This window comes from Arachis ipaensis, chromosome B5 (assembly GCF_059453495.1).
Source record: "Arachis ipaensis isolate K30076 ecotype BB chromosome B5, ASM5945349v1, whole genome shotgun sequence".
Lineage (NCBI taxonomy): Eukaryota > Viridiplantae > Streptophyta > Magnoliopsida > Fabales > Fabaceae > Arachis > Arachis ipaensis.
The window spans coordinates 92,863,563-92,935,651 of NC_142440.1; the positions used below are offsets into that span (position 1 = coordinate 92,863,563).

General features: G+C 39.1%; 2 non-coding genes across 2 annotated transcripts; both read left to right on the forward strand.

Moving 5' to 3' along the window:
• The first annotated feature begins 29,269 nt into the window (after window positions 1-29,269).
• On the forward strand, window positions 29,270-29,373 carry LOC148564989 (small nucleolar RNA R71). The gene has a single exon (XR_015884480.1). It is a non-coding gene; the product is annotated as a small nucleolar RNA R71 (small nucleolar RNA).
• A 7,487-nt stretch (window positions 29,374-36,860) lies between these two features.
• LOC148564990 (small nucleolar RNA R71) lies at window positions 36,861-36,968 on the forward strand. The gene has a single exon (XR_015884510.1). It is a non-coding gene; the product is annotated as a small nucleolar RNA R71 (small nucleolar RNA).
• Window positions 36,969-72,089: the final 35,121 nt, after the last annotated feature.

A 72,089-nucleotide genomic window follows, 5' to 3' on the forward strand; every position in this document is an offset into this window, starting at 1 on the left:
TTTTCTGCATAATGTTAGCTTCAAGCATGTTTGATGAACTAGTTAACTATTCTGCTGTTTCCTAGTTTTCAGTATTGTCATTTTTGAAAAAGAAAAAGAGTTTTACACATGGTTAATCTAATGCATTGGCAAGGTACTAAGTTTGGTGTTCCCACACCAAAGTAAGTATAAAGGCCCACAAATAAATCATGCAAGCTAACCATTTTTCAAGGGCTTGGGGAACAAGCAACTTTCAATATCATTGCAGAATGTGATACAAGCTTTTGGAGAGATTAAGCATCATCAACCAAAGAAGCAAAAGATGAGCATAAAGGACAGCAATGATGATGATGAGAAGAAGGAAAGCAAGTGAACTCCAACAGGTTGTATTGTTAAGTGATTGTTTTACATCAAATATTGCTGTGATTGAAAGTTGGATTGTATCCTGATCTATCCTGCCTATCTGCATAGCATAGTTTTTTTTATTTACCCCTGCCTGCCTGCATAGCATAGTCTTTCTTTATAAGTCAATAAGCAAGGTGTCTGATCATTCACAACATTCTTATCTTCAAAACTTGTTTGCACTCAATTTTCAAGAAATGCATCACATGAAAGTTCTTTGAAAAGAAGGATTGAGGAATTAAACAATTTTGAGGCAAGCAAAAGATTAAGAAAAGTGGTGGTTCTGGTTGTGTGATAATGTATTGAGGTTGCATGCTTGTGAAAACTTGCATGGGAGCTCATAGGCGGGACATGAAGTTCAAAGAAGTATTGTGGAGATTCTCAAAAATCTATTGATCCAAGAAGCAGCAAACAAAACAAAAGAAAGAAAAGAAAATACAAAATCAAAAAAAAAAAAAAAAAAAAAAAAAAAAAAAAACATGGTCCAAGGCTCTGAGCATCAATTACTAGGCAGAAAAGAAAGAAGAAACAATGACTCAAAGAGTTGTTAGCCTAGTAAAATGCTTGTGGTTGAAGTGTGTCAAGGAAAGAGGCTTGAGCAAGTAAATCCTCAGGGGTGCTTCAACACCTAATACCTTAAAACCAACTGGTTTAGGAGTATTGATTGAAAGCTTATCTAAAGAGCCGCTTTGAGACATGATACTTAGAGTCGAGACCAAGGCACAGAAACTATAAGCTGCTTCAAGGTGATTACACATAAAGAGATCTCCATGGTACCATTTGGATGAAAATCCTAAGACCTACGACTCCCAATATGTAAGGACTAGTGAGCACTGAAGCCCTTGCATGAGCATATGATTTAGAGTTCACCCCACTGATACTTGATCACTTCACTCACTGCACTTTACAAGTGTTCCTCAATCCATCTTAATTGAAAGAACCTTGGAGCATAAATCTATTTCTTGCTTGGGGACAAGCAAGCTTTAAGTTTGGTGTTGTGATGACAAGTCATCTTAGCCCATTTTAGCTAGTCTTTTTCTTTAGTTTTCATTAGAATTATGCACTTTCTTGAGCTACAAGCAAGCTAATTGAGTAGATTTTCATGTTTCCCTTGATTGAACCAACCATATGTGAATTCATGCCATTTCATGAGGTTTTGTGCTATATTTGTTGCATATTGTGGAAGATTGAATACCTCATGATTTTGAGCAAAGCTTTGATTAGTTTGGTTGATCAATGATAGGTGAAGAAGGCTTGGAGAAAGGGTGAAGCAAAGAGGAATGGCTAGGAGTGAAGAGAGGACAATGGAATAAGTGAAAATTGAACCGGGTTGCATGAAGTTAGCCCCAACGTTAGCCCCCTAACTTGGAGGCTAACGTTGGGCATGTAAATCACTCCCTGGAAGTGGCCAACGTTAGCTCCAACGTTAGCCCCCTAACTTGGAGGCTAACGTTGGAACTTGAGAGTTTCTCCCCTGGGCACCAACGTTTGCGCCAACGTTAGCCCCCTAACTTGGAGGCTAACGTTGGCACTTGAATCACAAAGGAGGAAGGCCAACGTTTGCGCCAACGTTAGCCCCCTAACTTGGAGGCTAACGTTGGCACCACTAGCACCAAGCATTGCCAACGTTAGGGTCAAAGTTAGACCCCTAACGTTGGCACCAACGTCCAAACCAGGGAATTTAGCTTGCTGATATGAAAAGTTAGGGTCAAAGTTAGACCCCTAACTTTGTCCCTAACGTTGAGACTAACTTTGGCTAACTTCAAAAACCGGTTCAATTGGTTCACTTCGGTTCTTCTTCAATCTTCAAGAGCAATCAACCAAGGCCTCTTTCAACCCAATTCCACCAAGAACAAAGGCCCAACTCAAGGCTTGAAGATCATTTTGGAAAGTGTATAAATAGGATAGAATTCAAGTTATTGAGGGAGCTTTCCTTTTAGAATTTTCATAAGAGTTTTTGGGAAGCTTTCTGAGTGAACTTTAATTTCTTGTTTTCATTTGCTTTCAATTGCATTTTACTTTTGTCTTGGATCTTGGATTGGAGAATTGAAGAAATTCTGTTTCAATCTCAATCTTGGATCTCTCTGTTTATTTACTGCTTAATTGAATTTCCGTTTCTGTTACTTACTTCTTCATCTATTCTCTTTGCAATTTACAATTTCCTTGCTATTGTTCTTGTTGGATCTAGGAAGGCATTGAGATCTAGACTTGGTTTTCTAGTCTCTGGGTCCTGAGATCTGAATTTCTCATTTCAATTCCCTGCTTATTGCTTTTTCTGTTCATTTACTTTACTGCTTCAAGATCCGGTTTAATCCCAATTCCCTTTCCCTCTTCTGTTTGATGCAATTTAGTTTTTCTTTGTTTAAATTCTGCAAATCCACATCCCAATTCCCTTTCCATTTCAAGCAATTTATATTCCTTGCACTTTAAGATTCCGCAATTTACATTTCTTGCACTTTAAGTTTCTGCCATTTAATTTCTTGTTCTTTAAGTTTCAGCAATTTACTTTCCCGCTCTCTTTAATTTCATGCAATTTACATTCTGCAATTCACAAATCACCCAACCAAATCTTGATTCGCTTGACTAAATCAACCACTAAACTAAAATTGCCCAATCCTTCAATCCCTGTGGGATCGACCTCACTCCCGTGAGTTTTTATTACTTGATACGACCCGGTGCACTTGCCGGTTAGTTTTGGGTGTTTTGGAAGAGATTCGTCTCTCACCAAAATATCTCATCAACGCCCCTACACAAGAAGAGTCAACTTTGATCAAAGGTTGGACCAAGTCCTCATGGACATATGTGTGGAAGGAGCTCAATGGAAGATTGACTCAAAAGGTAAACCGGTTTGGTATGCGAAATTGTTACTCAGGTTGTGAATTATTGTTCGAAATTGATTCCCTGGAAATGGCACCAAAAACGGATGCACAGAACCATGGTCTAAATATATCTTCACAACTTCGCATAACTAACCAGCAAGTGCACTGGGTCGTCCAAGTAATACCTTACGTGAGTAAGGGTCGAACCCCACGGAGATTGTTGGTATGAAGCAAGCTATGGTCACCTTGTATATCTCAGTCAGGCAGATATAAAATAGTAATGGGGTTTTTGAAATTAATAATAAAATAAGGATAGAAATACTTATGTAGATCATTGGTGAGAATTTCAGATAAGTGCATAGAGATGCTTTCGTTCCTCTGAACCTCTGCTTTCCTGCTGTCTTCATCCAATCAGTCTTACTCCTTTTCATGGTTGGCTTTATGCAAGGGCATCACCGTTGTCAGTGGCTACATCCCCTCCTCTTGTGAAAATGGTCCAAGATGCCCTGTCACGGCACGGCTAATCATCTGAGGTTCCCGATCATGCTGGAATAGGATTCACCCTCCTTTTGCGTCTGTCACTACGCCCAGCACTCGCGAGTTTGAAGCTCGTCACAGTCATTCAATCATTGAATCCTACTCGGAATACCACAGACAAGGTTTAGACTTTCCGGATTCTCTTGAATGCCGCCATCATTCTAGCTTACACCACGAAGATTCCGATTAAGAGATCTAAGAGATACTCATTCAATCTAAGGTAGAACGGAAGTGGTTGTCAAGCACGCGTTCATAGGGAATGATGATGATTGTCACGTTCATCACATTCAGGTTGAAGTGCGAATGAATATCTTAGAAGCGAAATAAGATGAATTGAATAGAAAACAGTAGTACTTTGCATTAATCTTTGAGGAACAGCAGAGCTCCACACCTTAATCTATGGAGTGCAGAAACTCTACCGTTGAAAATACATAAGTGATAATGGAGTTCATTGGTCTCGGCCCCAGAGGGGAACCGGAGTAACCAAGACTGCGAATACAATGATAAAATAGTTCTATTTATAATAAACTAGTCACTAGGGTTTACAGAAGTAAGTAATTGATGCATAAATCCACTTCCGGGGCCCACTTGGTGTGTGCTTGGGCTGAGCTTGAGTGTTGCACGTGTAGAGGTCCTTCTTGGAGTTGAACGCCAGCTTTTGTGCCATTTTGGGCGTTGAACTCCACTTTGCAACTTGTTTCTGGCGCTAGATGCCAGAATTGGGCAGAGAACTGGCGTTGAACGCTAGTTTGCGTCATGTAAACTCGGGCAAAGTATGGACTATTATATATTTCTGGAAAGCCCTGGATGTCTACTTTCTAATGCAATTAAAAGCGCGCCATTTTGAGTTTTGTAGCTCCAGAAAATCCATTTTGAGTGCAGGGAGGTCAGAATCCAACAGCATCAGCAGTCCTTCTTCAACCTCTGAATCTGATTTTTGCTCAAGTCCCTCAATTTCAGCCAGAAAATACCTGAAATTACAGAAAAACACACAAACTCATAGTAAAGTCCAGAAATGTGAATTTAACATAAATACTAATGAAAACATCCCTAAAAGTAACTAGATCCTACTAAAAACATACTAAAAACAATGCCAAAAAGCGTACAAATTATCCGCTCATCACAACATCAAACTTAAATTGTTGCTTGTCCCCAAGCAACTGAAAATCAAATAGGATAAAAAGAAGAGAATATACTATAAATTCCAAACTATCAATGAAACATAGCTCCAATCAAATGAGCGGGACTTATAGCTTTTTGTCTCTTAAATAGTTTTGGCGTCTCACTTTATCCATTGAGGTTCAGAATGATTGGCATCTATAGGAACTCAGAGTTCAGATAGTGTTATTGATTCTCCTAGTTCAGTATGATGATTCTTGAACACAGCTTCTTTATGAGTCTTGGCCGTGGCCCTAAGCACTTTATTTTCCAGTATTACCACCGGATACATAAATGCCACAGACACATAATTGGGTGAACCTTTTCAGATTGTGACTCAGCTTTGCTAAAGTCCCCAATGAGAGGTGTCCAGGGTTCTTAAGCACACTCTTTTTTTTGCTTTGGACCTTGACTTTAACCGCTCTGTCTCAAGTTTTCACTTGACACCTTCACGCCACAAGCACATGGTTAGGGACAGCTTAGTTTAGCCGCTTAGACCAGGATTTTATTCCTTTAGGCCTTCTTATCTACTGATGCTCAAAGCCTTGGGATCCTTTTTATTTGCCCTTGCCTTTTGGTTTTAAGGGTTATTGGCTTTTTGCTCTTGCCTCTTGGTTTTAAGAGCTTTTGGCTTTTTCTGCTTGCTTTTTCTATTTTTTTCGCCTATTATTATTATTTTTTTTCTGCAAGCTTTGTTCTTTGCTGCTTTTTCTTGCTTCAAGAATCATTTTTATGATTTTTCAGATTATCAAATAACATGTCTCCTTGTCATCATTCTTTCAAGAGCCAACATATTTAACATTCTTAAACAACAACTTCAAAAGACATATGCACTGTTCAAGCATACATTCAGAAAACAAAAAGCATTGTCACCACATCAATATAATTAAACTAAGTTCAAGGATAAATTCGAAACTCATGTACTTCTTGTTCTTTTGAATTAAAACAATTTTCCTTTAAGAGAGGTGATGGATTCATAGGACATTCATAACTTTTAGACATAGTTACTAACTACTAATGATCATGTAATGAAGACACAAACATAGATAAGCACTTAACATAGAGAAAACGAAAAACAGAGAAAGTAAGAACAAGGAATGAGTCCACCTTAGTGATGGTGGCGTTTTCTTCTTGAGGAACCAATGATGTCCTTGAGCTCTTCTATGTCTCTTCCTTGTCTTTGTTGCTCCTCCCACATTGCTTTTTGATCTTCTCTAATTTCATGAAGGATGATGGAGTGCTCTTGATGTTCCACCCTTAATTGTCCCATGTTGGAGCTTAGTTCTCCTAGGGAGGTGTTGATTTGCTCCCAATAGTTTTGTGGAGGAAAATGCATTTGAGGCATCTCCGGGATCTCATGGTGATGAGCTTCATGCACCTCTTGAGCTCCATGAATGGGCTCTCTTGCTTGCTCCATCTTTTTCTTAGTGATGGGCTTGTCCTCTTTAATGAGGATATCTCCCTCTATGTCAATCCCAGCCGAATTGCATAGGTGGCAGATGAGGTGAGGAAAGGCTAACCTTGCCATAGTGGAGGACTTGTCAGCCACTTTGTAGAGTTCTTGAGGTATAATCTCATGAACTTCCACCTCTTCTCCAATCATGATGCTATGGATCATGATGGCCCGGTCTATAGTAACTTCAGACCGGTTGCTAGTGGGAATTATTGAGCATTGAATGAACTCCAACCATCTTCTAGCTACAGGCTTAAGGTCCAGTCTTCTTAGTTGAACCGGTTTGCCTTTTGAGTCAATCTTCTATTGAGCTCCTTCTACACATATGTCCATGAGGACTTGGTCCAACCTTTGATCAAAGTTGACTCTCCTTGTGTAGGGGCGTGCATTCTCTTCCATGTTTGGCAAGTTGAACGCCAACCTCACATTTTCCGGACTAAAATCTAAGTATTTCCCCCGAACCATGGTAATGGATAAACAAAAAGCTTATGCTTTTACCACACCAAACTTAGAATTTTGCTCGCCCTCGAGCAAGAGAAGAAAGAAAAGATGAAGAAGAAGAAAAGATGGAGAAGAGGGGGGGTGTGTTTCGGCCAAGAAGAGAAAAGAGGGTTGTGTTGTGTGAAAATGAGGAAGGATGGAAGGCTTTATCTAGGGAAGGGAGTGGGGTGAAGGTTCGGCCATTTAGGGTGGGTTTGGGTGGGAAATTGATTTTGAATTTTGAAGGTAGGTGGAGTTTATGAGGTAGGTTTATGGGGAAGAGTGGATGGATGTGAGTGGTGAAGAGGTGATGGGGAAGAGAGTTTATGGGATTGTGTGAAAGAGGGGTGAGAAGAAGTGAGTGGAAGTAGGTGGGGATCCTGTGGGGTCCATAGATCCTGAGGTGATCCTGTGGGGTCCACAGATCCTGAGGTGTTCAAGGATTTACAATCTTGCACCAAATTAGGCATTTAAAATGCCCTTGCACACAACTCTGGGCGTTCAGCGCCAGGTTGGTGCTTGTTCTGGGCGTTGAACGCCCATTTGTAGCCTATTTCTGGCGTTGAACGCCAAAACCATGCTTGTTCTGGGCGTTCAGTGCCAGCTCTCCTCCAGGGTGCATTTCTGGCATTCAAACGCCCAGATGCTGCCCATTTCTGGCGTTCAGCGCCAGAACCATGCTCTGTTCTGGCGTTGAATGCCCAAAACATGCTTCTTACTGGCGTTTAAACGCCAGTAAAGTCTTCCTCCAGGGTGTGATTTTTCTTCTGCTGTTTTTGATTCCGTTTTCATTTTTTATATTTATTTTGTGACTCCACATGATCATGAACCTAATAAAACATGAAAAACAAAAATAAAATTAGATAATTAAACATTGGGTTGCCTCCCAACAAGCGCTTCTTTAATGTCAATAGCTTGACAGTGGCCTCTTATGGAGCCTCACAGATGTGCAGAGCTTTGTTAAGACCTCCCAACACCAAACTTAGAGTTTGGATATGGGAGTTCAACACCAAACTTAGAGTTTGGTTGTGGCCTCCCAACACCAAACTTAGAGTTTGACTGTGGGGGCTTTGGTTGACTCTGTTTTGAGAGAAGCTTTTTATGCTTCCTCTCTATGGATGCAGAGAGAGATCCTTGAGTTGTAAACATAAGGTTGTCCTCATTTATTTGAAGGATCAATTCTCCTCTGTCCACATCAATCACAGCTCTTGCTGTGGCTAAGAAAGGTCTTCCTAGGATGATGGATTCATCCTCTTCCTTTCCAGTATCCAAGACTATGAAATCAGTAGGGATGCAAAGGGCTTCAACCTTCACTAACACGTCCTCTACTTGTCCATAAGCCTGTTTTCTTGAATTGTCTGCCATCTCTAATGAGATTTTAGCAACTTGTACCCCATAGATTCCCAGTTTCTCTATTACAGAGAGGGGCATGAGGTTTATCCCTGAACCAAGGTCACACAGAGCCTTAAAGATCATGGTGCCTATAGTACAAGGTATTATGAACTTTCCAGGATCCTGTCTCTTCTGAGGTAATGTCAGTTGATCCAGATCACTTAGTTCATTGGTGAACAAGGGAGGTTCATCTTCCCAAGTTTCAATACTAAATAATTTGGCATTTAGCTTCATGATTGCGCCAAGGAACTTGGCAGCTTGCTCTTCAGTAACATCCTCATTCTCTTCAGAAGAGGAATACTCATTAGAGCTCATGAATGGCATAAGGAGGTTCAATGGAATCTCTATGGTCTCTAGATGAGCCTCAGAGTCCTTTGGTTCCTCAGAGGGAAGCTCCTTATTGATCACTGGACGTCCCAGGAGGTCTTTCTCCTTGGGATTCACGTCCTCTCCTTCCCTTACAGGTTCGGCCATGGTGCTTTTGTCAATGGCCTTGCACTCTCCTTTTGGATTCTCTTCTGTATTGCTTAGGAGAGTACTAGGAGGGATTTCAGTGATCCTTTTACTCAACTGGCCTACTTGTGCTTCCAAATTTCTAATGGAAGGCCTTGTTTCATTCATGAAACTTACAGTGGCCTTGGATAGATCAGAGACTAAGTTTGCTAAATTAGAGGTATTTTGTTCAGAGTTCTCTGTCTGTTGCTGAGTGGATGATGGAAAAGGTTTATTATTGTTAAACCTGTTTCTTCCACCATTATTAAAGCCTTGTTGAGGCCTTTGATCCTTCCATGAGAGATTTGGATGATTTCTCCATGATGGATTATAGGTGTTTCCATATGGTTCACCCATGTAATTTACCTCTGCTATTGCAGGGTTCTCAGGATCATAAGCTTCTTCTTCATAAGAAGCCTCTTGAGTACTGTTGGATGTAGCTTGCATTCCAGTCAGACTCTGAGAAATCATATTGACTTGCTGAGTCAATATTTTATTCTGAGCCAGTATGGCATTCAGAGTATCAATTTCAAGAATCCCCTTCTTCATAGGCGTCCCATTACTCACAGGATTCCTCTCAGAAGTGTACATGAACTGGTTATTAGCAACCATGTCAATGAGTTCTTGAGCTTCTGCAGGCATTTTCTTTAGCTGAATGGATCCACCTGCAGAAGTATCCAATGACATCTTTGATAGCTCAGATAAACCATCATAGAATATATCCAGGATGGTCCATTCTGAAAGCATGTCAGAAGGACACTTTTTGGTCAGCTGCTTGTATCTTTCCCAAGCTTCATAGAGGGATTCACCTTCTTTCTGTCTGACGGTTTGAACATCCACTCTAAGCTTGCTCAGCTTTTGAGGAGGAAAGAACTTGGCTAAGAAAGCCGTGACCAGCTTATCCCAAGAGTTCAGGCTATCTCTGGGTTGAGAGTCTAACCACACTCTAGCTCTGTCTCTTACAGTAAAAGGGAAAAGCATGAGCCTGTAGACTTCAGGATCTACTCCATTAGTCTTAACAGTATCACAGATCTGCACAAATTCAGTTAAGAACTGAAAAGGATCTTCAGATGGAAGTCCATAAAACTTGCAGTTCTACTGCATCAGAGAAACTAGCTGAGGTTTCAGCTCAAAATTGTTTGCTCCAATGGTAGGAATGGAGATGCTTCTTCCATGTAAATTGGAATTAGGTGCAGTAAAGTCACCAAGCGTTCTCCTTGCATTATTGTTGTTGGGTTCGGCTGCCATCTCCTTTACTTGTTCGAAATTTTCAATAAGGTTGTCTCTGGATTGTTGTAATTTAGCTTCTCTTAGTTTTCTCTTCAGAGTCCTTTCAGGTTCTGGATCAGCTTCAACAAGAATGCCTTTTTCTTTGTCCCTGTTCATAAGAAAGAGAAGAGAAAAAGAAAAGAAGAGGAATCCTCTATGTCACAGTAAAGAGGTTCCTTATTGTTAGTAGATGAATAAATAAATAGCATAAGATGAGAGAGGGAGAGGATTTTCGAAAATAATTTTTGAAAAAGGTTAGTAAAATTTTTTTTTTTTGAAAAGCTTAAAATCGAAAGTTAAAATAATTAATTAATAAAAAGAATTTTTGAAAAAAAGAGGGAGATATTTTTGAAAATTAGAGAGAGAGAGTTAGTTAGGTGGTTTTGAAAAAGATAAGAAACAAACAAAAGTTAGTTAGTTAGTTGAAACAAATTTTGAAAAGATAAGAAGTTAGGAAGTTAGAAAAGATATTTTGAAATCAAATTTTTGAAAAAGATAAGATAAGAAGATATTTTTGAAAAGATATAATTGAAATTAGTTTTTGAAAAAGATTTGATTTTTAAAATCACAATTAATGACTTGATTCACAAGAAATCACAAGATATGATTCTAGAATTCAAAGTTTGAATCTTTCTTAACAAGTAAGTAACAAACTTGAAATTTTTGAATCGAAACATTAATTGATGATGTTATTTTCGAAAATATGATGTAAAATTAAGAAAAAGATTTTTGAAAAATATTTTTAGAATTTTCGAAAATAACTTAAGAAAAATGAAAAAGACTTGATTTTTGAAAAGGATTTTGAAAAAGATAAGATTTTTAAATTGAAAATTTGATTTGACTCATAAGAACAACTAGATTTTTTTTAAAATTTTTGAAAAAGTCAAATCTAATTTTCGAAATTTTAAGAGAGAAAAAGGGAAAGATATTTTTTTTTATTTTTGAATTTTTATGATGTGAGAGAAAAACATTAAAATGATGCAATGCATGAAATTTTTAGATCAAAACAATGAATGCATGCAAGAATGCTATGAATGTCAAGATGAACACCAAGAACACTATGAAGATCATGATGAACATCAAGAACACATTTTTGAAAAATTTTTAATGCAAAGAAAACATGCAAGACACCAAACTTAGAATTCTTTAATGCTTAGACATAAAGAATTCAGGAATGCATATGAAAAACAAGAAAAGACACAAAACATGCAAATGCAAAGATCAAACAAGAAGACTTACCAAGAACAACTTGAAGATCATGAAGAACACTATGAATGCATGAATTTTTTCGAAAAATGCAAGATGAACATGCAATTGACACCAAACTTATAACATGACTCAAGACTCAAACATGAAATATTTTTTATTTTTATGATTTTATGATTTTTTTGTATTATTTTTTTTCGAAAATTATTTGAAAAAATAAAAATAAGGATTCCAAAATTTTTAATATGAATTCCAGGAATCTTATGCTTTTTAGTCTAAAGCTCCAATCAAAGGGTCAGGCATGGCTTAATAGCCAGCCAAGCTTTAGTATGTAAATCAGGAACAGCAGCAGGGGGATTAGCAACAACTAGCTTGCTCTTGATAACAAATTGGAAGCCTCAGTCCAAATGAATTTAGACATGGCTTTACAGCCAGCCAGGCTTCACATGCTTCATGAAACACTAGAATTCATTCTTAAAAATTCTGAAGAAAAATATATTTTTGAAAACATTTTTATTTTATTTTTTTTCGAAAACTGAGGAGGAATTTTTTTGAAAGATTTTTGAAAAAATTTTGAAAATTAAAACAAAAAAAAATTTACCTAATCTGAGCAACAAGATGAACCGTCAGTTGTCCAAACTCAAACAATCCCCGGCAACGGCGCCAAAAACTTGGTATGCAAAATTGTTACTCTGGTTGTGAATTATTGTTCGAAATTGATTCCCTGGCAATGGCACCAAAAACGGATGCACAGAACCATGGTCTAAACATATCTTCACAACTTCGCATAACTAACCAGCAAGTGCACTGGGTCGTCCAAGTAATACCTTACGTGAGTAAGGGTCGAATCCCACGGAGATTGTTGGTATGAAGCAAGCTATGGTCACCTTGTAGATCTCAGTCAGGCAGATATAAAATAGTAATGGGGTTTTCAAAATTAATAATAAAATAAGGATAGAAATACTTATGTAGATCATTGGTGAGAATTTCAGATAAGCGCATAGAGATGCTTTCGTTCCTCTGAACCTCAGCTTTCCTGCTGTCTTCATCCAATCAGTCTTACTCCTTTCCATGGCTGGCTTTATGCAAGGGCATCACCGTTGTCAATGGCTACATCCCCTCCTCTTGTGAAAATGGTCCAATGATGTGACCGCGCGGATGGAACAGCACGAGTGACGCGGCCGCATGGACGACGCGTCCGCGTGGCAAAGCAGAAACGCGAATGACGCGTCCGCATGAGCGACGCGATCGCGTGACGTGCGCGACCTGCATAATTTGCAGATTCGCTGGGGGCGATTTCTAGCCCTATTTTGACCCAGTTTTTGGCCTGGAACAGCAGACTAGAGCCAGAGAATATGCAGAAACCAAAGACAACATTCATTCTACATAGTTTTAATTTTAGATCTAGTTTTGCTCCTCCCCTAGGTTTTCTCTCTACACATTCATAGTTTTTAGGATTATTATTTTACATTCATAGTTTGGGATATTGAGAAGAGTTATTACCTCATCAAGACTTCGTCATTCTAGTTCGTTTTCTTTACTTGGTCTTACTCTTCCATGTTCTTTGCTTTGTTTAATTTTACCATTGGAATATTCTTAGGGTTATTTAATACAAGGATCACTTTTATTTTTAATTGACTATTTTAATTTTATTTACAATGTCTTCCCTTAATTCCTTTTTATATGCTATGAATTTTACCTTTACAATGAGTGAGTAGTTCCCTAACTTGATGGGGAATTGATTGAAAGGAATCTTTGAGTTGGAAGGCTTAAAAGAAAAATTGTAATTGGGTTTATGGTTGGATTGCCTTCTAATCACTAACACCAATCCCTTTTAATTAAGTGGATTGCAACTTGTGAACGGACGTAGCATTCCAACTTGTTTAACTTTCCTTCACCTAGTGAAGGATAACTAAACAGGATAACCTTTAATTGTCGATTAATCCTGAGAGCATTCCAACAATAATAGGGATTCCAACTAATCAATTCCCAGTCAAGGCTTTTATTTACATTATTCAAATTCACCAATTTAATTTCCAGTTTGCCCAATTCAAACCTTTTTGAAAACCTCTGATTAATAAAATAGCACACTTTTCTGCAACTCGTTGGGAGACGACCTGGGATTCATACTCCCAGTATTTTAAATTCAATTTTCTGTGACACCTTTCTAAATTGATAGGTGGATTTCCGGCGAATTAAGAACTATACTTGCAACGTATATATTTTAATAATTTTTAATTCGCTAATTTCTGCCCGCATCACCCTTCCCCAAAACCCTTCACCAATCACCTCAAACTCTCTTCCCTATTACCCCTTCACCACTCACATCCATCCACTCTCCCCTCACTATATAAACCCCTCCATCCCTCCTTCATTTCCACACAACACAACCCTCTCTTTTATACCTTGGCCGAATACACCTCCCCCCACTCTCCTCCATATTTTCTCTTCTTCTTCTTCTTCTTTTCTTTCTTCTCTTGCTCGAGGGCGAGCAATATTCTAAGTTTGGTGTGGTAAAAGCATAAGCTTTTTGTTTTTCCATTACCATTGATGGCACATAAGACCGGAAAATGTAAGGCTGGCGTTCAACTTGCCAATGATGGAAGAAAACGCACGCCCCTACACAAGAAGAGTCAACTTTGATCAAAGGTTGGACCAAGTCCCCATGGACATATGTGTGGAAGGAGCTCAATGGAAGATTGACTCAAAAGGCAAACCGGTTCAACTGAGAAGATTGGACCTTAAGCCTGTAGCTAGAGAATGGTTGGAGTTCATTCAACGCTTAATCATTCCCACTAGCAACCGGTCTGAAGTTACTATAGACCGGGCCATCATGATCCATAGTATCATGATTAGGGAGGAAGTGGAGGTTCATGAGATTATACCTCAAGAACTCTATAAGGTGGCTGACAAGTCCTCCACTGTGGCAAGGTTAGCCTTTCCTCACCTCATTTACCATCTATGCAACTCGGCTGGGATTGACATAAAGGGAGATATCCTCATTGATGAGGAAAAGCCCATCACTAAGAAAAGGATGGAGCCAACAAGAGAGCCTATTCATGGATCTCAAGGGACGCATGAAGAAGCTCATCACCAAGAAATCCCTGAGATGCCTCAAGAGATGCACTTTCCTCCACAAAATTTTTGGGAGCAAATCAACACCTCCCTAGAAGAACTGAGTTCCAACATGGGGCAACTAAGGGTGGAACATCAAGAGCACTCCATCATCCTCCATGAAATTAGAGAAGATCAAAAAGCAATGAGGGAGGAGCAACAAAGACAAGGAAGAAACATAGAAGAACTCACGGACATCATTGGTTCCTCAAGAAGAAAATGCCACCATCACTAAGGTGGACTCATTCCTTGTTCATAAATTTTCTATTTTTCATCTTTTATGTTAAATGTTTATTTATGTCTGTGTCTTATTACATGATCATTAGTATCTAAGTGTCTATGCCTTAAAGTAGTGAATATGAATCCATCACCTATCTTAAATGAAAAATGTTTTAAAAACAAAAGAACAAGAAGTACATGGTTTCGAATTCATCCTTGAAACTAGTTTAATTATTTTGATGTGGTGACAATACTTTTTGTTTTCTGAACGAATGCTTGAACAGTGCAAATGTCTTTTGAATTTGATGTTTAAGAATGTTAAATATGTTGGCTCTTGAAAGAATGATGACAAGGAGACATGTTATTTGATAATCTGAAAAATCATAAAAATGATTCTTGAAGCAAGAAAAAGTAGTGAATACAAAGCTTGCAGAAAAAAAATAGCAAAAAAAAAAGAGAAAAAGAACAAGCAAGCAGAAAAAGCCAAAAGCTCTTAAAACCAAAAGGCAAGAGCAAAAAGCCAGTAGCCCTTAAAACCAAAAGGCAAGGGTAAATAAAAAGGATCCAAGGCTTTGGGCATCAGTGGATAGGAGGGCCTAAAGGAATAAAATCCTGGCTTAAGCGGCTAAACTAAGTTGTCCCTAACCATGTGCTTGTGGCGTGAAGGTGTCAAGTGAAAACTTGAGACTGAGCGGTTAAAGTCAAGGTCCAAAGCAAAAAAAGAGTATGCTTAAGAACCCTGGACACCTCTAATTGGGGACTTTAGCAAAGCTGAGTCACAATCTGAAAAGGTTCACCCAGTTATGTGTCTGTAGCATTTATGTATCCGGTGGTAATACTGGAAAACAAAGTGCTTAGGGCCACGACCAAGACTCATAAAGTAGCTGTGTTCAAGAATCAACATACTGAACTAGGAGAGTGAATAACACTATCTGAACTTTGAGTTCCTATAGATGCCAATCATTCTGAACTTCAATGGATAAAGTGAGATGCCAAAACTATTCAAGAGGCAAAAAGCTACAAGTCCCGCTCATCTGATTGGAGCTATGTTTCATTGATAGTTTGGAATTTATAGTATATTCTCTTCTTTTTATCCTATTTGATTTTCATTTGCTTGGGGACAAGCAACAATTTAAGTTTGGTGTTGTGATGAGCAGATAATTTATACGCTTTTTGGCATTGTTTTTACATAGTTTTCAGTATGATTTAGTTAGTTTTTAGTATATTTTTATTAGTTTTTAATTAAAAATCACATTTCTGGACTTTACTATGAGTTTCTATGTTTTTCTGTGATTTCAGGTATTTTCTGGCTGAAATTGAGGGACCTGAATAAAAATCAGATTCAGAGGTTGAAGAAGGACTGCAGATGCTGTTGGATTCTGACCTCCCTGCACTCAAAGTGAACTTTCTGGAGCTACAGAACTTCAAATGGTGCGCTTCTAATTGCGTTAGAAAGTAGACATCCAGGGCTTTCTAGAAATATATAATAATCCATACTTTGCCGAGTTTAGATAACGCAAACTGGCATTGAACGCCAGTTCCATGTTGCAGTCTGGCGTTCAGCGCCAGAAACAAGTTGCAAAGTGGAGTTCAACGCCAGAAACACGTTACAAACTGGCGTTCAACTGCAAGAATGACCTCTCCACGTGTAAAATTCAAGCTCAGCCCAAGCACACACCAAGTGGGCCCCAGAAGTGGATTTCTGCATCATTTACTCATTTCTGTAAACCCTAGTAACTAGTTTAGTATAAATAGGACTTTATGCTATCTTTGTAAATGATCTTTGATTAGTTTTATGCTATCTTAGACTTTCATGGGGGCTGGCCATTCGGCCATGCCTGAACCATTATCACTTATGTATTTTCAAACGGTAGAGTTTCTACACTCCATAGATTAAGGTGTGGAGCTCTGCTGTTCCTCATGAATTAATACAAAGTACTACTGTTTTTCTATTCAATTCAAGCTTATTCCTATTCTAAGATATCCATTCGCACCCAAGAACATGATGAATGTGATTATTATGTGACGCTCATCATCATTCTCACCTATGAACGCGTGCCTGACAAACACTTCTGTTCTACATGCAAACAAGCTAGAATGAGTATCTCTTGGATATCTAATACAGATGACCGAGTCCGAGATATTGGAATCTTCGTGGTATAAGTTAGAACCCATGGATGGCCATTCCTGAGATCCGAAAAGTCTAAACCTTGTCTGTGGTATTCCGAGTAGGATCCGGGAAGGGATGGCTGTGACGAACTTCAAACTCGCAAGTACTGGGCGTAGTGACAGACGCAAAAGGAGGGTGAATCCTATTCCAGTATGATCGAGAACCTCCAGATGATTAGCCATGCAGTGACAGCGCATCGGACCATTTTCACAGAGAGGATGGGAAGTAGCCATTGACAATGGTGATTCCCTACATACAGTTTGCCATGGAAAGGAGTAGGAAGGATTGGATGAAGACAGCAGGAAAGCAGAGGTTCAGAGGGACGAAAGCATCTCTATACACTTACTCTGAAATTCTCACCAATGAATTACATAAGTACCACTATCTTAAAACAATTTAATCCGCCTGACTGAGATTTACAAGATGACCACAGCTTGCTTCATACCAACAATCTCCGTGGGATTCAACCCTTACTCACGTAAGGTATTACTTGGACGACCCAGTGCACTTGCTGGTTAGTTGCGCGAAGTTGTGAAGTTATGTTTGGACCATGGTATTGTGCACACGTCTTTGGAGCCTTTACCAGGGAATCAATTTCGAACAACAATTTCACATCTAGATCACAATTTCGCACACCAAGTTGTAATGGGGTTAGGGTCAAGGTAGGATTGTATTTGGCCAAGTGGACTAAAATCTGAATCCTTAATTAACTTAAACTTTCCACCTAACTTAGACAATCCATGTAATCATAATACAATATCTAACTATCCATTAACCATGTTTTCTACATATTCATGCATTCTAATTTCAAGTACAGTACATATGCATTGTTTTCACTTACTTTGGGACATTTTGTCCCCTTTTTGCTTAATTGCTCTTTTTTTTCTTTTCTTTTTCTCACTTCTCTTTTTTTTTTTGTATTTTATATATATATTTTTTTCTTTTTTTTTATTTTTCTCAATGCATATGATTAAATTATTGGATGCATGAATCATGTCCTAAACATTTCTTTCACATTTTCAGAAAATTCTAACATACTCAATTCTTAAACCAAATATTTCCAAATTCAACTTCCCCACACTTAATTCATGAGCACTCTCACTAGTCTAAGCTAACCAAGGATTCAAATTAAGGACATTATTGTTTTCCGCTTAGAGTTAATGATGTGCTAAAGTAAAGAACAAAGGGGTATAATAGGCTCAACATTGGTTTGCAAAGAATAATGAAAGGGTAAGGCCATATGGGTATGTAAGCTCAGTGAAACAAATGCGTCAATCATGTAAGTGTATGCATACATCAAATAATGGAAATATAGAATTAAGCAAGACAAAGATCACAATTTTAGAGAGAACAACACACACCAAAAATAAAATTTTGGTTGATAAAATGCAACCAATCAAATAGGCTCAAAATCTCACAGGTTTTGTGTGTTCAAGCTCCAAACCATGTTCTAGTATAATATTTCTTCAAACAAGTTTAACATTAAACTTTATTCAAATTAGTGAAATGCTCTAAAAGGTTTCTTGAAAAAGAAAATATTACTTCAACCAAGTGGTAAAATATGCACAAAATCAAATAATCATGCAATCAAACATGCAAATGCAACAACTAACAAGGAAAATAAACCATTGGTGTTGAGATAGAAGAGTAACTAACCCATGGAGATCGGTATCGACCTCCCACACTTGAAGATTGCACCGTCCTCGGTGCATGCTAAGATGTGCAAGTGGATGGGCGGTTATAACTGATGTTTTTCTCCAAAGATTGTGCAGGTGGACTTGTCGGTCGCCCCATATAAACATTTTCTGTTTCCCTTCCTCGGTGGCCATCCTGAAAGAAGGGGAAAAAGAAGAAAAGTAACCCAAAAATAAAGATAGGAGACAATTTAAAATATGGTTGGGTTAATGCCAAATGATGAGGATCTCAATTACATGGTAGCTACAACTTGCAAGTGAGAAAACAAAAGAAGCACATGGCATATCAATAGTGCAAAAATTGCAACAATGAGAAAAGAGGGTGTGGGTAATGCAAAATAGTGTAAGTGCATATCAATGCAAAAGGAATATTAGTATTATAAAAATTAGCATTGACTTATGAATAATAATACCCAATTAGAATAAAACAAGTCATGAAGCACCAGAATAATTCAAGAAAAGATGCAATAGTTGAAGAAGAGAATTTTAACACCAATGGAAAAAGAAAAAGAAAGTAAGAAAGGAGGAAGAAAGAAGAAAAGATAGAAGAAATTAGGATTAGAAAAGAAAATATAACATAATTGGCACTGATCTGGTTAAGCTGTGTGTCGCATGTGACGCGGACGCTTGAGTGACGCGGTCTCGTGGTGTGCGATAAGTTCAGGTGACGCGGCCACGTGGGTCATGCGATCACGTGGCCTGATTTGTGCGATTGGCACGAGTGCAGCCTCGCGTTCGCGCAACTCTCTGTTTCAAACTCATTTTGCCAAAATTTAAGGTGATGCGGTTGCGTGGGTGACGCGATCGCTTGAATGGCCATATTTTGAAAATGACGTGGACGCGTGGGGCACGCGGTCGCGTGATAGGGCTGGTGCTTCTAGCATCATTCCAGCCCCACTCCATCATAACTTGCTGCCATAAACCCATTTTTACGTCGATTTTTAGAGTCACGCATTCGCGTGGGTGATGCGGACGCGTGGGAGGCGTAATTTCCAATTGACACGGCCGCGTGGTTGACGCGGACGCGTGGGCATGTTTGTGCCAAAGGCAGGCCTCCAGCCACGCTCTCGCGTGACTCTCTGTTCAATTCTCTTTTCTTTAAAATGCACTGGTGACGCGGACGCGTTAGCAACGCTGCCCGTCGCGTGCGTGTTTTTTTTTTTTACGTAGAATGCAAAATGCAATGCTAATATGGATGTTATGAATAATTCCAGGTTCAATGAAATAAAATAAAACATAAAAACAAACAAAACGAATTAAAATTGAAAAAGGAATGATCATACCATGGTGGGTTGTCTCCCACCTAGCACTTTTAGTTAAAGTCCTTAAGTTGGACATTTGGGGAGTCCTTTGTTATGGTGGCTTGTGCTTGTACTGATCCTTGAATCTCCACCAATGTTTGTGATTCCAGTATCCTCCGGGATCCCAAACTAGGCGCAGAAAGCCTTCAAGCAAGTTAAAGCAAGTGACAAGGCCCCAGGAGTGTTGATTGCCAGAATGAATTCCGGGGTCCCAAACCTTGCTTTTGCACCCGTCTTCTTGTTGATCATCATGATTCCATCCGGGTAGCAAGCAATCTGAATTCTCACTAAAGCAGCCAAACAACTTCCTAGACCCATTCAATTTAGTATTCTTCCAACCATGATACTTCAGTTTGGAGCATGCAACCATATTGAACCTTACATGACAATTCTTACCACTAACCATCTCCCTCTTACTCTTATAGCCACAAAGAGCTCTAAGTTGACCATCTGTCTCAAGAAAACCATATTCAAGTGGGATGAGAAAGCTAAGGGATATGAATTTTACCCACTTGAATGTTGTGAAGGATGATGGTGACTGGTGTGCGAAATCGTGATCTTTACTTCCTTGGTAACGGTGCTAAAAACTTCATACGCAGGTTCATATTCTTAATTTTGTTTCACAACTTCGTACAACTAACCAGCAAGTGCACTGGGTCATCCAAGTAATAAACCTTACGTGAGTAAGGGTCGATCCCACGGAGATTGTCGGTATGAAGCAAGCTATGGTCACCTTGTAAATCTCAGTCAGGCGGATTCAACTATTTTATGAACTGATAAGTAAAAGATAAATAAAATATAAAATAGGATAGTGGTACTTATGTAATTCATTGGTGAGAATTTCAGATAAGCATATAGAGATGCTTTTGTTCCTCTGAACCTCTGCTTTCCTGCTGTCTTCATCCAATCAATCCTACTCCTTTCCATGGCAAGTTGTATATTGGGTATCACCGTTGTCAGTGGCTACATCCCGTCCTCTCTGTGAAAATGGTCCGATGCGCTGTCACTGCATGGCTAATCATCTAGAGGTTCTCGATCATATTGGAATAGGATTCACCATCCTTTTGCGTCTGTCACTACGCCCAGCACTCGCGAGTTTGAAGCTCGTCACAGCCATCCCTTCCCGGATCCTACTCGGAATACCACAGACAAGGTTTAGACTTTCCGGATCTCAAGAATGGCCATCTATGGGTTCTAACTTATACCACGAAGATTCTGATTAAGGAATCCAAGAGATACTCATTCAATCGAAGGTAGAACGAAAGTGGTTGTCAGGCACACATTCATAGGGAATGATGATGAGTGTCACGATCATCACATTCATGTTGAAGTGCGAATGAATATCTTAGAAGCGGAATAAGTTGAATTAAATAGAAAAACAGTAGTACTTTGTATTAATTCGTGAGGAACAGCAGAGCTCCACACCTTAATCTATGGTATGTAGAAACTCTACCGTTGAAAATACATAAGTGATGAGGTTCAGGCATGGCCGAATGGCCAGCCCCCAAACGTGATCTAAAGATAAAACTAAAGATGAAAACTCAATAGTAAAAATTCCTATTTATAAAAACTAGTTACTAGGGTTTACAGAGATAAGTAATTGATGCAGAAATCCACTTCCGAGGCCCACTTGTGGGCTGAGCATTGAGCTTTACACATGTAGAGGTCTTTCTTGGAGTTGAACGCCAGTTTGTAACTTGATGCTCGGAAAACTTGTCTCTCAACAAATCTCCCTTCGGCAAGTGTACCGAAGTTGTCGTCAAGTAAAAAATCACAATAGAGTGAGGTCGAATCCCACAGGGATTGATTGATCAAGCAACTTTAATTAGAAGAATGTTCTAGTTGAGCGAATCCAGAATTTTGGTTGAGAGTTGCAGAAAATAAAATGGCGGGAATGTAAATAACAGAAAAGTAAAAGCTAGAATTAAAGGACTAGAAGTAAATGACTGAAAATAAAATGCAGAATTGTAAATGGGAATGGGGGAATTGCTCATAAAAGTAAATAGCAGAAATTAAAGAGAATGGGTAAGATCAGAGATGGGGAGTTCATTGGGCTTAGGAGATGTGGCAATTCTCCGGATCAAGTTCATTTTCATCTCTTCCTCAATCAATGAACTCATTGATCTCATTGGCAATATTAAGTGATTGAATCACAATTTCTTACAATTCAATCTCTCAAATCTTGATCAATAGCCAATTCCTTGGTCAATTGCTCATGAGAAGAGATGAAGTATGGTCACTGATTATACCACATGCATTTCCCAAATCAAGTATTGAGAGGGTTATAGTCATATACCCATCCAAACCCAATTTGGTCCAGCATGAGAAAGCATTTTTAGCTTGATCTCTTCATTCCTCTTTCAAGGTTCAAAAGAGATCCAAGTTTGAATAGCTTCTCTTCCAAGATAACTACTCAATTGGATGAAGATCGAAAGCTTTCAAGTAAAATCAAGAGGAAAGATAGAAAAAGAATAATGAAAATTAGTATTGATCCATCAAATTACAACAGAGCTCCCTAACCCAATGAAAGGGGTTTAGTTGTTCATAGCTCTTGAAAATGAAAACAAAGATGGAGAATACATCATAAAACTAGAAATTGCAAAGAAAGTAAAATACAGAAAGTAGTTCTCTTTTTCCCAGCCTCCAGAACTATTTCTCAATTTCAAAGCTACTCCTATATATACTACTCTTCTCAACTTCTAGTGTGATTCTTGAAGTCTTGGGCCTTTGGATCTTGAGTTTGAAGCAGTTCCTTTCTTTATTTGGGCATGGCTTTACTTGCAGAGAGAAAGTGCGAAGTGGGCGGAGACTTTAGTTCAGGACGTTAGGGGTGTTAATATTTAGTGAGAATATAAGTTCGAGAACGTTAGTGACACTTAACATTGTCACTAACGTTCCAATGCACCCCTTTGCCTCACGTTAAAACCCACGTTAACTAGGTTAACGTGGCTTTTAACGTTGCCTTGTGAACCTTCGAGAACGTTAGTGACACTCAACATTGTCACTAACGTTCTAGTGTGCCCCTTCTTGCTTCACGTTAAAGCCCACGTTAACTAGGTTAACGTGGCTTCTAACGTAGCCCTTGCCATCCTTCGAGAACATTAATGACATTCAACATTGTCACTAACGTTCCAATGTGCCCCTAGGTCTCATGGTAGAGTCCACATTAACTAGGTTAACGTGGTTTCTAACGTGGCCATCTTTAGCCATCCCAACGTTAGTGACAATGTTGAGTGTCACTAACGTTGGCTCATCCTTCATTCCTCATCGTTAGCTTCCACGTTAACCAAGTTAACGTGGAAGTTAACGTGACTCTTGGGGGTTGTGTGGTTGCTTCAACGTTAGTGACAATGTTGAGTGTCACTAACGTTGTCGACAACTCTTCATCCTTTACGTTAGTTCCCACGTTAACCAAGTTAACGTGGGAGTTAACGTGGTACTTTGCACCATAGGCCAACGTTAGTGACAATGTTGAGTGTCACTAACGTTGGCTTCTCTTCCCCCCTTAACGTTAGAGGCCATGTTAACCTACTAGGTTAACGTGGCTTCTAACGTGGCCACTTATGAGTAATTGCCAACGTTAGTGACAATGTTAAGTGTCACTAACGTTGGCTCAACTTCTCTTTTCCACGTTAGAGTTAACGTTAACTTAGTTAACGTGACTCTCTAACGTAGGCATTGATGGCATTTTGAGATTGTTATTGGCAATCACTTTTCTCATTAACCTTGCAAGTTACCTCCCCTTTTCTTGCTTCCTTTTGGTCCTGAAATCAAGCAATAAAGTGCATCAAAGCTCTAATCCAAGTCATGAGTAATGCAACATAATATTTGTCACTAAACTTATGCAAAATTCTCATGAAATTATGTAAAATGCACAATGTATGCTTGAATCAAGGCATGAGTGAATATCTACCCAAAACTAGCTTATTTCCTAAAGAAATGCATGAAACTAACCTAAAAACAGTAAAGAAAAGGTCAGTGAAACTGGCCAAGATGCCCTGGCATCACAACACCAAACTTAAAGCTTGCTTGTCCCTAAGCAAGTATTGGAACAAGAGAATGATGAATGGAATATCCAGAGGAATGAGTCATTCTTGTGGAAGTCATGTTACTGATTTCATGGTGGTTTCATGCATAGCAACTTAGGTTCATTCCATTACTGGCTTTCAGACCTTTATCATGTCCCTAAACACCCACTTTGTTTATATCCCATGAGACTTTTATTCATTGATCCCTTTCTTGTTATTTCAAGGGTTGTTTGTGTTATTTAGGCTAAGTGCTCTGTAAGGGGGCAACTCTTTAAGATAAGCTTTTAGCCAACACTCCCGAACCAGTTGGTTCAAGGTGCTAGGTGTTGAGACACCCCTAAGGACTTACTCCCTCAAGCCTATCCCCCATACATACACACCACAGGCATATAGTTTGTTTATTTTCTTTTCTTGAGAGCTTGGTGTCCAGCACCTCTTTGGGTTACTAAATGCTCTGTAGTGAAGGTTACTCTTGATAGTGGACTTTCAGCTGATAATCCCGAGTTAGTTAACCCAAGTTACCAGGTGATAAGGCACCCATAAGAGCTTATTCATCCAAGTAGATCCCTCACACAGGAGCACCACAGACACTTGCCTCAAGATTAAAACCATTGATGCCTAGCCTTATTGCTTACTCTTTTTCTTTTGTTTTTCACTTCCATTGTTCTTTCCCTTTTCTCTTCTTAGGATCTTGTTATTAACTTAGTCTCATGAGTGTATCCAAAGCAAAGTATTTAGGCCATATAATTGTCATCCCAGCCTTGTGGTTGAACCAACTTAGCTAACTTATGACTACCCCAAAGATTCATGAATGCACTTCCACAATATGAACTCTACTCTGGTCTTTTAAAGAAAAAACATAATCATTCTCTTCTTCAATTTGATTTAAAATGGACAAGCTTACAAGTAAATAAGGGAATGATGCAATGACATTTAAACCAGAAATCATGGACCTATTCAGAAGTAAAACTTAAAAGACATAATTTTAAAAAGTTTAAACATAACATGGAAGCAGGTTCTATTTCATACAAGATCTTCCTTATTTAAAGCATAGAAAATGATGGACTAAAAAGAACTCCACCACCTTTCATTCATGTGGATGTCCATGCTCCCATCCTTTTTTGTCCTCATTGTATCTCTCTTGAGTGCTTGTACCTCCACTTCCCTTGCCTTTTCCAAGCAGCTTCCTCCAGAAACCACTATCTTCCATCTTCTTCTTGAGTGTCTCCTTTTGCTGTTTCACTTTCCTCTCTTCTTGTTCTATAAATTCTTTTTGGACCTCATCATATGTATGGATGGCATAGTGTAGCTGATGCATATTACTGGTCATGTAGTTCAACTCGGCTTGAGTGTTTACATAGAACTCCTCCCTATGTAGTTGCCTTCCTTCATTGAGTACACTGAACTCATTGAAGGTTTTCATTTGGGCTATCTGCCGCTGGTTGAGTTCTTGCAAGTGCTTCTCTTGAATCTCTTGCCTCTCATTCACTTGGTTGATGGCTTGAGTGAGCTGGGAGTATTGTTCCTACTGCTGCTCTATTTGTTGTTTTTGCCATGCTTCCTGTTGGCTCAACCGGTTCAGTATTTGCTCTTGTCCCTCCATATGTCTCTGTCCTAAATCTTCAATGGCTCTTAGAAGGTGAGTCATATTCAAGTTGGCTGGGTCATGATGCTCTTCTTGATGATATTCCTCTTGATGAGCTTCTTCTTGGACCCTTTGCCTTCCTATATGCGGCCTTCTTAGTTGCTAAGCCGGTGTGGTATAGACCATTCGCTCGAGTGTGACTGGCCTCCCTGGGTTCACCCAGTCTGGGCTGCTGTCCTCAAATGTTACCTTGGCCTTGTTGCACAAGCAGAGAATGGTGTTGGGGTACCAAAGTCTGGCACCTGAGTCAGCTTTCTCAGCTGACTCTTGAATCCCTTCGGCAATGAGCTCATGCACTTTGATTTTCCCACCTTGTACTAAGCATTGTACCATAGTGGCTCGATTGATGTTAACCTCTGAATTATTGGCAGCTGGTAGGATGGACCTCCTTACAAGTTCAAACCATCCTTTGGCTTCAGGGTGAAGGTCTCCCCTTTTTATGAATTTTGGTCTCCCATTTGAGTACCTCTCCCAGTCAGCGGCTATGACACAGATATCTGATGCTATCTTTGAGAGCTCATCCTTATCGGGGCTTCTACTTATCCTTGCCTGATAACTCCCTTCATCAAAATGAGGTGATTTCAAGTGAAGAGCTCTTGTTATGGCACTTGGGCTGAAGTCCACCTCCCTTCCTCTCACATAGCTTTTGAAGGTTGGGGCTTTGGTCTTATCCTCTCTAACTGCATTTGCATAGAATTCTTTGATGAGGTTTCCATTGATCTTCCCCTCTGGACTGGTGAGCAATTGCCACCCCCTCTGTTCGATTTTTCTCTAAATCTGTGGTGATTCATTGGCATTGATTTGGAAGATTAACTCTGGCAATATCTTTCTGGCCCTTATCCACTCAAATTCATGCTCATAAAAGGCAGTCTTGAATCTCTTGTCATCAAAAGGAGCACTCACCATATGTTCCTTCCTCTTTTGCCTCTTTGAGCTTGATGATGCCATGACTTGAGTTGTTGTTTGAGGGGGTTTGTGGTTTCGGGTAGATGAAGAGTGGGTTGGTTAAAGCAATGTGTGATGAAGGGTTTAGTGTGCCAATAGAAGTGTGGAGAGTGGGGATTTGAATGTGAGGAGTGAGCATGCACTAAGGTTCACTTATATAAGAAAATCATGAGTGAATGAAGGGTGTGGATTGCATGAATGTTTACTAGATGGACGGATGGGGTTGTTTATGAAGGAAAGACAAGGATCATCACTTAATGAGAGTGATTGGTTTGGTCTTCAAGGGTCTTCTTTCTCCAATGTTGCATGGCAATGTTTCCCCATGCGTTCCCTCTTGAGACATGTGTGTAGTGCTCTTCATTAAGTGGCAAAATCTCCCCCATTTAATTATCCAATCAATCCCTTTTCATGCTTCTTTTCCTTTCCTATAAAGATTTGAAATAAGGAAATTATTATCATAAAAAAAATTAAACTCTATGGCTAGAATAAAATGAAAGAAAGGATTTGATTGTTTATTTATGAATTCCAACTAATTAACTAACTATTGGTGGGTCCTTATATGCATTTTGGTGGCACCATGGGGTGACACCAAACTTAGTTTGAAGCAATGTGATGAAAAGTTTTGTTCAAAGCTCCCAAGACTAGCATGCATCTTGGCTTGCTTTGAACACCAAACTTGTTCTTCACTATATACTGCATGATAAAGATTTCACCAAATGTTTGTCAAGTTTGGGTTAAAATTCATAAACATTGATTTATTTATTATTTTAAAAACATATAAAACATGGGTTGCCTCCCATGAAGCGCTTCTTTAGCGTCACTAGCTTGATGTTTTTCCTTCATCAGGGTGGTTGGTAGTGCTTAAAGTCCTCCCCTCTTGCTGTGGACTTGTATCCATTGGTTGGATCAATGATCTCCACATGTTCTAGGGAAAGAACTCTGTTGATAGTGAAGACCTTAGGTAATTGAGATGGTACAGTAGGGAGATTAGGGGGAGTATCTGTGAAGTAAGCTGAGACAACTCTATCCCCTGGAGAGAAGTCTTCCGTAGGGATCTTCTTGTTCCTCCATCCCCTTGGTACCTTCTTCTTTGTTTCTTTTGAGGTTGCCTTCCCCTTGGTGACCTCTTTTCTCCAAGGAGTTGTGATGCTGTCTTCACCTACCTCTAGAGGTTTGGGTTCCTCCAACTTTTCTTTGAGCTGTGGCAATTGCTGTTTTCCTTGTTTATCAATTGAGGGGGTTTCAGAATGAACTGGCTGTGCTTCAGTGCTTGCCTCCTCCATCAGTGTCTCCTTATCGTTTGTGCCTAGTTCCTTGTCCTCTTGATCTGTTTCTTGTGAGAGTTTAAAGACATTGAAGTTGAGTCGTTCATCATGGATTCTCAATATTAGCTCCCCTTTTTCTACATCGATAAGTGCTCTGGCCGTAGCTAGGAATGGTCTTCCCAATATGATTGGGTGGGTGTGACTTTCTTCCATGTCCAGAATGACAAAGTCTGTTGGGAGAAAGTACTTCCCAACTTTTAGCGACACATTTTCCACCACTCCTATTGCTTGCTTTTGAGTTTTGTCAGCCAGTTTGATAATGACATCTGTGGGCATTATCTCATTGATCTGCATCCTCTTCACCAGGGATAGGGGCAGTAAATTGATGCTGGCCCCTAAATCACATAGTGCTCTGTCGAACATATTTTCGCCTATGGCACAAGGGATATGAAAACTTCCTGGGTCTCTTCTTTTTGTAGGCAACTCAGGTTGAATAAGGGCACTACATTCCTTGTTCATCACTATAGTCTGCCCTCCCTTGAGTGAGCTTTTCCTGGGAAGAAGTTCCTTCATATACTTGATGAATGCAGGCATTTGTTGAATTGCCTTGATAAATGGTATGTTCACATGCAGAGATGCAAACAAGTCTAGGAACCTTGAGTATATTCTTTTTCCCACAGCACTATTGAGCAGTTGAGGGAATGGTGCATAGAGCTTCAGCAGCTCTTGTTGTGAGATTTTTGGTTCTTTGTGATCTCTATCCTCCTCCTTTGTTAAGTTGTCTTCAGGTTGTTTGCACATTTTGCCTTGCTTTTCTTCAATCTCTTGATCACTTGTAGTGACCATTTTGCAATCTTCCCATCTTACTTTCTTTGCTTCTCCTTTGGGGTTCTTCTCCGTGTCACTTGGGAAGCTATCAGTAGGTTTGGGAATCTGCTCAGCTAAATATCCCACCTGGAATTCCAGCTTCCTAATGGTCTCTCCCTGGTTCTTAATATTGGCTCGCACCTCCTCTTTGAACACCTTATTTTCTTGAATCTCTTGGCATATTCCTTCAAGTAAGGCTTCAATCTTAGAGAGCTTGTCATCAATTGATGAGTGATTCGGAGCAGATGTGCTGTTTTGGTTTTGATAAGTGTGTGGAGAAGTGTTGTTGTGGGGTGTTGAGATGTCCTCTGGGTGAATTGCTGGTGAGCTGCATTGTTGTTGGAGTTGTAACGTCTCTGGTCTTGATTTTGATCATGCTCACTTCCCCACCCAAAGTTTGGGTGGTTTCTCCATCTAGGGTTGTAACTCTTGGAGTATGGATCATAGTTTTTCCTTGGTGAATTCCCAATGTAGTTGGCTTGCTCCTGACTCCCCTCTGCTTCTTCATTCACTCCTTCTTGGATTATTGATGAAGATGAGATTGCTGCTACTTGGTTCCTCTCCATCTTCTTGGTGAGGTCAGCCAGCTGCTGGGTAATGAGCTTGTTTTGGGCCAACAGAGCATCTACATTGTTTAGCTCCATCACTCCTCTTGTGTTCCCTCTTTCGGAAGCATAGAAGTAGTCGTTTTCTGCTACTGTTTCAATAACATCTATGGCTTCCTCAATGGTCTTCTTCTTATTCAAGGATCCTCCTGATGAATGGTCCATGGCCTTCTTTGACTAATAGGATAGCCCTTCATAGAATATGTGCAGCTGCACCCATTCGTTGAACATGTCAGGTAGACATCTCCTTGTTAAGTCCTTGAACCTCTCCCATGCTTCATACAGAGTCTCACCATCTTGTTGCCTGAAAGTTTGAACCTCAGCTCTCAGCCTGTTGATTCGTTGAGGAGGGTAAAATCTTGCTAAGAATTTGTTCACCACAACCTCCCAAGTTGTCAAGCTCTCCCTTGGGAAAGATTCCAGCCACTTGGCTGCCTTGTCCTTGAGTGAGAAGGGAAATAAGAGCAGTCTATAGGCGTCAGGATGAACACCATTAGATTTCACTGTGTCGCATATTCTCAGGAAGGTGGTCAAATGTTGATTGGGGTCTTCTTGAACACCTCCTCCAAACGAACAGTTGTTCTGAACAAGGGTGATGAGCTGTGGTTTAAGTTTAAAGTTGTTGGCATGGATTGTTGGCTTTTGGATGCTACTTCCATAATTGCCTGGGTTTGGATTGATGTAAGAGCCCAAAACTCTTCTATCCTCCCCAGCATGATTTGCTCCACCTCTTCTGCCATGGTTGTGAGTCTCCTCTTCATGATGATTTTCCATGTTTTCTTCCATGTTTAGTTCAAAGTATTCCTCAAAGTATTCCTCCTCTTCTTCAGCACCAACTACACGTTTTTCTTTTGCCTCCCTCCTTAGTCTAAGGAAGGTTCTCTCAGGTTCAGAATCAAAGGAAGTTGAAGCCCCGCTTCTTCTCCCTGTCATACAACCAACAAGTACAAGCAAAGAAAATAGGTGCAGACAGTATTTGTGTCAGAATTACTGTTAGTTGTGGTTGATGCAATATATCAAACAGTTAGTGGGTTAGCAAATAGAATTGGAAATAACAAAGAAAAACAAAAGAGTAAAGGGGGAAGAGAAGAAGTTTAACTAAAACAAAAAGTAAATCACTCAAACAGAAAAATGAAATTCACAAAATAAAAATGCTCAATCTAGTGATCTTCCAATTTAATCATTGTTGATGCACAATCAATCCCCGGCAACGGCGCCATAAACTTGATGCTCGGAAAACTTGTCTCTCAACAAATCTCCCTTCGGCAAGTGTACCGAAGTTGTCGTCAAGTAAAAACTCACAATAGAGTGAGTCGAATCCCACAGGGATTGATTGATCAAGCAACTTTAATTAGAAGAATGTTCTAGTTGAGCGAATCCAGAATTTGGGTTGAGAGTTGCAGAAAATAAAATGGCGGGAATGTAAATAACAGAAAAGTAAATGCTAGAATTAAAGGACTGGAAGTAAATGACTAAAAATAAAATGCAGAATTGTAAATGGGAATGGGGGAATTGCTCATAAAAGTAAATAGCAGAAATTAAAGAGAATGGGTAAGATCAGAGATGGGGAGTTCATTGGGCTTAGGAGATGTGGCAATTCTCCGGATCAACTTCATTTTCATCTCTTCCTCAATCAATGCACTCATTGATCTCCTTGGCAATCTTAAGTGATTGAATTATAATTTCTTGCAATTCAATCTCTCAAATCTTAATCAATAGCCAATTCCTTGGTCAATTGCTCATGAGAAGAGATGAAGTATGGTCACTGATTATACCACATGCATTTCCCAAATCAAGTATTGAGAGGGTTATAGTCACATACCCATCCAAACCCAATTTGGTCCAGCATGAGAAAGTATTTCTAGCTTGATCTATTCATTCCTCTTTCAAGGTTCAAAAGAGATCCAAGTTTGAATAGCTTCTCTTCCAAGATAACTACTCAATTGGATGAAGATCGAAAGCTTTCAAGTAAAATCAAGAGGAAAGATAGAAAAAGAATAATGAAAATTAGTATTGATCCATCAAATTACAACAGAGCTCCCTAACCCAATGAAAGGGGTTTAGTTGTTCATAGCTCTTGAAAATGAAAACAAAGATGGAGAATACATCATAAAACTAGAAATTGCAAAGAAAGTAAAATACAGAAAGTAGTTCTCTTTTTCCCAGCCTCTAGAACTATTTCTCAATTTCAAAGCTACTCCTATATATACTACTCTTCTCAGCTTCTAGTGTGATTCTTCAAGTCTTGGGCCTTTGGATCTTGAGTTTGAAGCAGTTCCTTTCTTTATTTGGGCTTGGCTTTACTTGCAGAGAGAAAGTGCGAAGTGGGCGGAGACTTTAGTTCAGGACGTTAGGGGTGTTAATATTTAGTGAGAATATAAGTTCGAGAACGTTAGTGACACTTAACATTGTCACTAACGTTCCAATGCACCCCTTTGCCTCACGTTAAAACCCACGTTAACTAGGTTAACGTGGCTTTTAACGTTGCCTTGTGAACCTTCGAGAACGTTAGTGACACTCAACATTGTCACTAACGTTCCAGTGTGCCCCTTCTTGCTTCACGTTAAAGCCCACGTTAACTAGGTTAACGTGGCTTCTAACGTATCCCTTGCCATCCTTCGAGAACATTAGTGACATTCAACATTGTCACTAACGTTCCAATGTGCCCCTAGGTCTCACGTTAGAGTCCACGTTAACTAGGTTAACGTGGCTTCTAACGTGGCCATCTTTAGCCATCCCAACGTTAGTGACAATGTTGAGTGTCACTAACGTTGGCTCATCCTTCATTCCTCATCGTTAGCTTCCACGTTAACCAAGTTAACGTGGAAGTTAACGTGACTCTTGGGGGTTGTGTGGTTGCTTCAACGTTAGTGACAATGTTGAGTGTCACTAACGTTGTCGACAACTCTTCATCCTTTACGTTAGTTCCCACGTTAACCAAGTTAACGTGGGAGTTAACGTGGTACTTTGCACCGTAGGCCAACGTTAGTGACAATGTTCAGTGTCACTAACGTTGGCTTCTCTTCCCCCCTTAACGTTAGAAGCCACGTTAACTAGGTTAACGTGGCTTCTAACGTGGCCACTTATGAGTAATTGCCAACGTTAGTGACAATGTTAAGTGTCACTAACGTTGGCTCAACTCTCTTTTCCACGTTAGAGTTCACGTTAACTTAGTTAACGTGACTCTCTAACGTGGGCATTGATGGCTTTTTGAGATTATTATTGGCAATCACTTTTCTCATTAACCTTGCAAGTTACCTCCCCTTTTCTTGCTTCCTTTTGGTCCTGAAATCAAGCAATAAAGTGCATCAAAGCTCTAATCCAAGTCATGAGTAATGCAACATAATATTTGTCACTAAACTTATGCAAAATCCTCATGAAATTATGTAAAATGCACAATGTATGCTTGAATCAAGGCATGAGTGAATATCTACCCAAAACTAGCTTATTTCCTAAAGAAATGCATGAAACTAACCTAAAAACAGTAAAGAAAAGGTCAGTGAAACTGGCCAAGATGCCCTGGCATCAGTAACCTGTTTCTGGCATTTAACTCCACTTTGCAACCTGTTTCTGGCGTTTGACTCCAGAATGCAGCATGGAACTCGAGTTCAACGCCAGTTTACATCATCTATCCTTAATCAAAGTATACACTATTATATATTGCTGAAAAGCCCTGGATGTCTACTTTCCAACGCATTTGAGAGCGCGTGATTTGGAGTTCTGTAGCTCCAAAAAATCCACTTTGAGTGTAGGGAGGTCAGAATCCAACAGCATCTCCAGTCCTTCTTCAACCTCTGAATCTGATTTTTGCTCAAGTCCCTCAATTTCAGCCAGAAAATACCTGAAATCATAGAAAAACACAAAAACTCATAGTAAAGTCCAGAAATGTGAATTTAGCATAAAAACTAATAAAAACATCCCTAAAAGTAACTAAATTCTACTAAAAATATATTAAAAACAATGCCAAAAAGCGTATAAATTATCCGCTCATCACAACACCAAACTTAAATTGTTGCTTGTCCCCAAGCAACTGAAAATCAAATAGGATAAAAAGAAGAGAATATACTATAAATTCCAAAATATCAATGAAACTTAGCTCCAATCAGATGAGCGGAACTTGTAGCTTTTTGCCTCTTGAATAGTTTTGGCATCTCACTTTATCCACTGAAGTTCAGAATAATTGGCGTCTATAGGAACTTAAAATCCAGATAGTGTTATTGATTCTCCTAGTTCAGTATGTTGATTCTTGAACACAGCTACTTTATGAGTCTTGGCCGTGGCCCTAAGCACTTTGTTTTCCAGTATTACCACCGGATACATAAATGCCACAGACACATAACTGGGTGAACCTTTTCAGATTGTGACTTAGCTTTGCTAGAGTCCCCAATTAGAGGTGTCCAGGGTTCTTAAGCACACTCTGTTTTTTTTTTTTTTTTTGCTTTGGACCTTGACTTTAACCGCTCAGTCTCAAGTTTTCACTTGACACTTTCACGCCACAAGCACATGGTTAGGGACAGCTTGGTTTAGCCGCTTAGGCCAGGATTTTATTCCTTTAGGCCCTCCTATCCACTGATGCTCAAAGCCTTGGATCCTTTTTATTACCCTTGCCTTTTGGTTTTAAGGGCTATTGGCTTTTTGCTCTTGCCTTTTGTTTTAAAGAGCTTTTGGCTTTTTATGCTTGCTTTTTCTTTTTCTATTTTTTTCGCCATTTTTTTTTCTTTTCTCTCTTTTTTTTTGCAAGCTTTTGTATTCACTGCTTTTTCTTGCTTCAAGAATCATTTTTATGATTTTTCAGATTATCAAATAACATTTCTCCTTTTCATCATTCTTTCAAGAGCCAACATATTTAACATTCATAAACATCAAATTCAAAAGACATATGCACTGTTCAAGCATTCATTCAGAAAACAAAAAGTATTGTCACCACATCAAAATAATTAAACTAGTTTCAAGGATGAATTCGAAACCATGTATTCATTTAAGAGATGGATTCATATTCATGACTTTAAGGCATAGAAACTTAGACACTAATGATCATGTAATAAGACACAAATATAAATAAACATAAAGCTCAAAAATAAAAAAACAGGAAAATAAATAAACAAGGAGATTAAAGAATGAGTCCACCTTAGTGAGGGTGGTGTCTTCCTCTTCTTGAAGAACCAATGGTGCTCTTGAGCTCCTCTATGTCTCTTCCTTGTCTTTGTTGTTCCTCCCTCATAGCTCATTGATCTTCTCTAATTTCATGGAGGATGATGGAATGCTCTTGGTGCTCCACCCTTAGTTGTCCCATATTGGAACTTAATTCTCCTAGGGAAGTATTGATTTGCTCCCAATAGTTTTATGGAGGAAAGTGCATCCCTTGAGGCATTAGTGGTTATGAAAAAAAAAGGCAATGCTTTCCACACCAAACTTAAAATATTTGCTCGTCCTCGAGCAAAAGAAGAAAGAAAGGATGAGAAGAGGAAGAAATGGATGTGAGTGGTGAAGAGGTGATGTGGAAGAAAGATTGAGGTGATTGGTGAAGGGTTCTTGGGAAAGGGTGATATAGGATTATGAGGAGGGAAGGTGAGTGGAGGTATATGGGGATCCTGTGGGGTCCACAGATCCTGAGGTGTCAAGGATTTACATCCCTGCACCAATTAGGCGTGTAAAACGTCGTTGCATGCAATTCTGGCGTTTAAACGCCGAAGTGATGCTTGTTCTGGGCGTTCAACGCCCATATGCAGCATGTTTCTGGCGTTGAACGCCAGCTCCATGCTTGTTTCTGGCGTTCAGCGCCAGCTCTTCCCAGGGTGTATTCCTGGCGTTTGAACACCAGGATGTTGCTTGTTTCTGGCGTTCAACGCCAGATCCATGCTCTGTTCTGGCGTTGAACGCCAGCCAGATGCTCCTTACTGTTGTTTAAACGCCAGTAAGTCCTTCCTCCAGGGTGTGATTTTCCTTCTGCTATTTTTGATTCTGTTTTTAATTTTTGTAATTATTTTATGACTCCACATGATCATGAACCTAATAAAATATAAAAGAACAATAAAAATAAAAGTAGAATTAAATAAATAAAAATTGGGTTGCCTCCCAACAAGTGCTTCTTTAATGTCAATAACTTGACAGTGGGCTCTCATGGAGCCACACAGGTGATCAGGTCAATTTTATAGACTCCCAACACCAAACTTAGAGTTTGGATATGAGAGTTCAACACCAAAGTTAGAGTTTGGCTAAGGCCTCCCAACACCAAACTTAGAGTTTGAGTGTGGGGGTTTTAGTTGACTCTGTCTTGAGAGAAGCTTTCTATGCTTCCTCTCCATTGTTACAGAAGGAGATTCTTGAGTTTTAAATACAAGGTTGTCCTCATTCAGTTGAAGGATCAATTCTCCTCTGTCTACATCAATCACAGCTCTTGCTGTGGCTAGGAAGGGTCTTCCAAGGATGATGGATTCATCCTCATCTTTCCCAGTGTCTAGGATTATGAAATCAGCAGGGATGTAAAGGCCTTTAACCTTTACTAACACGTCCTCTACTAGTCCATAAGCCATTTTCATAGATTTATCTGCCATCTCTAATGAGAAATTGGCAGCTTGTACCTCAAGGATTCCTAGTTTCTCCATTACAGAGAGTGGCATGAGGTTTATCCCTGACCCAAGGTCACATAGAGCCTTCTCAAAGGTCATGGTGCCTATGGTACAAGGTATTAAGAACTTTCCAGGGTCTGGTTTCTTCTGAGGTAATGTCAGTTGATCCAGATCACTCAGTTCATTGATGAGCAAGGGAGGTTCATCTTCCCAAGTCTCATTACCAAATAATTTGTCATTTAGCTTCATGATTGCACCAAGGTACTTGGCAACTTGCTCTTCAGTAACATCCTCATTCTCTTCAGAAGAAGAATACTCATCAGAGCTCATGAATGGCACAAGGAGGTTCAATGGAATCTCTATAGTCTCCAGATGAGCCTTAGAGTCCTTTGGTTCCTCAAAGGAAAACTCCTTGTTGATCACTGGACGTCCCAGGAGGTCTTCCTCACTGGGATTCACGTCCTCTTCCTCCCCTGTAGGTTTGGCCATGATTGTTATATCAATGGCCTTGCACTCTCTCTTTGGATTCTCTTCTGTATTGCTTGGGAGAGTACTAGGAGGGGTTTCAGTGATTTCTTTACTCAGCTGGCCCACTTGTGCTTCCAAATTTCTAATGGAAGACCTTGTTTCATTCATGAAACTCACAGTGGCCTTAGATAGATCACAGACTAAATTTGCTAAGCTAGATGGATTCTGCTCAGAATTCTCTGTCTGTTGCTGAGTGGATGATGGAAAAGGTTTACTATTGTTAAACCTATTTCTTCCACCATTATTAAAGCCTTGTTGAGGCTTTTGTTGATCCTTCCATGAGAAATTTGGATGATTTCTCCATGAGGGGTTATAGGTGTTTCCATAAGGTTCACCCAGGTAATTCACCTCTGCTATTGCAGGGTTCTCAGGATCATAAGCTTCTTCTTCAAAAGATGCCTCTTTAGTACTGTTGGATGATTCCTTCAATCCATTTAGACTCTGAGAGATCATATTGACTTGCTGAGTCAATATTTTATTCTGAGCCAATATGGCATTCAGAGTATCAATTTCAAGAACTCCCTTCCTCATAGGCGTCCCATTATTCACAGGATTCCTTTCAGAAGTGTACATGAACTGGTTATTTGCAACCATGTCAATGAGTTCTTGAACTTTTGCAGGCATTTTCTTTAGGTGAATGGATCCATCTGCAGAATGGTCCAGTGACATCTTTGATAGTTAAGACATACCATCATAGAATATATCCAGAATGGTCCATTCTGAAAGCATGTCAGAAGGACACTTTTTGGTCAGTTGCTTATATCTCTCCCAAGCTTCATAGAGGGATTCACCTTCTTTTTGTCTGAAGATTTGAACATCCACTCTAAGCTTACTAAGCTTTTGAGGAGGAAAGTACTTGGCTAAGAAAGCCGTGACCAGGTTATCCCAAGAGTTCAGGCTATCTTTAGGTTAAGAGTCCAACCATACTCTAGCTCTGTCTCTTACAACAAACGGGAAAAGCATAAGCCTGTCGACCTCGGGATCAACCCCATTGGTCTTAACAGTATCACAGATCTGCAAGAATTTAGTCAAGAACTGAAAAGGATCTTCAGATGGAAGTCCATGAAACTTGCAGTTCTGTTGCATCAGAGAAACTAATTGAGGTTTAAGCTCAAAGTTGTTTGCTCCAATGATAGGAATTGAGATGCTTCTTCCATGTAAATTGGAATTAGGTGCAGTGAAGTCACCAAGCATCCTCCTTGCATTATTATTATTTTTAGCCATATTGTCTTCTTCTTTTTCGAAAATTTCTGTCAGATTTTCTCCAGAGAGTTGTGCTTTAGCTTCCCATAGCTTCCTCTTCAGAGTCTTTTCAGGTTCAAGATCAGCTTCAACAAGAATGTTCTTATCCTTGTTCTTGCTCATATGAAAAAGAAGAAGAAAGCAGAAAATATGGAATCCTCTATGTCACAGTATAGAGATTCCTTTATGTGAGTAGAAGAAGAGAAGAATGTAATGTAAGGAAGAGAAGAGGAAAAACTCGAACACAGAGAGGAGGATGGGGTTCGAATTTTTGGGTGGAAGAGAAGTGTTAGTAGATGAATAAATAAATAGAAGGAGATGAGATGTGAGAGAATTTCGAAAATTAATCAAAATAAAAATTAAAATAATTAGTTACTTAAAAAAAAATTTTGAAAAAAAAGAGGGAGGGATTTTCGAAAATTAAAGGTAGAAAGTTAGTTGGGCAGTTTTGAAAAAGATAAGAATCAGCAAAAAGTTAAGTGGTTAAGAGATTTTTGAAAATCAAATTTTGGAAAGATAAGATTGAAATTTGAAAATGATGTGATTGAAACAAAAAGATAAGATTGATTGAAAAAGATTTGAAAGTCAAATTTTGAAAAGAAAGGAAGTTACAAAAGAAGTTAGAAAAGATTTTAAATTTGATTTCGAAAAAGATATGATTGAAATTGAAAAAGATGTGATTGAAAATTATTTTGAAAAAGGTTTGAAAAAGAAATTTAAAAAGATTTGATTTTGAAAATTAAATTTGATTACTTGACTAACAAGAAACAAAAATATTTGATTTTAAAATTTAAAGATTGAACCTTTCTTATTAGGCAAGTAACAAACTTTACATTTTTGAATCAATCACATTAATTGTTAGTAATATTTTCGAAAATCATGAGATAGAATTAAGAAAAATATTTTTGAAGAATATTTTAATAATTTTCGAAAATAAATAAGAAAAAATGAAAAAGATTTGATTTTTGAAAAAGATTTTGAAAAAGATAAGATTTTCAAATTGAAAATTTGATTTGACTCATAAGAAACAACTAAATTTTAAAAAGTTTTGAAAAAGTCAACTCAAATTTTCGAAAATTTATGAGTGAAAAAGGGAAAGATATTTTTTTTTTATTTTTGAATTTTTTATGATGAAAGAGAAAAACACAAAATTGACACAAAACATGGAAATTATGAATCAAAACAACTAATGCATGCAAGAACACTTTGAATGTCAAGATGAACACCAAGAACACTTTGAAGATCAAGATGAACATCAAGACTTATTTTTGAAAATTTTTAAGAAAAGAAAAACATGCAAGACACCAAACTTAAAAATATGTATTCTTTAGACATTAATAATTCAAGAATGCATATGAAAAACAAGGAAAGACACAAAACAAGAAAATATGAAGATCAAACAAGAAGACTGGCCAAGAACAACTTGAAGATCATGAAGAATGCAATGCATGAAATTTTTGAAAATAATTTTTAGAATATTAAAATGATGCAATTGACACCAAACTTAAAAATTGACTCAATACTCAAACAAGAAAACACAAATTATTTTTTTATTTGTATGATTTTATATATTTTTTTTTGTATTTTATTTTACTTTTTTCGAAAACATATAGGAAAAAGGAAGTAATGAATTCAAAGTCCTTAATCAAAATCCCATGAATCATACCAGGTTAGTCTAAAGCTTGATGGCCAGACAAGCTTCAGCATATTATTTTGAAACTCTAGAATTCATTCTTAAAAATTTAGAATAATTTTCGAAAACAAAAGAAAAAAAAAACTTTTTGAAAGATTTTTGAAAACAAATTTTTTTTTGAAAATAAAACGAAAAAGGAAATTACCTAATCTGAGCAACAAGATGAACCGTCAATTGTCCAAACTCGAACAATCCCCGGCAACGGCGCCAAAAACTTGATGTGCGAAATCGTGATCATTACTTCCTTGGTAACGGCGCTAAAAACTTCATGCACACGTTCATATTCTTAATTTTGTTTCACAACTTCGTACAACTAACCAGCAAGTGCACTGGGTCGTCCAAGTAATAAACCTTACGTGAGTAAGGGTCGATCCAACGGAGATTGTTGGTATGAAGCAAGCTATGGTCACCATGTAAATCTCAGTCAGGCGGATTCAACTGATTTTATGAACTGATAAGTAAAAGATAAATAAAATATAAAATAGGATAGTGGTACTTATGTAATTCATTGGTGACAATTTCAGATAAGCGTATAGAGATACTTTCGTTCCTATGAACCTCTGCTTTCCTGCTGTCTTCATCCAATCAATCCTACTCCTTTCCATGGCAAGCTATATATTGGGCATCACCGTTGTCAGTGGCTACATCCCGTCCTCTCTGTGAAAATGGTCTGTTGCGCTGTCACTGCATGGCTAATCATCTGGAGGTTATCGATCATACTGGAATTGGATTCACCATCCTTTTGCGTCTGTCACTACGCCCAGCACTCGTGAGTTTGAAGCTCGTCACAGCCATCCCTTTCCGGATCCTACTCGGAATACCACAGACAAGGTTTAGACTTTTCGGATCTCAAGAATGGCCATCCATGGGTTCTAACTTATACCACGAAGATTCTGATTAAGAAATCCAAGAGATACTCATTCAATCGAAGGTAGAACGAAAGTGGTTGTCAGGCACACGTTCATAGGGAATGATGATGAGTGTCACGATCATCACATTCATGTTGAAGTGCGAATGAATATCTTAGAAGCGGAATAAGTTGAATTAAATAGAAAAACAGTAGTACTTTGTATTAATTCGTGGGAACAGCAGAGCTCCACACTTTAATCTATGGTGTGTAGAAACTCTACCGTTGAAAATACATAGGTGATGAGGTTCAGGCATGGCCGAATGGCCAGCCCCCAAACTTGATCTGAAGATGAAACTAAAGATGAAAACTCAATAGTAAAAAGTCCTATTTATAAAAACTAGTTACTAGGGTTACAGAGATAAGTAATTGATGCAGAAATCCACTTCCGGGGCCCACTTGGTGTGTGCTTGGGCTGAGCATTGAGCTTTACACATGTAGAGGTCTTTCTTGGAGTTGAACGCCAGTTTGTAACCTGTTTCTGGCATTTAACTCCACTTTGCAACCTGTTTCTGGCGTTTGACTCCAGAATGCAGCATGGAACTGGCGTTCAACGCCAGTTTCGTCATCTATCCTTAATCAAAGTATGGACTATTATATATTTCTGGAAAGCCCTGGATGTCTACTTTCCAACGCATTTAAGAGCACGCCATTTGGAGTTCTGTAGCTCCAGAAAATCTACTTTGAGTGCAGGGAGGTTAGAATCCAACAGCATCTGCAGTCCTTCTTCAACCTCTGAATCTGATTTTTGTTCAAGTCCCTCAATTTCTGCCAGAAAATACCTAAAATCACAGAAAAATACACAAACTCATAGTAAAGTCCAGAAATGTGAATTTAGCATAAAAACTAATAAAAACATCCCTAAAAGTAACTAGATTCTACTAAAAATGTACTAAAAACAATGCCAAAAAGCGTATAAATTATCCGCTCATCAGTGACTTAGGTGGAGAGGTCTCCAATAACTTTGGCAAGGTGATTTCAAGCTCCACTCCCTTGTGCTCTTTGACAACTTCCACCTCTTTGCAAACTTCTTCAATTTCAACCTCTTCCTCTTGGTAGTTTTCTTCCAATTCAATCTCTTCTTCATTACTTACCAAGGGCATGGGAGGTTGTGCTTCTTCTTCTTTAATTTCTATCTCTTGATCAACCTCTTCAAAGTCTTCAGCCATGATAAACTGGTGCACGAATTTGTGTATGTCAATGTCAATATTACTATTTCTTACAAATTCACACAACTAACCAGCAAGTGCACTGGGTCGTCCAAGTAATACCTTACGTGAGTAAGGATCGAATCCCACGGAGATTGTTGGTTTGAAGCAATCTATGGTTATCTTGCAATTCTTAGTCAGAATATAATATCAATAATAATTCTTAGTTTAAGTTGCAAAAAGTGAAAGGGCATAAAATAAATACTTGTTATGCAGTAATGAATAATATGTTGGAGTTTTGGAGATGCTTTGTCATCTGAATTTCAGCTTTCCTCTTGTACTCCTCTTCAAACACGCAAGTTTCCTCCTATGGCAAGTTGTGTGTTGGTGAATCACCGTTGTCAATGGCTACCATCCGTCCTCTCAGTGAAAATGGTCCAGGTGCACTGTCACCGCACGGCTAATCATCTGTCGGTTCTCGATCATACTGGAATAGGATTTACTATCCTTCTGCGTCTGTCACTACGCCCAGCACTCGCGAGTTTGAAGCTCGTCACAGTCATCCAATCCTTGAATCCTACTCGGAATACCACAGACAAGGTTTAGACTTTCCGGATTCTCATGAATGCTGCATTCTAGCTTATACCACGAAGATTCTGATTAAGGAATCTAAGAGATACTCATTCAATCTAATGTAGAATGGAGGTGGTTGTCAGGCACATGTTCATGGGTTAAGAATGGTGATGAGTGTCATGGATCATCACCTTCGTCATAATGAAGCGCGAATGAACATCTTAGATAGGAACAAGCGTATTTGAATAGAAAACAGAAATACTTGCATTAATTCATCGACACAGCAGAGCTCCTCACCCCCAACAATGGAGTTTAGAGACTCATGCCATCAAAGAGTACAAAGTTCAGATCTAAAAATGTCATGAGGTCCAAAATAAATTCCTAAAAGTTGTTTAAATACTAAACTAGTAACCTAGGTTTACAGAAAATGAGTAAACTATGATAGATAGTGCAGATATCCACTTCTGGGGCCCACTTGGTGTGTGCTGGGGCTGAGACTTAGGGTTGAGACTTAAGCTTCTCATGTGCCTGGGCTATTTCTGGAGTTGAACGCCAGGTTGTAACCTGTTTCTGGCGTTGAACTCCAACTTGTAACCTATTTCTGGCGCTGAACGCCAGACTGCAACATGGAACTGGCGTTGAACGCCAGTTTACGTCATCTATCCTTGAGCAAAGTATGGACTATTATATATTGCTGGAAAGCCCTGGATGTCTACGTTCCAACGAAATTAGAAGCGTGCCAATTGGACTTTTGTAGCTCCAGAAAATCCATTCTGAGTGCAGAGAGGTCAGAATCCAACAGCATCAGCAATCCTTTTTCAGCCTGAATCAGATTTTTGCTTAACTCCCTCAATTTCAGCCAGAAAATACCTGAAATTATAGAAAAACACACAAACTCATAGTAAAGTCTAGAAATATGAATTTTGCCTAGAAACTAATGAAAATAAACTAAAAACTAACTAAAACATACTAAAAACTACATGAAATTAACCCAAAAAAGCGTATAAAATATCCACTCATCACAACACCAAACTTAAACTGTTGCTTGTCCCCAAGCAACTAGACAAATAAAGTAGAATACAAATAAGTCACGAAGCAATAATATCTCAGAGTTTTTGAGTGAAGCTCAGATTCTAATTAGATGAGCGGGACTAGTAGCTTTTTGCTTCCGAACAGTTTTGGCATCTCACTTTATCCATTGAAGCTTAGAATGATTGGCATCTATTGGAACTTAGAATTCAGACAGTGTTATTGATTCTCCTAGTTCAGTATGTTGATTCTTGAACACAGATACTTTATGAGTCTTTGTCGTGGCCCTAAGCACTTTATTTTCCAGTATTACCACCGGATATATAAATGCCACAGACACATAATTGGGTGAACCCTTTCAGATTGTGACTCAGCTTTGCTAAAGTCCCCAATTAGAGGTGTCCAGGGTTCTTAACCACACTCTTCTTTTTGCTTTGGACCTTAACTTTAACCGCTCAGTGCCAAGTTTTCACTTGACACCTTCACGCCACAAGCACATGGTTAGGGACAGCTTGGTTTAGCCGCTTAGGCCAGGATTTGATTCCTTTAGGCCCTCCTATCCACTGATGCTCAAAGCCTTGGATCCTTTTTATTACCCTTGCCTTTTGGTTTTAAGGGCTATTGGCTTTTTCTGCTTGCTTTTCTTTTTCTTTTTCTTTTATTTTCACTCTCTTTTTTTTTCTGCAAGCTTTTGTATTCACTGCTTTTTCTTGCTTCAAGAATCAATTTTTTATGATTTTTCAGATTATCAAATAAAATTTCTCCTTTTTCATCATTCTTTCTAGAGCCAACATATTTAACATTCATAATCATCAAATTCAAAAGACATATGCACTGTTCAAGCATTCATTCAGAAGATAAAAAGCATTGCCACCACATGTAAATAATTAGAATTTTTCTTATTAAAAACTCGAAAGAAAATTGCCTCCTTATTCTAAAGAAAATCTGCTATTTTATTCATGTTTAATGATAATGAGAAAAATAAATTATAGCTTAATTGGAGATAAAATCAAAATATAGATACTAATTACTACTATTTATATATAACTTCTAAGGTAAAACTCAAATAAGAATAATTATCACATAGTTAAGGCTAAGATTAGAACTCAACAACCTTGAAGTTGGGAAGTAGATGCCTCTTTAGTCTGTGGAGTGCTTGGCCCTTCAAGAGATAGTTTCTGATGCTTTAATTCCTTCAGTTCACGCCCTTGCTCTTCTTGTTCTCTGAGCAGTTTCCAGAGCATGTTGTTTTGATTTTGTTGTTCTTCCTTTATTTGGTCCATAGCTTCTTGCAACTTAGTAACAGATGCTTCAAGATGTTCCCAATATTCAAATTGAGGGATTTCCGGGAGAAATTCCTGTGCTCTTCTCTTGATGGGGTCATCCTGTGCTTGTTGTTTTTCCATTGTGGTTTTAGTGATTGGTTGCTCCACTGAGATATACTCCGTTATTCCCATCCTTACTCCAGCATCTTTGCAGAGTATAGAGATTAAGCTTGGATAAGCCAGCCTGGCATCTTTGGAGTTCTTGTTTGCAATTATGTAAAATTCACATGAAATCAGTTGATGAACTTCCACTTCTTTTCCCAACATAATGCAATGGATCATCACTGCTCTTTTAACGGTGACTTCAGAACGGTTGCTAGTGGGCAATATAGAACACCCAATGAAGTCCAGCCATCCTCTGGCGACTAGTTTGAGATCTTCTCTCTTGAGTTGATTTGGGACGCCCTTGGTGCTGGTGGTCCACCTGGCTCCAGGGATGCATATATCCTCTAGAATCTTGTCCAGGCCCTTGTTTGTTCTCATTATTCTCCTATTAAAGGAGTCTGGGTCATCTTTCAGCTGAGGTAGCTTAAAGATCTCCCTGATTTTGTCAGGGTGGATGTGAACAATCTTTCCCCTAACCAAAGTCCGATAGTCATAGAGGGCAGTTCCATATATTCTCTTCCTGTCTGTTTGCCACAGATTAGCGTAGAACTCCTGAATCATATTCCTTCCCACTTTTGTTTCAGGATTAGCTAGGATTTCCCAGTTCCTGTTTCGAATTTGCTCTTGGATCTCCGGATATTCATCTTCTTTCAGATCGAACTTGACTTCTGGGATCACTGATCTTAGACCCATTATTTTGTAGTAGTGGTCTGAATGTTCTTTGGTTAAGAACTTCCCTTGATTCCAAAGTGGTTTTGGAATACTCTCTTTCTTGCCTCTTGGAGTGGGTTGTTTTCCTTTAGGAGCCATGATCTTAGTGGGTATGGTTTAGCGATCACGGATAAACACACCAAATTTAGAGGTTTGCTTGTCCTCAAGCAAAAGAAAAGAAAGGAGAGGGATAGATGGAGAGCTAGGTGCACTTGAGGAGGAGAGGGGGAGAGGCCGAACCAATATTTAAGGGGTAGGGGGGTGGGTTTCGAAAATTATTTGAAAAAGATATGATAGAAAAAGTGATTTGGAAAAGATAAGTATGATATGAAAAGATGTGATTTAGAATTGAAAAGATATGAAAGATATTTGAAAAAGATAAATCTGGATTTTGAAAAAGATAATGTGGAGATTTGAAAAAGATATTGATGAGTTGAAAAGATTTTAGAAGGAAAAGAGATAGATTAATTTTGGAAAATTTGAAAAAGAGTTGGATTGGATTGAAAGAAAGGATTTGTGTTTATGGATTAAGATACATTTGATATTTTTGAAATAGGGTTTTTAGAAATTAGGGTTAAAAGATTTTTGGAATTGAGGGTTTGTAACATGTTTATGCAAGAAATCATGAATTGAAACATGAAAATTAAAATTAACATAAAAATTGTGAAGTAAAAATGAATTTACCTCCTCCCCACCATCCTGGCGTTAAACGCCCAAATGCTGCATGTTTTGGGCATTTAACGCCCAAATGCTGCTTTTCCTGGGCGTTCAACGCCTAACTATTGCTTCTTTCTGGCATTGAACGCCAGGAACTCCTTTGTCACTGGGCGTTTTTCTGAACGCCCAGGATGCTGTAAATCTGGCGTTAAACGCCCAGAAGGTGCTTCTTTCTGGCGTTCAACGCCCAGAAGATGCTACTTTCTGGCGTTTAACGCCCAGATGGCTATCCTTACTGGCGTTCAACGCCCAGTGGATGCTTCTTTTGGGCGTTGAACACCTAGAACAGCTTTTTTACTGGCGTTTTCTTGCCAGTGAGCTCCTTTTTTCTGTTTTGTGCTCTGAATCCTTCTGTAGCCCTGTGAACTTATGCAATTGATTCTTTACCTTGTTAATATTAAGCTCATGTAATTAAAATGAAAAATAAAATAAAATAAAATAAAATAAAATAATAGAAAAAGTTAGCTAATGGTTGGGTTGCCTCCCAGCAAGCGCTTCTTTATTGTCTTTAGCTGGACCTTGCTGAGCTTTTAATATAGCCTCAGCCTTGAGCACTCTTGCTCAACATTGCCTTCAAGATAGTGCTTGATTCTCTGTCCATTAACAATGAACTTCCTATCAGAATCCATGTCTTGAAGCTCCACATAACCGTATGGTGATACACTTGTAATCACATATGGCCCCCTCCACCGGGATTTCAGTTTCCCGGGGAATAGCCTGAGCCTAGAGTTAAACAACAGAACCTTTTTTCCTGGTTCAAAGATTCTAGATGACAGCTTTCTGTCATGCCACCTTTTTTATTTCTCTTTATAAAGCTTGGCATTTTCGAAAGCAGTGAATCTGAATTCCTCTAGCTCATTTAGCTGGAGCAATCTTTTTTCTCCAGCTAATTTGGCATCAACGTTTAGGAATCTGGTTGCCCAGTAGGCCTTATGTTCCAGTTCCACGGGCAGGTGACAAGCCTTACCATACACAAGTTAGTATGGAAAGGTCCCTATAGGAGTCTTGAATGCCGTTCTGTAGGCCCACAGAGCATCATCCAAGCTTCGTGCCCAATCCTTTCTACGGGTACTTACAGTCCGTTCCAGGATTCTTTTTAGTTCTCTGTTAGAAACTTCAGCTTGCCCATTTGTCTGTGGATGATATGGAGTCACCACCTTGTGGCGAATTCCATACCGGACCATGGCAGAGTAAAGCTTTTTGTTGCAGAAGTGAGTGCCCCCATCACTGATTAGTACCCTAGGGACACCAAACCTGCTGAAGATATGTTTCTGGAGGAACTTCAGCACTGTTTTAGTATCATTGGTGGGTGTGGCAACGGCCTGTACCCATTTTGATACATAGTCGACTGCCACCAGAATATAAGTGTTTGAGTATGATGGTGGGAAAGGTCCCATGAAGTCAATTCCCTACACGTCAAACAACTCAATCTCCAAGATTCCTTGTTGAGGCATGGCGTAACCATGAGGTAGATTACCAGCTCTTTGGCAACTGTCACAGTTACGTACAAACTCTCGGGAATCTCTATAGAGTGTAGGCCAGTAGAAGCCACATTGGAGGACCTTGGTGGCTGTTCGCTCACCTCCGAAATGACCTCCATATTGTGATCCATGGCAATGCCATAAGATCCTCTGTGCTTCTTCTCTAGGCACACACTTACGGATTATTCCGTCTGTACATCTCTTAAAGAGATAGGGTTCATCCCACAAGTAGTACTTTGCATCAGTAATTAATTTTTCTTTTGTTGCCTGCTGTACCCCTTGGGTATGAACCTTGCAGCTTTATAGTTTGCAATGTCTGCAAATCATGGTGTTTCCGGAATGGTAAACAAATGCTCATCCGAAAAGGTTTCAGAGATCTCAATAGAGGGAGAGGACGCCCCTTCTACTGGCTCTATCCGGGACAGATGGTCAGCCACTTGGTTTTCTGTCCCTTTTTTGTCTCTTATTTCTATATCAAATTCCCACAGAAGCAACACCCATCTTATGAGCCTGGGCTTTGAATCCTGCTTTGTGAGTAGATATTTAAGAGCAGCATGGTCAGTGTACACAATCACTTTGGATCCTACTAAGTATGATCTAAACTTGTCAATGGCATAAACCACTGCAAGAAATTCTTTTTCTGTGGTTGTGTAGTTTTTCTGGGCATCATTTAAAACACGGCTAGCATAATAAATGACATGCAGAAGCTTGTCATGCCTCTGCCCCAGTACTGCACCAATGGCATGGTCACTGGCATCACACATTAGTTCAAATGGTAATGTCCAGTCTAGTGCAGAAATAACTGGTGTTGTGACCAGTTTCGCTTTCAGAGTTTCAAATGCCTGCAGGCACTCTGTGTCAAACACAAATGGCGTGTCATCAACTAGCAGATTGCTCAGAGGTTTTGCAATTTTTGAAAAATCCTTTATAAACCTCCTGTAGAATCCTGCTTGCCCCAGAAAGCTTCTGATTGCCTTAACATTAGCAGGTGGTAGTAATTTTTCAATTACTTCCACTTTAGCTTGATCCACCTCTATTCCCTTGTTTGAAATTTTATGCCCAAGGACAATCCCTTCAGTCACCATAAAGTGACATTTTTCCCAGTTTAAAAATAGGTTGGTCTCTTGGCATCTTGTTAAAACAAGTGTTAGGTGATCAAGACAGGAGCTGAATGAGTCTCCATATACTGAGAAGTCATCCATGAAGACTTCCAGAAATTTTTCCACCATATCAGAGAAAATAGAGAGCATGCATCTCTGAAAGGTTGCAGGCGCATTACACAGCCCAAATGGCATCCTTCTGTAAGCAAACACTCCAGATGGACATGTGAATGCTGTTTTCTCTTGATCTTGGGGATCTACTGCAATTTGGTTGTAGCCTGAATAGCCATCCAAAAAGCAGTAATAATCATGACCTGCTAATCTTTCTAGCATCTGGTCTATGAATGGTAAAGGAAAATGATCCTTTCTGGTAGCTGTATTGAGCCTTCTGTAGTCAATACACATGCGCCACCCTGTAACTGTTCTTGTAGGAACCAGTTCATTTTTTTCATTATGAACCACTGTCATGCCTCCCTTTTTGGGGACAACTTGGACAGGGCTCACCCAGGGGCTATCAGAAATAGGATAAATAATCCCAGCCTCCAGTAATTTGGTGACCTCTTTCTGCACCACTTCCTTCATGGCTGGATTTAGCCGCCTCTGTGGTTGAACCACTGGCTTAGCATTGTCCTCCAATAAGATCTTGTGCATGCATCTAGCTGGGCTTATGCCCTTAAGGTCACCTATGGACCACCCAAGAGTTGTCTTGTGTGTCCTTAGCACTTGAATTAGTGCTTCCTCTTCCTGTGGATTTAAAGCAGAGCTTATGATCACTGGAAAAGTTTCACCTTCTCCCAGAAATGCATATTTCAGGGATGGTGGTAATGGTTTGAGCTCGGGTTTAGGAGGTTTTTCCTCTTCCTGAGGAAGTTTCAGAGGCTCTTTTAATTCCTCTGAATCCTCTAAATCAGGCGGAACATCTTTAAAGATGTTTTCCAGCTCTGATTCGAGACTCTCAGCCATGTTGATCTCCTCCACCAGAGAGTCAATAAGATCAACTTTCATGCAGTCTTTTGGTGTGTCTGGATGCTGCATGGCCTTGACAGCATTCAACATAAACTCATCCTCATTGACTCACAGGGTTACTTCCTGATAAACCACTATTTTATGGTTTATCTTATGCTCAATTGAGTGGTTTTCATCAACTCTTTACCCACTTATTCATACTATTTGCATGGTTTTACATTTGCCTTCCTAATTATGTGCTTTGATTGAAAACATGTTTCTTTGGACTTATATTTGCTAATATTAATCCTCTCTTATTACCATTAGATTCCTTAATATGTGTGTTAAGTGTTTTCAGAGATTATAAGGCAGGAATGGCTCAGAGGATGGAAAGGAAGCATGCAAAAGTGGAAGGAATACAATAAGTTGGAGAAATTGCTAAGCTATCCAGCCTGACCTCTTCGCACTCAAACGGCTATAACTTTAGCTACAAAGGTCCAAATGATGAGGTTCCAGTTGCGTTGGAAAGCTAACGTCCGAGGCTTCGATTTGATATATAATTTGCCATGGTTGCCCCGATGCCAGGCAACGCGAACGCGTGGGTCACACGGACGCGTGACCTGGCCAACACCCAACCTGCGCGGCCTCATGGACGACGCGGCCGTGTCACCTTTCTGCGACCTGAACGTAACAGAAATCGCAGGGGGCGATTTCTGGGCTGCTTTTGACCCAATTTTCAGCCCATAACACACAGATTAGAGGCTATAAAGTGGGGGGAATGCATCCATTCAAGAGGGGGCTCTCATAATTCACTTCTCATGATTTAGATTTAGTTTGGAGAGAGGTTCTCTCCTCTCTCTCTTAGGATTTAGGACTTCTCTTAGTTTTAGGAGTAACTCTCAATCCCAGGTTCTTTATTTTTATTTATTTTCCCAATCTAGTTTATAAACTGTTCCAGATTACTTGAATTAATGTTATTTGAGGTATTTCAGTTATTATTGCTCTCTTTTATTTACATGATTATTGCTTCCCATCTGAAGGCATTCTTATTCCAATAGATTTACTTTTCCCCTTTTGGTCTTGGTTAAGAAATCAGTAACTCAGGAATTATCCAACTCAACAGCATAATTGATAACTGTTATCTTTGCTAATTGAATTGCGCTTCAATAATCCCAACCTTTTCCTAGGAAATAAATAGGATTCGAAGATCTAACTAATTAGTCCCTTGACTTTCCTTTATTTTAGTAAAGGCTGACCAAGTGGAATTAAGATTCGACTTTCATTGTTATTGATAAGGATAACTAAGTCTGGACTCCCAATTTCTTATACCTTGCCAAGAGATTTTATTATTATTATTTTATTTTACTTGTCATATAACATATTCCCACCTTACTTCCAAAACCCCCAATTTACAATCTTCATAACCAATAATAAGAACATACTTCCCTGCAATTTCTTGAGAAGACGACCCGAGGTTTGAATACTCGGTTATTAATTTCAAAGGGGTTTGTTATTTGTGACAACCAAAACGTTTGTACGAAGGGATTTCTGTCGATTTAGAGACTATATCTACAACGCGACTGTTTTTATGAAATTCTTTACTGGCAAAAATCCCAACGTCAAAATGGCGCCGTTGCCGGAGAATTGCAAATGTGTACCTTATTTTTGGTTATTGTAAATATTTAATAAAAAAAATTATTTTACTTGTTTATTTATTTTTGTTTTTAATTTTTATTTGTTACTATGAACTCTCACCCCTTTGGCTATGAGTCTGGTTACAATAATGTTGCAAGAAGAAAAAATTACAATGAGAACAGGCATCAAGGTTGGAACAATCAAAGATGGGAGGAGCCACAAGGATTTGATCAACCCTCATGGCAACAACCCCCTCCAATGGACTATCAACAACCACCACCATATGCCTATGAATCCTCTCCTCAACATGACTTTGGACCACCAAACTCACAAGTCCCTTTCCACCATTCACCTCCATATGACCCTAACCCTCAACCACCATACCAACCACCTTATGAGCCATATGAACCATATATAGAACCACCCCAATTCCAACCCAATTACTCACAAGAACCACCACTTCAATATTCACCATCTCCATATCCATCAATCCAAGAGCACTATGATCCTATTTATGAAAGCCGAGTGCATCAAGAGACAAAGGATCGTCTCAAGGAAACAGTGGATCGATGTCAGACAACCATTCATCAATTGGGGCAAGTAATAATGAGTCAATTAGCTTCCCGACGTTCGGACACTCAAAGAATCCCCATGGCTTCATGTGGACAATCTAATGAAGAACGTAGTATGAAGGAGATACTAGAAACTCCAGTGAACAGTACGAAGCATGACTTTGTACTGGAACAAGTAGAGGAAGCCAGAATTATTGAAGAAGAAGAATTGGTTGAAGACTTAGGAGATGCAGAACCTACATGGGAAAGTCCAGTCATAGAACCCCCTTCCAAGACATTTGAAATTGATGCTGAGGAGGGTGTACAACCTCCAAGGCATATCACAGTTGAAGACTTGGAAGAGGTTGATCAAGAGATAAAGATTCAAGAAGAAGAAGCACAACCTCCCATGCCCTTGGAAAGCAATGAAGAGAAGATTGAATTGGAAGAAAGCTACCAAGAGGAAGAGGTTGAAAGTGAAGAAGCTTGCAAAGAGGTGGTAATTATCAGAGAAGAGAACAAGGGAGTGGAGCTTGCAATTTCATTAGAAATACCTCCCCCTAAGTTGCCATCATCCTTCACAATATTCAAATGGGTAAATTTCATATCCCTTAGCTTTCTAATCCCACTTGAATATGGGCTACTGGAGACGGATGGTCAACTTAGAGCTCTTTGTGGCATTAAGAGTAAGAGGAAGATGGCCAGTGGTAAGAATTGTCCTGCAAGGTTTATCATGGTTGGAAGCTTTAAGTTTAAACGCAAGGGTTGGTGTAAAGCTCAATTGAATGGGTCTAGGAAGTTGTTTGGACGCTTCAGTGAGAATTCTAAAGCTGAACCACCCGGATGGAATCATGATAATCAACTTGAAGACGGGTGTAAAAGCAAGATTTGGGATCCTGGAATCTATGCTGACAATCATCACCCCGGGAGCCTAAGGATCTGTTGAAGCTTCTTAAGGGCTTTACATGCCTAGTTTGGGACCCCGGAGGTTACTGGAAGTACAAATATTGGTGGAGATTCCTGGATCAGTACAAGCATAAGCCATCATAACAGGGAGGTCACCAAATGTCCAACTTAAGGACTCTAACTAAAAGTGCTAGGTGGGAGACAACCCACCATGGTATAATCGTTCCTTTCTCATTTTTATTTAGTTTTATTTGTTTTTGAGTTTCATTTTATTTTATTATATTGAACCTGGAGTTTTGCATCACATTCATATTAACATTGCATTCTGCATATTTTTTTTCAGATTAAAAAAAAAAGGATTTTGGCATGCGACGCGTCCGCGTCGCCGACGCGTCCGCGTCGTATATGCGTTTGGAAGAAAATGAGGATGAACAGAGAGTCACACGAAAGCATGGCTGGAGGCGTGCTAATGGCACACATTGATCCACGCGACCGCGTCGCTGACGCGGCCGCGTCATTTGAAAAATAGCTTCCCCACGCGTCCGCGTCACCAACGCGAACGCGTGGCTCTGTGGAATCGACGTAAATGGGTGTATGACAGAAAGTTGAGCTGGAGTTGGGCTGGACTCGTGGTGGAAACCCAAGCCTCACCACGCGAACGCGTGCCCCATGCGTCCGCGTCTTTTTTAAAAGATGGCCATTCACGCGATCGCATGCCCCACGCGATCGCGTCACCCAGATTTTTGGCAAAAGAGTTTCGAACAGAGAGTTGCGCGACCGCGAGGCTGCACTCGCGCTGATAAACCCATGTTTCATGAGTTCTTTTGTGCTTAATTTGAGTGATTTATTCAATCCTCCACCTACTTATTCATATTAACTGCATTGTTTTACTTTCCCTTCCTTATTATGTCATATTGTGAAAAACATGTTTTTTCTAAGCTTTAAAAAAAATTAATTATTTTAATTACCTTTATTTCCATTCGATGCCGTGATTAGTGTGTTGAGTAGTTTCAGATTTTCTAAGGCAGAATGACTTAAAGGATGGAAAAGGAAACATACAAAAATGGAAGGAGAAAGCAAAACAGAGCTTTGAAGGAAACTGGTATTCACGCGATCGCATGGACGACGCGATCGCGTGCCAGAAGCGAAGATGCAGCGACGCGGCTGCATGACTGACGCGACCGCGCGACATAAGCAGAACGCATACGACGTGGACGCATGACTAACGCGACCGCGTGGCAAGGAAAAGCTCCGAATGACGCGACCACGTGACCCACGCGGACGCGTGACAGAGGCCACGTATCAGAATTTACAGAATGCGCCCCCAGCGATTTCTGAAGCCCTTTTTGGCCCAGATCCAAGTACAGACAGCATAGACCAGAGGTTATAAAGTGTGGGAATGCACCCATTCAAAGGAGAGCTCGCATATTTTATTTTTCAATGATTTAGATTTAGTTGAGGGAGATCTTCTCCTTTCTCTCTTAGGATTTAGGATTTCTTCTCGCTTTAAGAGTGACTCTCAATCCAGGTTTTATATTTCTTTGTTCTAAACTTCTCTTTCACTTTATTTATTTATTTCAGTATCTGAGTTGGCTATTTACCTTTATAATTGAATCTATGATTTCTTCCATGTTACAGACTGTTATTTGAATTAACGATAATTGAGGTATTTTCAGTTTATGATTATTCTCTTTGATTTAAGTTACCATTGCTTCCCATCTAAGGACATTTTTATTATTCCAGCAATTTTATTTTTTTTCCCTTTTGGTCCTTGTTAAGAATTCAGTAACTCAACGGTTATTAAACTCAACATAATTGATAATCGTTATCTTGCTAATTGAGCTGAACTTAAGTAATCCCAACCTTTTCTTAGGAAATAAATAGGATTCAAAGGTCAATTTAATTAGTCCCTTGACTTTCCTTTGCCCTAGTAAAGGTTGACCAAGTGGAGTTTAGATTCAACTTTGATTATAGTTGAGAGAGATAACTACGTTGGACCTCCAACTTCTCTTACCTTGCCAAAAGTTTGCTTTACAGTATTTATTTATTTTAATTGCCATTTACTTTACTTGTCATTTAAATTACTTGCTTATCATCTTCTAAACCCCGATTACAACTTTTATAGCCAATAATAGGAACATACCTCCTCGCAGTTCCTTGAGAAGACGACCCGAGGTTTGAATACTCGGTTAACAATTTTTAAAGGGGTTTGTTACTTGTGACACCCAAAACATTTGTACGAAGGGATTTTTGTCGGTTTAGAGACTATATCTACAACGCGACTATTTTTATGACATTCTTTACTGGCAAAAATCCTAACGTCAAAATGGCGTCGTTGCCGGGGAACTGCTAACGTGTGCCTTATTATTGGTTATTGTAAATATTTTTCTTTTGCTTATTTATTTATTTTTGTTTTTTTTTTCTGTTTATCTTTATTTGCTACCATGAACTCTCACCCCTCTCGCTTTTAGTTTGGTTCTAATATTGTTAAAGGAAATAGAAGTTACAGCAGGAACGCGCATCAAGGTCAGACCAATCAAGGATGGATGGAACCAAGAGGATCTAATCAACCCTTTTGGCAGCAACACCCTCCGAGATATCCTGGACAAAGACCATTCTACAATGCATACCCAGCTGAAAGATATGGTGGATAATCTTGTAACTACCAACAAGCCCCACCCCGTGTATGTAAACCATCCTTTCAATATAACCTCGAACCACCACACTCACAAGCTTCTCTTCACCATTCGCCACCATATGATCCTTCCTTACCCCAGTGCCAATCCAATCGCTCCCAATCACCACCACTTTCCTTTGTGTCATGTCCAAGTCCGGCAACCCGAGAAGCAGAGATTCGCCTAACGGAAACAGTAAATAAATTTCAAAAAACCATTCAACAACTGGAGCAAGCGATAATTCAATGGGTTTCTAGGCGCTCAAATACACAAGGATCAGCCACAGCCCCATATGAACAGTCTAACGAAGAGCGTAGCATGAAGAAGATACCAGAAACTCCAGTGGACAAGACAGAGAATGAATTCGTACTAGAACAAGTAGAAGAAACTGTCATCGCTCAAGAAGAAGAGTTGGTTGAAGATCTAGGAGATGCTGAACCTCCATGGGAATCCAGAATTGAGGAACACGTCGTCAAGGAGACTACAGTTGATGCTAAGGAGGATATTTCTCCAAGGCAAGTCGTTTATGAAGAATCAAATGGAATAATCCAAGAAACAGATTCCCTCGATAGTGATAGTCACAAGTCTAGCTCTCTTAGTGATGAACTTGCATCCGCAAGTGAATTCTCTGAGATCGAAGAATCTTCCCCAAGTGAATATGAAGATGATACAGAGTTAGATTTCTCTCAACCTCCAATCTATGACTCAAGTGATGAGGAAGACACAGAAGACTTTGACCAGGACACAGATACAATTGAAGATCTTTGCAAAGAAGTGGAGGAATTCACAGAAGAGCACAAAGAAATGGAACTTGCAGAACCACCAAAAATACCTATCCCAAGGCCATTACCACCTAATACAAGCTTCAAGTGGGTACAATCTTTAACTTATAACTTTACTTATTCACTTGAATATGGTTTGCTTGAAACAGATGGCCAGCTTAGAGCTCTCTGCGGCTTTAAGAGTAAGAGGGAAATGGCTCGTACTCAGAGCTAGTGCACAAGGTTCAATAAGGTTCCACGCTTCACCTCGAAGTACACGGATTGGTATCATGCTCAATTGCATGGATCATGGAAAATGTTTGGTCACCAAGGTGAGATTCTACTTTTTAAACCGCCCGAATGGAAACATGTAGATCAAGACGGAGGCGGATTTAAAATTAAGGCTTGGAATCCTGGACTCTATCCTGACATTCGTCGTCCCGGGAGCCTGAAAATCTGTTTGGAGCTGCTCAGAAGCTTTGCATGCTTGGTTTGGGACCCCGGAGGCTATTCGCATTTCAAGCACTGGTGGAGATTTTTAGATAAATTTAAACATAAGCCGCCATAACAGGATACTCCTCCAATGTCCAACTTAAGGATTTTAACTAAAAGTGTTAGGTGGGAGACAACCCACCATGGTATGGTCGCTTCTTTTTCAATTTATTTCTTGTTAATTGCTTTCATTTTTCCTTTTTCATTTTAATTTATTAAACCTAGAATCATGCATAGCATTCATGTTAATCATTGCATTCTGCATTTTTCATGCATATATGAAAAAAAAAGGGGTGCACGATGCGACCGCATGCCCCATGCGATCGCGTCATATTGCAAGAAACACCACCCACGCGACCGCATGACCCACGCGGCCGCGTGATATATATATATCGGCGTAAGGATCCAACGAATAGAAAGTTAGGCTGGAATCGTGTGGCCCTTGTGCATTTCGCACAAATTGGCCCACGCGACCGCATGCCCCATGCGATCGCGTCACTTGCACAATACCAATCCCACGCGACCGCGTGAGCGACGCAATCGCGTCGCATGGATTGCACATCACCCCAAAAGGAGACAGAGAGTTGCGCTAAAACGGCGCTGGAGTCGTGCGTTTAGCACGAATTCCAGCGACGCGATCGCGCGACCCACGCGATCGCGTCACCCCTCTTTCCCCCCTCTCATGTGATCGCGCGCCCCACACGATCGCGTCACTCCCATTTTCACCCCAACCACGCGACTGCGTGCCCCACGCGGCCGCGTGGATTCGAAAATATAACCCCCCAGCCACGCGAACCCTATCAGTCGCGCAGCCCTCCACCCCCAACCCTCTTCTCCCTCTCTGCTTTTACTTCCTCCAGCCACCACCCAGCACCACCCAGCCGCCACCGCGCCACCACCCAGACGCCGCCACCATCCAGACACCGCCGCCGTACCACCCCCTCCCCCTTTTTCTTTTTCTTTCTTCCTCTCTCCTCCCCTCTCCGCCACCACCCAGAACCACCACCCACTACCGCCGGCCATCCAGCCACGCCCCTGCCTCCGCCACCCACCCGCAACCCCCCCTCCCTTCCTCTATCACTAACCCTAAGACCCTATCCCCATTCTCCCTCAGCCGCCACCGCGCCGCCGTGCCCCGCCACCGCGCCGGACACCACCGCCGCCATCACCCAACCGTTCTGCTTCTTTCGCTTTCCAGGTTCCGCAACACGCACTCCCTTTTATCCGTTCGTCATTTTTCTGTATTTTTTTTTCCGTTTTTGTTCATACTTAGGATAGATAGATATGCATGCTGTAGTGGATTTTTAGGTTGTTAGGTAGCTTAGGTTGTGGTTAGTGGATCTAGGTCTGTTTACTTGCACTGTTCCTATTTCTGTTTTATCATAACTGCAATTCTGCTATTCCTGTGACCTCGTTCATATGCTGTGATTTCTTGCATTTGCTGCTTGTTACTCTGAATTTTCCTATTTCTATTAATTATAGGTAACTACAGCAAGTTTCTAATTCATATGAACTGCTATGATTGCTATTTATTTTCTGGGACAATCCAATTTTAGCCGGAATGCTGCCCAAATTTTTTGTAAATTGTTTTCATTCATGTTTTGGTTTGGCATTTCTGAACTCTGTTTTACTCTGCTTTACCCAAATTGTTTCATGAATGCTATGGCAGACTTTCTTATCCTCTTTGGTTTCCTGGTTCATAAACTGCATTTGTGATTCACTGATTCCAATTTTTGCTTTCTATATTTCTATTCGAATCAGCATCACCCTGTTTTCCTTGTTCGATTATGAGTACTTCTATTCTTACCTGTGAATCCTTGTTATATGGAATTTTTCTCTACGCCACTTACTTTAACCCGCACTTTACTAACTCACTAATTTTAATTTACTAATTTTTTTTTCAAATTCTAACCATACTAACCCTTTTGATCTCTTTTCTGATTATTTTCACTTTCCTCTAACTTTCTAACCATGGCATATTGACTATTTTTCCATTTAACATAAATTCAATCACATTTTATATACTCATTTTCCTTATTTTATTTCTCCTTTGCCGCTTTGAGTTTCCTTTGTTTACTTGCCTATTTGCTTTACTATTTTTATCCATACCCTGGTTTTCTGTTTTTCAGGATGTGTGCCTCAAAAAGGAAAGGAAAAGGCAAGGCTACTGGCAAGCTCAAGCGAGGAGATTCCTCCCAGTCCATCATTGCCCTCATGCACGATTCCTCATGGCGGGAGAAGAACTTCACACAGCAGGAAAAAGCTGACCAGCTGCTCCCTGCAAATGATCCTATAAAATTTGCAAACCGACGCGCCAATCGCACAAAACAGGCCACGCGATCGCGTGACCTACGCGTCCGCGTCACCTGACCTTATCACGCACCACACGACCGCGTCACTCACGCGTCCGCGTCACAAGCGGCGCACAGAATATCCAGATCAGCCAATTTTCTTATCTTTTCTTCTCTAATCCTTATTTTTCTTATCTTTTCTTATTTCTTTCTTCTTCCTTTCTTATCTTCTTTCCCTTCTCATTCTTCTTATTTTTCTTTTTATTTATTTGCATACTTTCATTCATGGCATTATTTTCATTGGTGTTAGAAATTTATTTGGGTCATTATTTCTATATTTTACTTGTGGATTATTAGAGGAATTATTTGACAATTATATATATTTATTTTTTTTAAAGGGTTGCTTGCATGTTCAATTTATTATTTTCATTAGATTATTTACCATGCATGCTATGTGTTTGTGAAAATGCCCGTATGGCATTGTGCACTACTTTTCAGTATCTTTTATTCTACTACTCTGAATGCCTGCTTTTCACAAAACCCTTTTTCATATCATATTTATTCAATATAATTGTCATTACAAACATGTTGCTAGTTTGAAAGACTTGGTAATCTAACTTGGACATTGAATGCTTGATCTATGCTACTCATGCCTTTGCCTGCATGCCAATAAACACCTTGCATTCAATTGTTATCATATGCACTAGCTAGTTTCCATTGATGACTTTTCACATGTACTCATGAGCGTGTGCTAACGTCATTCTTCTTTATTGTGCATTGATTACCACCTTTCCCGCTCTCTTCCTTGCTCTAACCCTTAGCTTTATAAGTCACTTTCTTTTTCCCTTTTCAGAATGGCCACCAAGAAGGGTAAAGAGAAAGCTACTCCCAAACTACCGGCAAGGAAAGGAACAAAAAGAGCCCCAGCTGAGGAACCACAACCCCCATCCACTTGCACATCTTAGCATGCACCGAGGACGGTGCAATCTTTAAGTGTGGGGAGGTCGATACCGATCTTCATGGGTTAGTTATTTCCTATTTCAACACCAATATTAATTTGTTCATTGTTGCATCTGCATATTTGATTGCATGTTTATTTGATTTGTGCATTTAGTTACTACTTGGTTTAAGTAATAAAATTCTTTTTAGGACCCTATTTTTGAAAAATTTCACTAATTTAAAATGAAAATTTTGTGTTAAACTTGTTTGAAGTTGAATTTGGAACATGGTTTTTGAGCCAAAGAACACACAACCTGTGAGACTTTGAGCTTATTTACATGGTTACATTATTTAACCATAAATTTTTATTCTTGTGTGTTTCCTTCTCTATGATTGTAATCTATATTTTGTTCCAATCTATATGTCCATTATTTAGTGTATTTACATGCTTGCATATGATTGAGGCCATTGTTTGATTCTAGCTCACTTATCCCAAATTAGCCTACCTTTTACATCACCCTTGTTAGCCCCCTTGAGCTTCTAAATCCCTCCTTGTTTTAATAACCACATTACTAGCCTTAAGCAGAAAAACAAAATAAAAATCCCAAGTTGAATCCTTGGTTAGTTTAAGATAGAAATTATGTATTGTTTAAGTGTGGGGAACCTTATGGGAACATGGATGATAAAAACAAAGGTAGAAAATTAAAAAGAATAAAGACATTTCAAAATAAAAGGCATTTCAAAATAAAAGTTTTGGGAAGCATGCTCATGTAAAATCAAAATAATCAAATTACCATGTGCATTGAAAAAAAAATATTAAGTAATTAAATAAGGGGATACAATATATATATATATATATATATATATATATATATATATATATATATATATATATATATATATATATTGTATCAAACTTTATATTACATACTCATGTATCAAACTTTTTTTTTCTTTTGAATTTTGTCCCATGTGCATTGGTTCTTTTTATTTTGCATTTGGGGTAACATATATATATATATATGTTACCCCAAATGCAAAATAAAAAGAACCAATGCACATGGGACAAAATTCAAAAGAAAAAAAAAGTTTGATACATGAGTATGTAATATAAAATTGGAAAAATTTGGGTAGCTAAGTATAATTTTAATAGAGTATGTATATGTTAGGTGAGATCTTAGACTACTCAAGGATTCACTTCACTAGCTCACTTAGCCTTATATATATACCCTCACCCTTACCTCGGCCCCATTACAACCTTGAAAAGACCTCATGATGTTTGCATTGGTACATTAAATATTTGTTGATTGGTTAGATGAAGAACAAAGTTTAGAAAGCATGACTAGAGAAGAGTAGAGTGATTAACCCTATACACCTTAGAGATTAGAGTGCATATACACTTCCTGTAAGGGTTCAGTGCTTAATTCTATGTTCCCTGCTTTCATGAGCTATCTTCTTACAAGTTTACTTGTTTTTACTATATAATTTTAATTAGTGAAATCTGATTTATGTTTGTCTTGGGGGAACTTATTTATTTTTAACCAAGTAGGTAGGAACATTTTTTTGCATGTAATTGCATTCATATAGATAGGTTGCATTTCATACATCCTACCATTCCTCTTCATCTTTATAGTTCTCTTAAGCTTAGCATAAGGACATGCTAGTGTTTAAGTGTGGGGAGGTTGATAAACTACAATTTTATGGTTTATCTTATGCTTAATTGAGTGGTTTTCATCAACTCTTTACCCACTTATTCATACTATTTGCATGGTTTTACATTTGCCTTCCTAATTATGTGCTTTGATTGAAAACATGTTTCTTTGGACTTATATTTGCTAATATTAATCATCCATAGGGACAGGCACCGTTACTCCTGCTTTCATAGGGACTGATCCAGTAGACTTTATGGCTGCCCTGGGAAATATGGCTGCAGCTATGCAGGCAACAGCCGAGGCACTGGGTAATCAGATAAATCAGGGTAATCATGGGAACAATAATGATGAGGACGGTCCTATGACACTTGCCACATTTCTGAAAGTTCACCCTCCGACTTTTAGGGGAACCTCAAATCCCACTGATGCAGATAATTGGATTCAGGCTATGGAAAGGGCGTTACAAGCACAACAGGTTCCTGAAGAGCAATGGGTTGAGTTTGGAACCTATCAGTTGCAAGGTGAAGCTCAGTATTAGTGGCAGGGGACACGACGTATCCTGTAGCCTGATGGTGCTGCGATTCCTTGGGAGGTTTTTTGAATAGAATTATATAAGAAATACTTTCCTAATTCATCCAGAAATGCCAAGGAACTTGAATTAATGCAGTTAAAGCAGGGACAGATGACTGTTGCTTAGTATACCAGCAAATTTGAGGAGTTATGTCGCTTTTCTCATATCTGTCAAGGTGAGCCTGAAGATTTTGCTGAATGGAAGTGTATTAAATATGAGGGGGTCTTCGGAGCGATATTCTGAGCTTTGTTGCCCCAATGGAGATCAGGGTATTTTCTGAATTGGTGAATAAGAGTAGGGCGGCTAAGGACTGTGTGAGGAAGGCGACAGCAGAGAAAGGGAGTTTGAGGGTGCCTTTTTAGAGACCTTCAGGAAGGAACTTTGCTCCGAGAGGTAGGAATTTCAAGCATGGAGGCTCTATTCCGCAGTAGACTCAGGGTCAAGGTAATTACAGAAGGCTGAATACCAATGTTAATCAGGGAAGAAGGTTTGGGAAGCAGCCGTAGCAGGATCTGAATTGTCAGAAGTGCGGAAAATATCATCTTGGAGTCCCGTGTAGATTAGGACTTGGAGTATGCTATTCCTGTGGACAGCCCGGGCATATAGCCAGTAATTGCCCAGAGAAGAAGAAGTATGAGACTGGTAGGGTACAGTAGCCAGGGAGAGTATATACCACTTCTACCATAGGTGCTGAGGGATCTGAGACACTAATTAGAGGTAATTGTGAAATGGCTGGTAAAATCTTAAATGCTTTATTTGATTCAGGAGCAAGTCATTCATTTATTGCATTTGAAAAGGCCCATGAATTAGGATTGAGAATGGTGGTTTTAGGTTATGATTTGAAAGTATATAATGCTACTCATGAAGCTATGGTGACTAGGATAGGATGTCCACAAGTTCCCTTTCGAGTACAACAGCGTGAGTTTGTGCATGATTTGATTTGTTTGCCTATGACTGGTCTTGATCTCATTTTGGGATTGGATTGGTTATCCAAGAATCATGTTTTGCTTGATTGTTCTGAGAAGTCAGTACAGTTTATGCCGGAAAGGTCAGAAGCACCGGTTGTGGTGAATAGTTACTATTTGAATTCTATGATAGTAAACTGTTCTGGAACTGAATGTCAGGGTATTATGTTATTAACTGCGGGAGTATCAGGTGATGATAAGAGTTTAGAGCAGATTCCTGTTGTATGTGAATTTCCAGATGTGTTTCCGGATGATATTAATGAATTTCCACCTAACCGGGAAGTGGAATTCGCAATTGAGTTGGTGCTTGGAGCCGGTCCGATTTCAATTACTCCTTATAGGATGTCACCTTTAGAAATGGCTGAACTGAAGGCTTAGCTGGAAGATCTGTTGGGTAAGCATTTTATCCGACCAAGTGTTTCTCCGTGGGGAGCGCCAGTATTACTGGTGAAGAAGAAGGATGGGAGTATGCGTTTGTGTGTCGACTATCGGCAATTGAATAAGATCACTGTGAAGAACAAATATTCGTTGCCTAGAATCAATGATCTAATGGATCAGTTACAGGGTGCCGGTGTGTTTTCTAAGATTGACATGCGATCCGGTTATCATCAGATAAGGGTTAGAGACGAGGATATTCCGAAAACTGCTTTCAGAACCCGTTATGGTCATTATGAGTATACAGTGATGTCTTTCGGGTTAACTAATGCCCCGGCAGTATTTATGGATTATATGAACAGGATTTTTCGACCGTATCTGGACAAGTTTGTTATTGTCTTCATTGATGACATTCTTGTTTATTCTAAGACTGAAGAGGAGCATGCTGATCACTTGCGAACTGTGCTGCAAATTCTGAGAGATAGGAAGTTATATGCTAAGTTATCTAAATGTGAGTTCTGGAAGAGTGAAGTGAAGTTTCTCGGCCACGTGGTGAGTAAGCAGGGAATAGTTGTGGATCCTGCTAAGGTGGAAGCAGTGATGAATTGGGAGCGACCAACTTCAGTGATAGAGATCAGGAGTTTCTTAGGTTTGGTGGGGTATTATTGCAGATTCATTAAGGGATTTTCATAGCTCGCCTTACCTTTAACTAAATTGACTAGGAAGGATACGCCTTTTATTTGGACTACGGAATGTGAAGAGAGTTTCCAAGCATTGAAGCACAGGTTGACTACTGCACCTGTATTGCTATTACCTGAACTAAGTGAACTGTTTAAAGTGTATTGTGATGCATCTCTAAAAAGGTTGGGGTGTGTTCTGATGCAGCACCAGAATGTTGTAGCATACGCCTCACGGCAGTTAAGGCCGCATGAGATGAACTACCCGACACATGATTTAGAACTTGCTGCTGTTGTGTTTGCTTTAAAGATTTGGAGGCACTACCTCTATGGCGTTAAGTTTCTTGTTTTTTCAGACCATAAGAGTTTGAAGTATCTTTTTGAGCAGAAAGAGTTGAATATGCGTCAGAGGAGGTGGATGGAGCTTCTGAAAGATTATGATTTTGAATTGAATTATAATCCAGGAAAAGCAAACGTCGTGGCAGACGCTTTGAGTCAAAAGTCTTTATATGCAGCTTGGATGATGTTACGGGAGGAAGAGTTACTGAAGCCATTTCAAGGTTCTGGGGAGCTTTTCAGCGTGCATTTGGGACTCAGTTAAGCTTGAGTACTGCGTATCACCCTTAGACAGATGGTCAGTCAGAAAGAACTATTCAGACCTTGGAGGATATGCTAAGGGCTTGTGTTTTGGACCAGCCGGTGAGTTGGGATCGGTATATGCCATTAGTAGAGTTTGCTTATAATAATAGCTATCATGAAAAGCATTGGAATGGCTCCATATGAGGCTCTGTATGGTAGGAAATGTCAATCTCCGTTGTGTTGGTATGAAACTGGAGAAAGGAGTTTATTAGGGCCTGAGATGATAGCTGAAACGACTGAGCAGATAAAGAAGATTCGTAGTCGAATGCTTATAGCCCAGAGCCGCCAGAAAAGTTATGCTGATCAGAGGCGAAAGCCTTTGGAATTTGAGGAAGGGGAGCATGTCTTTCTGAAAGTTACACTAACCACTGGAGTGGGAAGAGCTGTTAAGACTAAGAAACTGAATCCCCGTTATATTGGACCATTTGAGATCCTGAAGAGAATTGGGCCAGTGGCTTATAAAATCGCCTTACCGCCATATCTTTCCAATTTGCACGACGTGTTCCATGTATCACAGCTTAGGAAGTACACTCCTGACACAAGTCATATTCTAGAACCAGAACCAATTCAAGTGAGAGAAAATCTAACACTTCCAGTAGCCCCAGTACGAATTGATGACACCAGTGTTAAACGATTACGAGAAAGGGAAGTATCATTGGTAAAAGTAGCTTGGAGTCGAGCTGGTATCAAAGAACATATTTGGGAACTTGAATCAGATATGCGAAAGGACTACCCACATCTCTTTTCAGGTAACTGAACTTGAATTTTCAGGACAAAATTCTTTATTAGGTGGGTAGGATGTAAACCCCGGTTAAATTAGTAGATAATTAGTCAATAAAATAGTTTTTAATAAGGGGAATTAGAAATGTGAATATTATATCAAATTAGGATAGAGCTCATTGAAACGAGAATTTTAACACCAATTTCGAAGAAAACGGTCCAAAATTGGACCGAACGGGCCGAACCGGTTAAACCGGGCCAAAAGCGGGTTGTGGGCCCAATTAGTCCAACAATTAAAAAGAGCCACGAGCTCTGGTTTTTCTTCATTTCCATCAACGACGCAGCAAGCCTCCCAGGGAAGAGAAGAAGAGAAATTCGTTTACGGTGAATTCAATTTCCCGTAACTTTCCCGTTCGAGCTCCAATCGCCGCACTGTTTGCGGCCACGCGTTCACCGCGTTGAGCTCTACATTTCTACCGGAACAATTTCATAGGTAACTCATTATTTTACACTCAGCCTTCATTTTCCCCAATTTTCGAATTTTAAGTGGGAATGTTGAATTTCTTTGATTTCTGATGTTTTAGGATCCAATTAGCTTGAGGGAGACGTTCACTCTTGCTTATGTGAAGCTTGGGTAAGGTGAGGATACGATAATTCTATTTTATTTTCTTTGAATTTGAGCTTTGAGTATTAAATTAGATATATATATGTGTTATGAATGTGTATTAGGTTGTGAATAAATAATTGGAGCTTGAAATTGTGAATATTGGAACTTGGAGGAAGCTGATTAGTTGAGTTTTGAGGGGCTGCCTTGGTTTTAAATAATTTGCTTTGGTCATTACGTGGAAATCGGCCAAGGTATGGTTTAGGTTTCTTACATTTAATATATAATGTTCTGTGAAAACTTAGGCTAGATGGCCATAGGATAGGTTGGAATGCAGGTGTATGTTTAATGTTTAGTAATTGTCGATGAATATATTTGGTTGAAGCTTATTAGATAATTAGTTATTAATTTTGGATGGTGAATGTTGTTATGTTAATTTGGAGAGAATTATAGTTGAATGTTATTGTTGATGAACATGGTTGGTTTGGTGCTTGTTGATTAACTGATAATTTGGTGAATTATTGATTTGAGGTATTTTGTGTTAGAAGCCTAGGATTAGTGAACTATGATCCTTAGTTGAATTTTGGTTGTTTGATTTGAATATTGTATGAGTATAATTGTTGATCTAAGGTAGATTTATTGTGGTGACTGTTATGATGATGAGGAAGGGTGTGTTGAATTGAAAAGAAAGCAGGTTTGGACCCGAAAAGGGTGGCAAAGTCCGAGTTTTAGAGGAGGTGCTGCCAAAATTTTATAAAAATTAGAGATTTTATTTATATGATTATCTAAAAAGATTTATATTCAAAGGTTATATGGTTTGATTTAGAGCTATTAAGAAAATGAGTATGTTTTATGTTTGAAGTTTGATTCTTAGAAAAGAATGAATTATGTTTTGAATTGGAACTATTGATGGACGGAATGAGAGGTGTGATAATGAAGGATAAGGGTTGAATATGTTTAATGTATGATGATGAATGAGATGCAATTGAGAATGATGTGGATGTTGATGAATTATAATTGAATTATTTATATGGCTTATGAATTTGAATGATCTGAGATACGAGATTCCCTGGATAAAGTGCCGTGGCTTGCCACCACGTGTACCAGGTAGAAAACTCGATACTCTGTTGACCCTACGACGTAAGTGTGACCGGGCACTATATAAATTCTCGGGAATGTTACCCCAATTGAGCAATATTGATTATCTGAGAAAAAGCTATGCATAGACTCTTGGGGATGCACGTCGGGGGACAGTCTAAGGACAATTCAGACTTGTCGGGTTGGCTGGATAACCGACAGATGAGCCTCATCAGCCATAGGACAGGCATGCATCATATGCTTACTTGAATTACTAGCTTGTGCTTTTATTGGGTGTGCCTATATGTACTTGCCATGTTAAATGTGTATTTGTTACCTGCAGTATTTGTAACCTTCTTGTGCTTGCCTTTATCTGTCTATTTGTCTGTGAAAATGCATAATGGAGTTGGAGGTGTGGAGGAATGGCAGTATGGGACTTAGATTTCAGGTTAGGTTAAGTTAGGTTTAAATATTTTTAGAAAACCACCTTTTATGGCTTCTGTTTAACACTTTAAATTCTGTAATCTGAGTGTCGGCATTCTAGGATTGCCTCTGGCATTCCCAGGACCTTATATCTTATGTGTGTGGCACCTTTACCGTACTGAGAATCTCCAGTTCTCATTCCATACTATGTTGTTGTTTTTCAGATGCAGGTCGAGAGGCATCTCGTTAGGCGTCTGGACTCTTGAAGCGGAGTGGTTACTGGGTTATTTTGTTATGCTATGATGTATATATATGTACTTAGCTTTCTCTCCACATAACTTATTCTTTTTGATCCTCCTAGAGGTGTATGGAGAGGCAGGATTTTGTTTATGTACATCTGGGTTTTGGATATGTATATATATGTATATGTGTGTATATTCTCCGGCCAGTCTTGACTTCGCAGGCTGAGTCAGAGCAGTTCGTTCCTATAGAGCCTGAAAGACGGACTGATTGTACTTCTGTGCATTCTCTGTATGTGTGTTTATGTGCTATTAGGATATCTGACTGATATATATGGCATAAACGTTTCTGAGCATGCATTTGGAACTTAAAGCATTAGACTTGCGATATTGAGACTGATCAACTTAATATCACTTGTTTAGTGTGTATAGGGACCGGGCGTCTTTCTCAAACTTGTTTTTCTTTCCAGAGTTGTTAGATGCTCCAGCTCCGTATCAAGGTCACGGTCGATATCGTCACTATCATCAATATCGTCACTATCATCAAAAAGAAAACTCTTAGGCTTGTTATCCAGGAACACTGATGAAGGATTCCATGATATGTGTGTTAAGTGTTTTCAGAGATTATAGGGCCGGAATGGCTCAGAGGATGGAAAGGAAGCATGCAAAAGTGGAAGGAATACAATAAGTTGGAGAAATTGCTAAGTTGTCCAACCTGATCTCTTTGCACTCAAACGGCTATAACTTTAGCTACAAAGGTCCAAATGACGCGGTTCCAGTTGCGTTGGAAAGCTAACGTCCGGGGCTTCGATTTGATATTTAATTTGCCATAGTTTTCCTGATGCCAGGTGATGCGAACGCGTGGCTCATGCGAACGCGTGACCTGGCCAACACCCAACTCGCGCAGCCGCATGGACGACGCGGCCGCGTCACCTTTCCGCGACTTGAACGTAATAGAAATTGCAGGGAGCGATTTCTGGGCTGCTTTTGACCCAGGTTTCAGCCCAGAACACACAGATTAGAGGCTATAAAGTGGGGGGAATGCATCCATTCAAGAGGGGGATCTCATAATTCACTTCTCATGATTTAGATTTAGTTTGGAGAGAGGTTCTCTCTCTTAGGATTTAGGACTTATCTTAGTTTTAGGAGTAACTCTCAATCCCAGGTTCTTTATTTTTATTTATTTTCCCAATCTAGTTTATAAACTGTTCCAGATTACTTGAATTAATGTTATTTGAGGTATTTCAGTTATTATTGCTCTCTTTTATTTATATGATTATTGCTTCCCATCTGAAGGCATTCTTATTCCAGTAGATTTACTTTTCCCCTTTTGGTCTTGGTTAAGAAATCAGTAACTCAGGAATTATCCAACTCAACAGTATAATTGATAACTGTTATCTTTGCTAATTGAATTGAGCTTCAATAATCCCAACCTTTTCTTAGGAAATAAATAGGATTCGAAGATCTAACTAATTAGTCCCTTGACTTTCCTTTATTTTAGTAAAGGCTGACCAAGTGGAATTAAGATTCGACTTTCATTGTTATTGATAAGGATAACTAAGTCTAGACTCCCAATTTCTTATACCTTGCCAAGAGATTTTATTATTATTATTTTATTTTACTTGTCATATAACATATTCCCACCTTACTTCCAAAACCCCCAATTTACAATCTTCATAACCAATAATAAGAACATACTTCCCTGCAATTCCTTGAGAAGACGACCCGAGGTTTGAATACTCGGTTATCAATTTCAAAGGGGTTTGTTACTTGTGACAACCAAAACGTTTGTACGAAGGGATTTCTGTCGGTTTAGAGACTATATCTACAACGTGACTGTTTTTATGAAATTCTTTACTGGCAAAAATCTGAACGTCACTTCCCCCTTTTGGACATCAATGAGAGTTCGTCCAGTTGCTAGGAAAGGTCTTCCTAGAATGAGAGTAGCACTCTTGTGCTCCTCCATTTCCAGCACTACAAAGTCAGTGGGAAAGGCAAATGGCCCAACCCTGACAATCATGTCCTCAATCACGCCTGATGGGTATTTAATGGAGCCATCAGCAAGTTGGAGACATATCCGAGTTGGTTTAACTTCTTCAGTTAAACCAAGCTTTCTGATAGTGGATGCAGGTATTAAGTTGATGCTTGTCCCAAAATCACATAAAGCTGTCTTGGTGCAATTACCCTCTAAGGTGCATGGTATCAGAAAGCTCCCGGGATCTTTAAGCTTTTCTGGAAAGTTGTTTAGAATGACTGCACTGCATTCTTCAGTGAGGAGAACTCTTTCAGTTTCTCTCCAATCCTTCTTATGACTCAAGATCTCCTTCATGAACTTGGCATAAGAAGGTATTTGCTCAAGTGCCTCTGTAAATGGAATCTTTATTTTAAGAGTCCTGAGATAATCTGCAAAGCGAGCAAATTGCTTATCCTGCTCCTCTTGGTGGAGTTTTTGAGGATAAGGTATCTTGGCTTTATATTCCTCAACCTTAGTTGCTGCAGGTTTATTTCCTACAGAGGTGGTTGGAGAAGCTTTTTTACAGGGGTTGTTATCAGCACTTGTGTGTGTCTGATCCCTCACTGACATTTGAATGCCAGAGTTAGAAGCTGGAGTTGCATTGGATGCCAACTCCTTACTTGTTCCTGGCATTTGAACGCCAGAACTGAGCTTCTATTGGGCGTTTGACGCCAAATCCTTGCCTGTTTCTGGTGTTTGAGCGCCAGAGTTATTCCTCTCTGGGCTCTTACTGTCCTCAGAGGGATTTTGGGTAGCAGTTTGTTCTTTTCTTGGCTTCCTGCTGCCTTGAAGTGAGGTATTTAATGTTTTCCCAGATCTTAATTGAACTGCTTGGTACTCTTCTGTTATTTATTTTGATAGCTATTTTTCTGTTTGCTTCAACTGTACCTCCATATTTATATTAGCCATTCTGGTGTCTTGTAGTATCTCCTTGAATTCAGCCAGCTGTTTTGTTAGAAAGTCTAATTGCTGATTGAATTCAGTAATTTGTTCTACAGGACTGAGTTCAGCAGTTACTATTTTAGCCTCTTCTTTCATGGAAGATTCACTATTTAGGTACAGATGCTGATTTCTGGCAACTGTATCAATAAGCTCTTGAGCCCCTTCAATTGTCTTTCTCATGTGTATAGATCCACTAGCTGAGTGATCTAGAGAAATTTGAGCTTTCTCTGTAAGCCCATAATAGAAGATGTCTAACTGCACCCATTCTGAAAACATTTCAGAGGGGCATTTTCTTAGCATCTCTTTGTATCTCTCCCAGGCATCATAAAGAGATTCATTATCTCCTTGTTTAAAGCCTTGGATGTCCAGCCTTAGCTGTGTCATCCGTTTTGGAGGGAAGTATTGATTCAGGAATTTTTTTGACAGCTGTTTCCATGTCCTTATGCTAGCCTTAGGTTGGTTATTTAACCACCTCTTAGCTTGGTCTTTTACAGCAAATGAAAATAGTAATAATCTGTAGACATCCTGATCTACTTCCTTATCATGTACTGTGTCAGCAATCTGTAAAAACTGTGCCAGAAACTTTGTAGGTTCTTCCTGAGGAAGACCAGAATACTGGCAACTTTGCTGCACCATGATAATGAGCTGAGGATTCAACTCAAAGCTACTGACTCCAATGGAGGGTATACAGATACTACTCCTATATGAAGCAGTAGTGGGGTTGGCATATGACCCCAGAGTCCTTCTGGACTGTTCAATTCCACTTAGATCCATGATGCAGAAAAGGGAATTGATATGAATAGCAAATAGAATATATTTTTATTTATTTTTTCTTTTGTAAAAGGGGAACGAATAAATAATAAAAGAAAAGAGAATAAAATAGTTTGAAATTAAATATAGAATTCGAAAATTAAGAACAAAAAATTTAAGACTAAAATAATTACTTAATTAAGAAGATTTGAAAAAATTTGGATATGATTTTTGATAAAGATTTGAATTTTGAAATTTTAAAACTAAGATAAGATAAAATAAAAAATTTTAAAATAAAATCTGAATTTTTAAAAGAAAAATTCGAAAAATCAATTAAAATAAAGGAAAAAGATATTTTTGAATTCAATGAGGAAAGAGAGAAACAATAAAAAGACACAAAACTTAAAATTTTTAGATCTAATGCTCCTTATTTTCAAAAATTTTTGGAGGGAAACACCAAGGAACACCAAACTTAAAAATTTTAAGATTAAAACACAAGAAAGACTCAAGAACACTTTGAAGACTCACAAGAACAACAAGAACATGAAGATAGAACACCAAACTTAAAATTTTTAGAAAACCAAAACAAAATTTTCAAAAACTAAAGAAAAATCAACAAAAAAACACCAAACTTAAAGTTTGGCACAAGATTTATTCAAAGAAAAATTAATTTTGAAAAAGTTTTTAAAAAGAAGATAGACAATTACCAAGAACATAAGCATCACGCTCTAGCCAATTGAGCTATAAATTTAAAGTGTTTTAACAAGGTATTTAATAAATAAATTTTTTTTAAGATACTAATAATTTAAAAATGCACAAGAAAAACAAGAAAAATCACAAAACAAGAAAAACTAAAGATCAAACAAAGAAAATAAACAAGAACAACTTGAAGATTAAGAAAGAACAATGAACACAATTTCGAAAATTTAAAAGAAAATAAAAACATGCAATTGACACCAAACTTAAAATATGAAACTAAACTCAAATAGAAAAACTCAATTATTAGTTTAGAAAAATTTTTCGAAAAATTTAAAAAGAGAAAATAAGGATTTAAAAAAGAAAATTTCAACCAAAAACA